Genomic DNA, 72,089 nt, shown 5'->3' on the forward strand with positions numbered 1-72,089 from the left:
TGAAGCGAGGCAAAAGTAAGCTGGACTAGCTGTTGTGATTGTACCCTTCCCTAGCAGTAAGGGGAGTAGCTGGCTCTTGACTATCGTATATAATAAAGCCTGGTGGTGGTCTGTGGTTAAGACCTGAAAGGACTCTCAGGGGACCACCCTGTGACAGGTCCTATCATGCTTTGTCCAGAGCACAGGTTGGGGTGGAAGGGGAATTTAGAGGGCAGTTCCTAGAGGCACAGTCTAGCAGATTGCCTCACGTGGGGCAGGATGAAGTGCTCTCCAGTTATTCCACCTTCTTGCTGGCGATGTAGCACCCTTGTGCTGTCCACGACCCAGTGCTGAAAAAGAAAAGACCGTGCAACACCTTGGCCCTGTGAGCTATTGATGGCCCCAACTGTGCCCATCCTTTGAAGTACAAGGAATGATTCTATTGCTGCTCCCTGTGCAGGCAAGCAAAGACCCATGTGATGCCTCACCCCATTTGCAATAGCCACATCTGGCTAGTCCAAGGCCTAAAGCCCAGTTAAAAGGGGCCTTGTCACTACTATGCAATACAGATAGTTAATCAGAAAAGTGCCACATAGTTAAGGCTTAGATTTAGTCATGGGTATTTTTAGTAAAATTCATGGACAGGTCATGGGCAATAAACAAAAATTCACAGCCCTGTGACCTGTCCCTGACTTGTACTGTATACCCTGGCTAAATCTTGGGTGTTCTGCAGGGACACCGCTCCGAGGCACCCATTAGTGCTCTGGGGAGAGGGGCACCGCTCCAGGGCACCTGCTGGGGCTCGGGGAGGGAAACCCAGAACGGCATGGGTCCGCTGCCACCATTGCTGCGGGTGCGGGGCAGCCTGGGACCACTACTGCTGCTGGGGGGGCCAGTGCAGCTGGCCCCAGGGCCACCCAAGCTGCCAGGCAGCCCTGGGGTCAGGCACCCCAGCAGGCTACAGAAGTCACAGAGGTCATGAAGAGTCATGGAATTCGTGACTTACGTGACCTCCATGATAGACTCTCAGTCTTACACATAATCTTTCACGAATAAAAATATTCTAAGGCATAATATACCGAGCTTCCACAGAAACTGGTAGAAGGTCAATGCGCTGAGTACAGAACTTGAATGCATCTGCAGCTGTAACACAAATATTCATTTTAGTCAGAAATCTCTGATCAATGTTCTATTTTGATTTCCTCTTGTAGAGTTCACCTGCTGAATAACATTGACTGGGTTCAGGTTTCAGAGTGGTAGCTGTGTTAGTCTGTATCAGCAAAAATAACAAGGAGTCCTTGTGGCACCTTAGAGACAGGGTAGAAAATACTGATCACAGACAGACCTGGACAGTCCAGTTAAGTGCAAGAAACTTCTTGAACATATGGAAAGAAGAATTAATTGAAAACCAGATGATACATTTTCTATCATTCTAATCTGAAAGCTCCCCTCGATACTGTAATATCTAGTCAATTGTTGAAGCACAAATCTCCTAGTCGAAACATATTGGTTATAGTTGAAGTTTTGGCGATTCCAATTTTTGTATGCTGAAAGCATCAAGAAAGTCAGGCCAGAAAACATCTGTCAGAAGCTAACCAACTGATTTTTTTCCCATCTTGTTTTCATATTAATGCGGATGGGGGAAACCTGCCATTTCCCAAAATGGGGACACATGACTGTGACCCCCCCCTTCCACTTATGTCTCTTCTTTGTTCCTGTTAGTGTCTCGCCAGCTGTTCACCTGGCCTAGTCTGATGGCAAAATACCTCACGGGGAAAGGACATCTCTACTTATGCCCTTTGACCAAGGGTTTGACAACTTTGACTGAGTTGTTTAAGTCCAATAAAAGCTTTATCCTTCAGCATCTCTCCTTTGAGGTTGCAGGGGTCTTTTCTCCTTTGGAAGGAGGAACTAGACACACCTACCCAACCAAAGAATTCCTTCAAATGAGGTTTATTAAAAACATAAAAACCTGATTTAAAATTAAAGAAAGTTTGCTTTTCATGACTAGATTTAAGATAAGGCATTCTCAGTTTAGTTACAGAAAGAAAGAGAGAACATTACCTCTTCAAAGAGCAGGTCCTGCTGACCTCTCCTGCCTTGTGTCTGGGGTCCTTGTGTCTCCTGCCAGAGTTCTAGTCCAGAGACAGAGAAACTCCTCTCTTACTAAGAGCTCTTTTATTATGTTTAATATAGGGAATTGGTGAAGTCAGTTCCTAGCAAAAGATAACACAAAATATGAACTGGAAACTTAAAATAAAATTAAGTATTCTCAGATATGGGCCAGCCCATATGTGGTTTGCCTAACCGTCCTTTTGCGCCTAATGTCATTTATGGTATATGTAAAATCTGCATAACTTTCTGGTTGTGCCTGAAACTTCTTTTTCCTTAGTCTTTCTCCTTTCCTTTACCAATTAACATTCATACTGAGAAGTGGGACTACTGCATGTTTTCTTACTGCACTGCTCCAAGGAAGCCATCAGCTATGACTAGAGCTATATCAGTTAATCAAACTCCCTCCAGCCTTAACAGTAGCTTCTTCTCTTGCCATCTCACTCACCCCCTTGAGATATTACAAGAACAACATCTCTAATTAACACATCATGAACCAAATACTCAGCTGTGAGGTTTGTTGCATATTCAAATCCCAATGTAGCTAGCGGTTACAATAAGCTGCACTCATTCACATTATTAACTCCCCCTCCTCTGCACCACTCAAATTGCATTTATGAAGGTATTTACAACATAGAATCTAACCAAACATTTAAAGAACAATAAACAATGCAACAATAAACATTGTAGAGAGCTACTCTGCTTTAACACTGAAAAATTTATAACAAAATACTTCAACTGTGGTTTGGAAAACAAAGACAAACATGTGACAGGTTTCCCCCCGGGGTCCTACCTGGAACTGGGGTACCACTGAGCCCTCTGACCCACCAGCCTGGGATCCCTCTGACACTGTGCTGCTGTGACAAGCTGCAGACCCATTCCCAGTCTTACACTTCCTCAGCATACACACAGGTAGGGACACACTAGCTGCAGTTACATGCAGGCTCTCTGATCAGCTGCTGCATGAACCAACAATAGAGAGGCTACAGACAAAATAACACTAGCTTCCCAGTCTAGGACCCTCCCCATGGAGTATAAACCCAAAATTATACCATCTTTCACTGCCCAGGGAACTGTACAGCATAAGCTCATAGAGTTCACCTTTCCTTCAATGTGGAGAGGAAATGCAACAGCCCCCCAAGGTGAGGCTCCCAAGAACTTCACTCCAAACTTACTGGTTTAGATTAAAACAAAAAATAAGTTTATTAATTACAAAAAGATAGATTTTAAGTAATTATAAGTGATAGCAAACAGATCAAAGCAGATTTCCTGGTAAATAAAAATGCAAACTAAGCTTAACATACTAGAAAGATAGGATTTGAATTAGCAGTTTCTCACCTTGAGAGATGGTGCAAGCAGGCTGCAGATTCTTAAGGGACAAGCTGCACTGGCTTTCCAGCTTGGAATCCCCAGGTCTTTCATCCACAGACTAGAAATCCCTTTAGCCTGGGTCCAGCACTTCCCCCAGTTCAGTCTTTGTTCCTCAGGTGTTTCCAGGAGTTTTCTTGTGTGAGGGGTGAAGAACAGCCGATGATGTCATTCCCTGCCTTATATAGCTTTAGCATATGGCGGGAATCCTTTGGTCCCAAACCCAGTTTGTGGGAAAACACTGACATCCCAAGATGGGGTCCAGCATCATGTGGCCTGGTCACAGGCCCTGGCATACCTGGCTGAGTCGTAGCAGTCATTACGTATAGGCTGTCTGGAACCTTTACAAGAAGGCTCACCAGGTGATGGATAAGCTTCTCCTAAGACCTATTGTTTTCCCTAATGGCTCATTACCCTGAATAGGCCCTTCCCCACCCACTATCTAGCCTGACAATATCTTGCCTAGTGGGCGTCACACAGATGTACATTTGAAATACAGATACATAGTCAATATTCATAACTTGAGATACAAAAATGATACATGCATACAAATAGGATAATCATATTCAGCAAATCATAACTTTTCTGATGACACCTTACATGACCCATCTTGCATAAAATGCATCATAATTATGCTCTAATCATATAATAATATCACTATGAAGAATATGGGCTGCAGTATCACAAATCTGACAGATCCTGGCAAGTGACCACAAGCCATAGTAGCAGGGGTAGCGGTATGTGCTTGGATAACCAGTATACAAGAAATGCTGCTGTCACAGGACAAGACATCATGCTGACTCAGCTCGTTTTTTACCATTCCTTTCTGCAGGAGCAATGTTCTCACTGCTACTGGGCCAGTTTGCATTGGCTAGATAGCAACATGGGCACTAAACAGGATTTTCGGCAAACTGCTTCTGTTTTATCCCCTCAAACAGCATCCTTTGTAGTCATTGTGAATATTGTATCTGAGGGACAGATCAGTCCTCGTGCCCCAGGTCTGGATATTTTCTGCATACCCACCACAAGCATGTCTTTGCCCTTTGGATACTTGTTATTCTCAAGTTTGAACATGGAGACCTATCTTCCAGGTCTCCAGTTTTATAATCAAGGTATTGTTATCTATTCTGGACTCCCTGTAACTCTCTGATGTTATAGCCCTTAACATGAAGCAGAGTGTATGTGGTGGGGTGTCTGGGTTTGTGACCATTTTCTGTTTTTAGCAATGTATAAAGAAGGCCGGGGGGGAGGAGGTTGGTAGGCGAGTGTGTTTTAAAAAGAGGTTGCTTATTTTTTTTAAACCTTAAAAATATCCAGTCTGTTCTCCCTGGTTTTGCTGCAGGTGTTCTTGGAGGACTCAGAGATATAGATTGGAAGCTGCCTCAGCCCTTGAATTAAGACGGTGAGTATTTAATAGTGACATATTGTCTTCTAATAGTTTATAGGGCATTCTGAGTTAACAAAAACAAACACTGAATTTTAAGTAATGAATAAAAATCACCTCTCCACCCCCCAGTTAATTGGAGGGTTTTTATACAGCTCCTCGCCACAGTGTGGCTTAAGCCTCCTCCCTGGTTCTTTGTACTTAGTGGCTTCTCTCCTCACGAGTTGGGTCCTGAGTTGTTTGTGATGCCTGGTGCCTCCCCACAAAGTGACTCCTCACTGGACCTAGCCCACAAGGGGTGTTGTCCCTTGGGAAAATGAATAATGCTACCACTGCTGGCAAGGACTATAAAACCCAGTACACAGAGAACAATATAGTCAATCAACATAAACCCCAGCACAGAAATGGCACATCCAAAAATAACAATAGAGCAAACAGGGACTTTACTGGGAGCAGAAAACGAGGCTCTGGGAACAGGTTAGGGGTAATTACTATCTCCCAACACTCACAACTCTTCCCAGCCCCCAGTGCCCTCCCAGGCACCTTCCCAGCTAGATGGTACACAGAGCATGAGGCTGGAAGCAAGTTCTGTGGAGCTGTGAATGCTGGCCCACTGAACAAACAAAGGGATCCTCTTTATGTCTTCACCCCAGAATGGGTCCCTGCTCTGGAGTCCTGTGGGGGTCTCAGCTGACCCTTAGTAGCTGGTGCCAGGTTAGATGGTTGGTGCCAGGTTGGATCCGCAGGGCTGGAAGGAACCGTCTGACCCTTGCACTAGATCCCACAGCAGTCCAAAGCCTCCTTTTGTGGGAGGGAAAGGTAATCAGATTCCCTGAGTTGTTCTGCTTCTCCCTCTGCTCGGACATTCAAAGCTACTCAAACCTGGAAGTAAAACTAGTTTCTTTGTCTCTGAGTCAAGCTCTCCCCTCCATTGAGGGGCTGAGCAGCCCAGGCTCATCAGTGGCCCAGTAAACTGCCTGACCACATCATCCAATTGAGAAGCCTCCCAATTGGCCTCAGCAGGAGTCTCTAGTCCATTCTGCCAGCACCTGACTCCGAGCATGCTGGGAAATGGTGTCAGAGCACTCTTGTAGCCACCATTGCTGTTGTCCGTAGGGTAGGATGCCCTAGAGCAGGGGCAGGCAAACTTTTTGGCCTGAGGGCCACATCAGGTTTCCAAAATTGTATGGAGGGCCGGTTAGGAGAGGTTGTGTCTCCCCAAACAGCAAGGGGTGGCCCGGCCCCCCCTCCTATGCAACCCCCCCACTTCTCGCCCCCTGATGGCTCCCCCGGGACTCCTGCCCCATCCACCACCCCCCGCTCCCTGTCTCCTGACCACCCCCGGACCTCCCACCCCTGACTGCCCCCTGCCATACCATCCAACCCCCCCTCATTCCTGACTGCCCCCGGGATCCCTGCCCCATCCAACCCCCCTGTTCCCTCCCCTCTGATCGCCCTGACCCCTAGCCATACCCCCCGCCCCCCCTGATCACACCCCCAAAGTCCCCTGCCCTCTATCCAACCCCCCTGCCCCCTTACCACGCTGCCTGGAGCACCGGTGGCTGCCGCCGCTACAGCTGCACTGCCCAGAGCAGCGGGTCAGGCCGCAGCTCTGCAACAGCAGCACGCTGAGGCTGAGGGGAGGGACAGCGGGGGAGGGGCCGGGGATTAGCTTCCCCGGCCAGGAGCTCGGGGCAGGGCAGGGCAGGAGGGTCCCGCAGGCCGGATGTGGCCTGCAGGCCATAGTTTGCCCACCTCTGCCCTAGAGGCTCAGTCCATAATACAGGAGCTGGCAAACTCCAAGCGGAGGGGAGGGTACATTTGGATGGTATGTGCGATGTTCCGGTAATTACATTAGTTCTCCCATCATCCATAGCATCTTCCTGGCAAAAAGAGAAGGCAGGACTTGAATTTCTAATGCATTTGGAGCAGGAACCATCTTCCTGTTCTCTTGGTACAGCACCTAGCACAAAGGGGTCCCAACAATAGTAATAAAACAAGCCAAACATTCGTTTTTGAAAAACAAAACAAAACGTACTTTTGTGCATCTTCACACATCAGAGAAAACAAACAAAAGGGGCACAAAATAAATTTGTTTTCAATTGCAGGTGACTTTTAAATTCTTGTAGAGACATTCTCCTCAAGCTGTGCAATTTTAGCAGTATTTTTCTCTAGCTTAGTGTTCAGTGGGACTACACATGGAGATCAAGAATTCAGTCATTAAGGATTTTCAGCGTCGATTGCCCATGGTCAACCTCCTCACAATCAAGTCCAAAAGAACAAAAGGAATGAACTTAATCCTTAAGTACCAATTTTATAAGATCTTCTAATGATAAAGAAACATAATAAATAACAATAACTTACTTTCTTCAGCATAACATGGCTATGTTATAATCCACATACATTATATTCACAGTTACACATACATAAAGAAGACAAATTAAATCTAAACAGGTCAGTCCCCACAGGAACAGAGTGAGAAGTGAGTCAGAGTTCCTAGAGGCTTAGGTTGAGTTCATCTGCGTCTCCGTTACAGTCTTTGATCCCCAAAATCTATACAGTCTGCTGAGTCAAAAGCACTGCAGCTGTGCTTCTCTCCTCTTGCTTGCAGAAACCTTCATCTGGAATCCATGCAGACTCTTCCTCCTCCTCCTCTGCTGAAATCGCTCAGTTAGCTAGTCCGCTAACGAATTAACCAACCACTCAGTTTAAATGTACAGATTTAAAAAACTGCAGCAAAATGCTTCCGAGTTAGGGGAAACAGCCTGCTTTTTCTCATCTGCTCCCAGCCCACCGAGGGCACGTGGCCATGAGTAAAGCAGCTGCACTGACTACTTGCCCTCATGGTTTCTGAGTCCAGCATCACGGAACGTGTGCAGTTTACCCAAAACTACCACACCCAATTGCAGAAACGTCTGGCTGTGAGTGCTAATTGTGCATCTGCCTAGCAACAGTGACCCAGCCACAACTCATGCCTATCACTCCCCCCCCCACAATAGATCTCTTAAAGAGATATCTCCCTATTAGTTATATGGGTTCCAGTACCTCTTGCAGGCAATGTGTCCTGCAGTAGCATTAAAATCTGGCTGCCTCTATGCATTTAGCATATTTTTGCAAAGCATGATGCACTATAAGACACATTACTATTGCCTCATGATAAGCATATGTTGCCTTCTTCTTCCACAAGCTCTTAAAGTGTACATCTTCTCTTATAGCTTTAGATCTTACATTTATTAGCAAAAAGCAGGCAAGAAAGAGATGGAAATGAAAGCCAATAAAAAATACATTTACTGTATAAAGCAAAAATGTATCTCACCAAACTGCAGGAAAGCTCTGTCTTAAGCACCTTGTAAAGTAAAACAAAACCTATCACTGAACATTTTATTTGTCTAAAGTGAGAAGATGCTTCATAAATAAACCCAGTAAGATCATAGTTTTCTCATTGTTTTAACCCCATTGTGCCAAAACAGGACTAATCAATTGTAGCTAGGAGAATTTGTTAGATTTCCACCTATTTTCTAAATCCTGAAATTGCTTCAAGACAATGTGGCCTACTGTTTGCTAATGGGAAATAAGAAAGTAATCATGTATATTGAAAACCATGGGGACCCTTTGAACTTGCTGCATTTATGACCTTTTACAAACTTCTTATGGGAATACAAATATCCTGTCACTTTGGTTTTGGCTTGATTGGAATTGAAATCTCATTGGTGGGGAGAGGGAAGGAAAAATGCAATAAAGTCTCCTGAATTGATGTTAAACCACTGACATTTTAAAAAGAACCGTGCTGGCAGTTGCCAGTCTATTGTTATGAGCTACAGTGAAGCATAAACTCCACAGTGAAGGTCACAGTGCTGGAAGCAAAGATGTGAACATTTTAGCATCACTTTTTTGGTGGTGGTGTTTGTATTCAATACTTATTTTTTGCTCCTCACCTATTTTCTAAAGATAACAGCCTGCAGAAACTTGTTAAAATACACTATCAGAGTATTTATATTCCTGAGGACAAACATCAAGCACTAAAGTTTCCTATGAAACCTGTGTCTAAGCTACAGTGGTGCTAGACTGAGTAGTCTGCAAGTGTCTTTCTCACATCAGGGGGTGGGAGATATATATGAACAGGGCTGCCATTACCATTATTTGGAATCACCTGGAAAACTAATCTCTCTGGCAACAGCAAAATAGGTCCCCTTGATTGTGGGGGGGGGGGAAAAACTTGAGTCTCTAATGAGAAAAAGCCCATAATACAAATCTAAGAAAGGAAAGGGACTCCAAGGAACAGGACCTCTTTCTGACTTTTGGGAGAGTGATGGGTGAGGATGGATTAGATTAGAAGAGATATTACAGGGATGGGCAAACCCAGAGACAGATGGATCTGGGATTTCACATTAAGACAAAAAAAGTGACCACCATATAAGCTCTGGGCATGGGCAATAACTGGGGAAAACTTTACAGTTTTATCCTTTTTTAAAGGGTGGCCTACAATGTTTTTTTTTTCTTTAGTGAGTTAACACCAAACAGCAGAATGATCTGTTAAACCACAAGCCTCCTGAGCCCGTCATTTGAAAGTATTTTGAATATTTAGATAATGTAGTTGCTGGCTATTAAAAATTGGGGTGGGAGGAGGAGAAATGACCTTAAATGTCATCAGCTACAGATTACTGGTGTCTTTTATGGGATTTCTTAGGTTTCTATAAAACATGGTCTAGCATCAGCAAAGGCAAATAATTCACATTAATCGTCCTCATAATTCTAAATGTCTTTTTAAAAGGCCAGATACTCAGCTTGTGTTAATCAGCATAGAATAAGGATGAAAGCGCTAGGGTCCAATTGAAGTCTCATATGGTCCTATAGAAATTATTCTAAAAACTGTTTTCTATATGTTTTTGAACCACTTGTAGAATTATACAGCAGTGATGTAATTTTCTATTGAAATCTAATGGTTGATTCAAAAAAAATAAAATTCTATGGAAATGCTATAGGACGTTTCTATAAAAGCAAGTCATTTCCATTTACCGGTAAAATAGTTATATTATAGTCACCTTTATATTAATATTCACCTACCACTCAAGAGCACTGTGAGGTTCAACTAATAATTGCGAAGTGATTCCTTACATGGAAAGTACTATGGAGCCCTGATCGAGCAAAGTACCTAAACACATGCTTCACTTTAAGCATGTAAGAGGGTTTCACTGGGATTTGTTTGAGTGGATCCCACTGAAGAATCTGTGACTAAATGTGCAGTATATGTTTGTGGCTTCTTGCTCCAAGGAATGGCATTCTAGGCTTTCATCGCCTGCGTGTTGTAGACATACACAGGTAAATGATGGATTCCAGGTTCTGGCAAGCCTATTTAGTGGCAGGGCCCAATCAATAGCTAACGCCAAAACTTGTTAACACCATAGAAGCACAGTGATGTGCATAAAATGTTTGCGCCTCAGATAAGTATATAATAGTATTGTTATTGTTTAGTATTAGACCAAAGCATAAAGAGATTTATCCTTACCCTAGATTAATAATTGTGAAAAATGATACTTGAGTCCACGTTTCCTGTTCTAATTGTATGGATTGATAACATAACTAGAGCACTCAGTTGTTACATATAAAATCAGATTGGCCAGGTCGGATACAAACAGGATATCCCTGGAGGGCTGTTTTTAATCCAAGGGACACTACCAATACAAAAAGACATTTCAAATTGTGTCTGCTACTAATAACGTTAGACATGTGGGATCATGTTGAGTCCATCAAATCTTTCAGCACAAACCAGACAGGCAGGTTTGATTTCCTGCCATTCTGCCCACCAGCCAGCCAGCTGAAGGAAAGGCAGACTGATGGGCAGTCCAGTTTCCAGGACTGTCCATCCAGTGGCCAGGCAGGCTACCTGTTCACCAGCCAATTTGCTGACACCAGCCAGGAAACTGACTTGCCAGCTCAGAAATTTTCCAAAAATTCCGTTTCAGTTTTTCCAAAATGAATTTTTTCAAAATTGTTTGTTCCACAGAAAATTTTGTATATCTGACTTTTTGTACCAATTCAGAAAGGAAGAAGTTTCAGAAATCTGAAATAGCCCACAGGACAGAAATTCCAATTTCTGCACTGCTCTAGTGATTAAATGAAGACATGGATGGACAGTGATGTCACTCAATGAAATTCAGAACAAGATTAGATTAGATTTTGGAAGTGCATCTCACACTTATTTAACCATGTCTCTCTCCACATAGCTTAGACAAATACCAAACTACCATGTGATTATAACACACAGTGTACGCCCAACCCTGCAGCCTTTACTCACGGAAACTTTTTGTTTTTATTTTGAAGTCTGCCAGAGAGAGGTTCCAATCCTGTGAACCTTTTTCTCTCTATGCTACAAATGATCTGTATTTTAAATGAAAATGCATTGACTTGATGAATCTAGACTGTTCTCAGTCGTACCTGATGACAGAACAAGGAGTAGTGGTCTCAAGTTGCAGTGGGAGAGGTTTAGGTTGGATATTACGAAAAACTTTTTCACTAGGAGGGTGGTGAAGCACTGAAATGGGTTACCTAGGGATCTACCTCTACATTCCTTAGAGGTTTTTAAGGTGAGGCTTGACAAAGCCCTGGCTGCGATGATTTAGTTGGGGATTGGTCCTGCTTTGAGCAGGGGGTTGGACTAGATGACCTTCCAACCCTAAGATTCTATGATTCTATGACTAAAAACAGTGTTATTAAAGAAGGGACAAATCTGTTGAATATGGAAAAGCTGGTGGTAACTAGGAAATCAACTCCGCTCATGGAGCAAGCACTCCAAGAAAAAGCCTGGACGTTGACCAATGTGCTAACAGTGCAAAATTAATTTATTGCTGTTCCAATGAAGTAATTTTAAAGTTACTTTTAGTCAGTGACTAAAATCTTTAAAAAGCTGTGGTAATAGTTAGAGTGCCAAGGAAACTACATTGCATGAAAAATGTTGATGTTACCTGTATAATCGATATTCTCCAGCCAAACAAATTCAGTTTGCAGGGCTGTAAATGTATGAACGTATAGAGTCACACTTCGGATTCACTGGGAAGGGTCAGTTAAATTAATGATTTGGTGTTTCTCTCATGCCGATATGCATATATGAAGCATAATAAAATAAAAATAATATATATTATCTGATATCGAAGGATCTCAGGATGCTTTATGTTAACTTACAAGCATCACAACGCTTAACATCTAATAAGCTTCTCACTATCCACGCTGAGGTGACCAAAGGCTATTGAAAGGTCACATTCCCTCTCACAGAAATGCAGTCACTGCTGAGGTGGAACACAGGATACGAAATAGGAAGTGAAACTGAATACAGTGAGGCCTGCAGGAAGCTTCCTATACACTAAGCTTTTGTACTAACAACTTTCTCAGAGTTGCTATGATTGAATCAGTGATACCAACAATGTAGAAGCTAGGGTACACAAAGCTCTGATGGCTGCCACTGCCGGGTGTCAGCTACTGTATCTTCAAGATCTGCTCTGAGCAGGGTTAGATGGCACCATGGTTGAAACCCTGCCAGCCACGGAGTCCTGTCTATAGCAGCTCTCCCACTCATGCTACCAAGGCTGAAGATTAACTAGCTGTAGCACCAGTGGCAATTTTGGCAAAAGAAGCCTTGTGTGCATCACCTTTTTCAGACAAACTTCTGTCTTAAAAGAGCCTGTATATTGAAAGATTTCAGAGTGGTAGCCGTGTTAGTCTGTATCAGCAAAAACAACGAAGAGTCCTTGTGGTACCTTAGAGACCAAATAAATGTGTTAGTCTCAAAGGTGCCACAAGGACTCCTTGTTGTTTTTATATATTGACTATATTGAACTTGTTCCACCTTTATTAAAAGTGATGACCAGGGTTTTTTTCAGTTCCTTTTGTGGTCACTTCACACAGCTTTTAAATTATTCTTTCCAGCTGGAAATGCAGGGCAAATTTGAGTACACAGAATGCAATTTCTGAGGTACAGTTTGAGTGGATCCTTGCTCTTTCAAAAAAAAGTCATGGCAACTGTAATGAGTACAGGTGCCCAGATAATCAGTTTCACCTCTCATATGAAAGACAACACCTTCAGCAGCACAGTGCACCAAACCACTATTGAGTATTGATTAATCACTAACACAAAAGGAAGAGTGCCACCTACTGAATTCCCATAGCAGCTTTCTGCAGCACCTAGATATTATGCATCCGATGAAGTGAGCTGTAGCTCACGAAAGCTCATGCTCTAATAAATTGGTTAGTCTCTAAGGTGCCACAAGTACTCCTTTTCTTTTTACGGACACAGACTAGCACGGCTGCTACCCTGAAACTAGATATTCCTTGGGAGTTTCCCATTCTGACCAAACCCACCATGAAAGATAAGAGAGGTAGCAGTACTAAACATGGCCTCTGCCAATCACAGAGATACAAAGGTGCTTCATGCTTTAAGAAAACTCTACTGGTTAGTTATGAGTTAGTAGTGTGTCCTCTATCGTTCCTTGCACTGGTTGACTACTGTCCTCACAACTCACACACACACAGCAACCATAGCCACCTCGCCTTCTCTTGTCATCCAGGTAGCAGAGGGAAAACTTCTGGCTGACAAATATTTAATCAGAAATATCAGTATAATAACATGGGGATTCTCCCATTAACTCAGTAATTATAACTGGCTCCTCAAGTAAAAAACTCCAGGCCCCAAGTGTTTATTATCCAAAGATATGGTTGTGGTTAAATTGAGAGAGCACTCTGAGGCTATTTGCCACAGTCTCCCACCATTTCATGGAAATGGAAGTTTATTGATTAGTACCAATGCTGAAAATTTGAGGCTGCAAATGCAAAATAAAAATATTTAAGGTAACTTTTATTAACTCAATAGATGGATAGTCATCTATTCAGTTAATAAACAAGGAAGGATTAAATAATTTAAGTTTAATGTCTCTAAGAAATAAGCTTTCCTGTAATTGCTTTGCCAACACCTTCTATTTCAGTTTGTAGCAAATTTTCAGTGCCAATCGAAAAGCTCCCTGGAAGTGGGCTTTCTAATGAAGATTGTGCATGATAGCACTTGTATGGATGACCATATAAGGTTGACTAGCACTGGAAAATGCTGCAGACTGAGGTAAGTGGTGTGTGTTATAGTTTCTTTAGCAAAATAATTATACAACCCACAGCACTACAGAGAAGAGGAGGAGGGGACAAATAGAGTCTCTGCCTGGGAAGAGGTAGAGGGTGGAATGCCTTGTCTTCCATCACTCACCCCTCTTCCAAACACATCCCCCGCTCCTCCTAGTTCCTCGGGGAATCGCATGAACCAGAACACGACTAATTCCAGAGAAACTCTGGCCCTGCACTTTATTATGAGTATCCGGCGTCGGCTAGAGCCCGAGACTCCGATCCTGTCATTCTCCTCCGCCGAGGCAGGTGAAATGCGCAGGGGCTACACCACGGGCTGGGCTCTGTAGACTTGCACACTCGTGACACGCCGGTGGGTCGGCGCTGTGGGAAGAGCAGCTGGGACTAGTTCCCTGCGAGCTGCCCGGCCAGCCCCGGAGCTAATGAAGCGCCCGCGCCGATCTGGGTCTCCGGGTCAGTCCCTTGCCCCTCCATCGTTATTTCACTTCCCAGGGGGTAACCCCCTAGCTGGGTTTGCGGCAGGGGCGTTTCTCTGCCCCTGTCCCGGGCAGCTGGCCGAGGAGGCGAGGCGAGGCTCGCTCCGCCGAGTCTGTTGGCAGCTTGGCCCAGCTGCTGCAGGGGGCGAGGGGCGGCTCCGCGCCGCCCGGGACCCGCGGTCCCCCCGCGCCCGGCGGCAGCTCTGGCCAGGCCAGCCGCCGGAGGGGGCGGACGCGGGGAGGGTTTGTCTCCCTAGATGAGGGCAGGAAACACCCCCTCCCGCCCGGGGGCCCAACCGGAAACCTGCCTTGCTCTGAATCAACGAGCCTGTGTCTCCCCGGCCCCCGGCTCCGGGCGCGGCACCTGCTCGCGGCACCCGTGCGGACGCCGGGCCCCCGCAGCGCTGTCGGGCGCCGCTCGCTCGGCCCGTGCGCCCCGGACCCGCCTGGGTCACAGCTGCTGGCTCCGCCGGGCGCTTCGGCTGCTTGTTCGCCCCGCCGAGCTTTCCCCGCCATGGGGCAGCAGCCGCGCCGGGCCGGCAGTGGGCGAGGCGGCGGGAGCCCCCGGTAAGCGGGGGAGACCGGGGGTTGCGGAGGCTGCGGGCTGCCCAGCAGCGGTGCCCGGGGAGAGAGACCGGCTGCACGCCGGGGCGGAGGGTGATTCCTGCCCACGGCCGTTCGCGGCGGGCTGGGTGTTGATCCTGGCCGGGCAGGGAGCTTGGCCGGCCTGGTGAACAGCCATCCAGATGCTGTTAACGTCAAGTCCAGCTGTTCTGGGGGCCCGGCCGTGCCCGCTAGTCACAGGCGAGCTGCCCGGCTCGGGTCGCTCCGCACTGGGGGGCTCCCGGCGCCGATCGGGAACGCGCCGCTGTGGGAGTGACGGGGGGAGCTGGATTGAATCCTGCAGCCCCCAGCCCGAGCCCGGCGCCCGCGCTCCAAACGCGGAACCGGACCCGAGGGCTCTGGGGAGGAGGGGGGGGGGCGGGCAAAGGGATCCGGGTTTTGTCCTGCCTTCTTGGGGAAACTGTCAGCACAAACTGAGGGCGCTTTTCGCTGCGCTGCTTGATTGCAGGGATGGGAGCACAACCCCAGCGGTCTAATGCGCTTTGTGTGTTCGGGGCTGCATTAGGCGGGGACGTCAGATCCTGAAATTCCCTCTCATAGGTCGAACCGCGCGTTGGTGTGAGAGTGGCGGGGGGGAAGCCTGTGGTTTGGTTCCCGGGCCGGAGCGCACGTCGCGCCACAAGCAAACGGCGGATCCGGACCTGCCAAAGCGCCTCCCGACTGGAGCCATCCCCATCGCCGGCAGAGCCACCCGGGGCCACGAACAGGAAAGTATCGATTGCTCCCCAGATTTCGAGTGAAGCGAATAATCCCCTGCCGCCTCCTTAGACCTTCCTTGAGAATCCGAGACCAGACTTGCCATTGTGATGGGTCTTGGAGCGGAGCTCAGGGTCCTTCCCCTGCTTCTGGACGGCAAAAAATCCTGTTCAACGCAAGGAAGTTGAATCGCGCTTAGCGTTGGGTAGAATCCAGCGGGGGGAGATACCCGGGACAAGACTGATCGTTTCATCCTCAGGAACTACCCTTCCTCCCGGCAGCACCTTTGATCAGCCGGCTGTGGATGTTATACTTGCTTCCAGATTTACTTATTTTTTAAAAGTTAGCTTGGTGGCTGTTTGCTTTTTTTCTTTTGCTTTTTTTTTTTGCTTTTTTTTTTTTTTTGGAAAGAGTCGTACCCCTGGACTAGTGTCGGAGACGCGGCTTCCCTTTGCAATGGGATTGCAGATTTCTTAGCTGTGTTGTGGTCGCGCTAAGTTCTCGACTTGCCCTCCACCCTCAAGTTTCCATATATGAAATGGGAAATCGAGGGCTGTTCGGCGCCCTTTGTTACCTGATGTTCAATGCACCCCTGCTGTTCATAGTGAACGGTAAGTCGCAAACTTTCGCAATCTTCCCATAGCGAATCGCCACCCCAAACACGGCTTGTTAGAAAGGGAGCCGGTAGAAGAGCGCGGGGCGAAGTCTAAGGTGGCCGGGAAGAGCTCGGGGGACCGTGTGTTTGACTGGGTAAAACGTTATTCTACTTCTGTTCCCAGCAGATAACAACCTGTGTTATATTATCAGATCCGATCAATCAAATCCTTGTTCCTGTCACCGATCACTGTTGAGCGCAATAGACGTAACGGGCTTGCACCTTTGTGTTGTAAGAACTTTACTGTTTGTGCAGCGTACGTGGTGGGGGGGGGTTTATACAGAAGAGGAAAAGGAGGTGAGGCGAGGGCAATTCAGGTGGTCACTGGGGGGTAGTTCTCTGAAGCCGGGAGGCACAGGGTACGCGGCAGGGTCTGCAGCCTGCCTGCGCCGGGCTGCAAGCGCTAGCGGGCTGTTTGGAGGAGAGCGATCTGAAACGTGCAGAGGTGTTGGCTGTCGATTTGTGTGGCAGATTTTCGGCCCAGGGAATCTGAACATCGGTTTCCTCCTTTTCCGAGAGGCGCTTTACTGTCAAACACTCCCCAGGCTTGTCTCCGTGGGCGCTGGCGCGGATGCACCGGTAGGTGCCCAGGCTGCGCGGGGAGGAGAACCGAGCTAGGTCTTCAGCCCTGAAAGGCGGGACGCTCTTTTACCCGACAGCGTTTAGCCCTCGAGTGAAAGCAGATCAGATTACGACGAACCGGACTGATTTTGTCTCTTAATCTCTCCTGTTAACCAGCCCTTGTAATTCTATCTTCTCCTCCCAGCTGCATTTACTGAAGTTCCCAAAGATGTGACTGTTAGGGAGGGAGATGATATTGAGATGCCTTGTGCTTTTCGGGCCAGCGGATCCACCTCTTACTCCTTGGAAATCCAGTGGTGGTACCTTAAAGAACCAGCCAGAGAACTTGCCCATGAATTAGCCATCAGTGCCCCCGGCAGCAGAAGCAAGGTAACAAAGTGCCACGGAAACATACATATTCATTAAGTGCAACATGCTCAGAGAGTGCTTAAAATAAAGCTAACGGACACTGCCGGTGACAGGAGCGTCCCCTGTTACATCCGTGAAGTAGGTAGTTATCCCTTGGTATCCTAAACTCTCCTGTGGAATGGGGGAGTGGAGGAGAGACTAGAAATTGGTGATCATGCGCCCCCAAAAATCCGACAGCACGTTGGGGATTGTAAACATGTTGTTCAAGAATGATAAATATCTGTCTCACTGCAAGCCCCATCGTTAAGCTTTAACCGGGTTTACTGTATTACATTACAAAGCGGGGATAAACAGGAGGCAACTGCGAAACTGAGCCAGTCTGAACTGAGCTGGAAATCACTACGAACAAACGCGGGAGCGGTTGATGAAACAAGATGAGCTCCTCTCTGTAGATGATTAACGAGAGCAGATGGAGGAGAGAAGGATAGGCTCCTAGCTGGAGATCCTGCAGGACAATTCTGCAGATCTATTTACATACTCAAATGAAGTGATTAACAGGCGTTAAGGAAAGCAGGGTAAATCTTGTGTATTCTGTCTCAACCCACAGTCGGCCTCTTGGCTTCAATATAGGCTCTAGTCTTAATGTCTAGGCTACGTTTCCCTATCCCCCAGTTTATTCTGCAGCCCAGATCTTGGCGCAACACCCTGTATTGGCAGCGTAATGCTGCTCAGTATATAAACCAGGTTAAACAGCAGAGGAGAAGTCTTGAGCAAGCGTTCCAAGGTGTGTCTTTCTAAAGTACACAACATCTGACCTTTTCCTACCACAGAGCCATTAAGCCTGATGATCCTCCCTGAGGAGCCCCTCATGCCTACACCAGGTCCTATCTATATGGCAGGCTTGTTTTCCTGCAAGGCTCCAATATAGATGCAAAGTATAAAGACTCCGAACTAATGTGATGCCGTCTGGCTGTAATGTAAAGTCTGTTGTCAGAGAGGGAAATAAATCGCTTGGATTTAAATGTCTTCTTTAACCTTATATAAAACTGCGAGCTGCTTTTACAATAAATGGTGACAGGGCATGCCCAGAAAATGACTATCTCCTTGGGAGGCGCATTAGAGAGATCAGAAGCATCATTTCCTTTTACAGTGAAGTTGATTGTAACAAGGAAATAATTCGATCCAAAAACTGATGAGCTGCATCTGATTTTGTGCTGTTTAGGGACTTCATCCCTGCACTAAAGCAATTCAGAATCTGGCTTCCCCGAGTCATTTCCATGCGCAGCTCTGCACTACCATAGAAAACAACCACTCTTGTCTAAAATAGCTATTTCAAATGTAATTGGTCTTTTTACAATTACCATTGCTCCGTTTATACAAGGAGCAAATATTCTTCTGCAGACATATATCCCTTAGCAACGGCAAAACTTTTACTACAGGCATCCAGTAAGCCCACTTACATTTTTCCAAAGCAATCCTGTTCCTTGAGCGCCAATTGATTAAATCAAATCCAAATTCTCCCCATAGTCACACACAATCAGTTCAAGTTATGAAAGTTGCACTGAAGATCTGTCTGCCCTACCTCTGTTTAGCTGGGGACTTAGGTGCTTATAATAATGTTAATATGCTTTAGGAGTCTAGTCTAACATGTTTCCTTCTCTGCTTTTTTAGGTAACAAATAAGGATGCAACTAAAATCAGCGTAAGTGCAGATCAAACAGAGTGATACACAATTTCTGTATGTCCATGCTGGTTTTGTAACACCCCAAGACATGATTTCAGCCAGTTTAACCCTCTAGAGCAACAGAAATGGCGGAGCACGGTGGGCATGTGCATATCTTCCTCTCCTTGGTGTGCCATATCGCCATCAAAATGTTACCATCTGTTGCTATTTTAACTGTGGAGTTTTTTACTTGCAAATCCAGGCAAGAGGTATTTGTTTTTTCTCCTCTTCTTTGATCTCACCTGGAAAGTACTGGAGGTCCGGTCAAGTGATAATTCTACTTTTCATGTGGCTGCCTCCACTACTGAAAACCCACTCCCCCCAGCAAGGTCAAATTTCTTTATAGCACATTATATCCAAGTGTTGTTGATTTGGGGCCCGATCCAGTCACTGATTTCACTGGGAGCATGGGCAGGCCCATTTATTTGTTTGGTTTTAATCCCATCACTGTCACTTTTCTATGTCCATCTGTGCAGGCTAGTGGAAGTAAGAAAAGCCTGCTAGGGAAGGTAGGGAGAATCTTGCAGAGATTAAACCCTGCAGTTAGGAGTAGAGATAGGATGAGATCTTTCATTCACTCAGGCTAATAGTCCCACTGAAATTAAAGGCAATCAGTAAAGCCAGCAGAATTTGATCCTTCATCCTGTGTGTATAATGGGGATATCTGAGGGTAGAAGGCACTAGGTAATGGCTAGAGTGTCAGACTTCGGGATGGTATGGGCAGTCTGGCCATTACATATGAAGGTATTTGGGTATTTTGTGTTGGATTGGGGGTAGGGAGAGATGCTGTTAGTTAAGGCCTGTATTTTTAGAAGGGAGGGGAAGGTTAGTGGCTGGGTGGTTTATGTTCCACTTTGTAGGGGGTAAGAGAGAGGAAATGCATTGTTTTTAGCAAGTGAGGTGTTGGAGTTGGGAGGATTAAGTGGCTGTGTTTCATTTTGGGGGAAGATTACTACTCAGATTTATTTTTAGAAAGGCAATTGGAGGATTAGTGGCTGACTGTTGGTTTTAGATGGGAGATGCCTTCAGTTTTGGAAGGGGATGAGGGCAGGATTAGTGGCTTTTTAACAATAAATGTAGAAAGAAGATGACATGTTTAATGTATGAACCTTGGGAAGAGGGAGGGACAGGATTAGTGGCTGGTGATTTGAGTGCTGTGAAGAGGTGCATTCAGTTTGGAAAAGAAGAACTGGAATTGGTGGCTGGGTTTTGGACTTTGATGGGGGAAATGCAGTGCTTACAGTATTTATGGAAGATAATGGGGTAGGAGCAATGGTTGTGTGTTTTTGTGTTTGATTTCTGGGAGGGAAGGAAAGAGATGCATTTACTTTCGGAGCTGAGGGTGTATGAGTGCCATGGGTGGGTGCACTGTTGAGTACCTTGTTCGGAAGTGGTGGATTCGGTAGTTTGGTGCTTGACTAGAGTTATGCATCATTTACTGCATTTAATTTTGGAAGGGCTGGGATAGGTTCAGTGACTTGGTAATTTGGGGGAGGGAGTCATTTATTTTAAGGAGGAGCTGGAAGGTTGGATTACAGAAGGAGAGAGATTTGGTTTTGGAGAGCAGCTGGGGTGGTCTCAGATGCTACGTGTTTGCTTATTGGAGGGGAGATCCTCCAAATTCTTAGAGGTGGTAAAGCAGGCTGGAGAGGAGGTGCATTAATTTCTGGGAGGAGCAGGCTTGGGGCTGGGGCAAGAGGGAAAGGTGCATTGGGGCAGGGGGAGGTGCATTGGAGCAGACTGGGGGAGGAGATTGGGGAGGTGCATTGGGGTAGGCTCCGGGGCAGAGGTAGATACACTGGGGCAGGCTCCAGGAGGAGATCAGATGGGAGGTGCATTGGGGCAGCCTCGGGAAGGAGATTGGGGGAGGTGCATTGGGACAATCTGGGTGCCTGGGGGAGGTGCATTGGGGCAGGCTCGGGGGCAGGGAAAGGTGCATTGGGGCAGGCTCGGGGAGGAGATTGAGGGAGGTGCATTGGGGCAAGCTGGGTGCCTGGGGGAGGTGCGTTGGGGCAGGCTCGGGGGCAGGGAAAGGTGCATTGGGGCAGGCTCGGGGAGGAGATTGGGAGGAGGTGCATTGGGGCAGGTTTGGGGGCAGAGGGAGGAGCACTGGAGCAGTCTCAGGGAGGCGATAAGGGGGGAGGTGCATTGGGGCAGGCTCGGGGAGGAGATTGGGGGAGGTGCATTGAGGTAGGCTGGGGGGTGGGGCGTGCATTGGGGCAGGCAAGGGGAGGAGATCGGCGGGGAGGTGCATTGGGGCAGGCTCGGGGAGGAGATCAGAGGGGAGGTGCACTGGGGCCGGGGGCAGGTGCATTGGGGCAGGCTCGGGGAAGAAATCGAAGGGAAAAGCATTGGGGCAGGCTCGGGGAGGAGATCAGAGGGGAAGTGCACTGGGGCCGGGGGCAGGTGCATTGGGGCAGGCTCGGGGAAGAGATCAGAGGGGAGGTGCATTGGGGCAGGCTCGGGGAGGAGATCGGAGGGGAGGTGCATTGGGGCAAGCTCGGGGAGGAGATTGGGGGAAGTGCATTGAAGTAGGCTGGGGGTTGGGGCGTGCATTGGGGCAGGCAAGGGGAGGAGATCGGAGGGGAGGTGCACTGCGGCCGGGGGCAGGTGCACTGGGGCAGGCTGGGGGAGGAGATCGGAGGGGAGGCGCACTGGGGCAGGCTCGGGAGGAGCTCGGAGGGGAGGTGACCAGAGGGGAAATGCACTGGGGCCGGGGCAGGTGCATTGGGGCAGGCTCGGGGAGGAGATCAGAGGCGAGCTGCACTGGGGCAGGCTCGGGGAGGAGAATCGGAGGGGAGGCGCACTGGGGCCGGGGGCAGGTGCATTGGGGTAGGCTCGGAGGGGAGGTGCATTGGGGCCGGCTCGGGGGGGGGGGAGATCGGAGGGGAGGTGCATTGGGGCCGGCTCGGGGGGGGGGAGATCGGAGGGGAGGTGCATTGGGGCCGGCTCGGGGGGGGGGGGAGATCGGAGGGGAGGTGCATTGGGGCCGGCTCGGGGAAGAGATCGAAGGGAAGTGCACTGGGGCCGGAGGCAGGTGCATTGGGGCAGGCTCGGGGAGGAGATTGGGGGAGGTGCATTGAGGTAGGCTGGCGGGTGGGGCGTGCACTGGGGCAGGCAAGGGGAGGAGATCAGAGGGGAGGTGCATTGAGGTAGGCTGAGGCGTGCATTGGGGCAGGCTCGGGGAGGAGATCGGAGGGGAGGCGCACTGGGGCCGGGGGCAGGTGCATTGGGGTAGGCTCGGAGGGGAGGTGCATTGGGGCCGGCTGGGGGGGGGGGAGATCGGAGGGGAGGTGCATTGGGGCCGGCTCGGGGGGGGGGGGAGATCGGAGGGGAGGTGCATTGGGGCCGGCTCGGGGGGGGGGGAGATCGGAGGGGAGGTGCATTGGGGCCGGCTCGGGGGGGGGGGGAGATCGGAGGGGAGGTGCATTGGGGCCGGCTCGGGGGGGGGGGGAGATCGGAGGGGAGGTGCATTGGGGCCGGCTCGGGGGGGGGGGGAGATCGGAGGGGAGGTGCATTGGGGCCGGCTCGGGGGGGGGGGGAGATCGGAGGGGAGGTGCATTGGGGCCGGCTCGGGGGGGGGGGGAGATCGGAGGGGAGGTGCATTGGGGCCGGCTCGGGGGGGGGGGGAGATCGGAGGGGAGGTGCATTGGGGCCGGCTCGGGGAAGAGATCGAAGGGAAGTGCACTGGGGCCGGAGGCAGGTGCATTGGGGCAGGCTCGGGGAGGAGATTGGGGGAGGTGCATTGAGGTAGGCTGGGGGGTGGGGCGTGCACTGGGGCAGGCAAGGGGAGGAGATCGGAGGGGAGGCGCACTGGGGCCGGAGGCAGGTGCACTGGGGCAGGCTGGGGGAGGAGATCGGAGGGGAGGCGCCCTGGGGCAGGCTCGGGGGAGGGCCCTGGCACCGGGGCAGGCTGCTGACCGCCGGCGGGGCTGCGCGGGGCAGTGACCGGCCGCGGGCTGTGGTCTCTTGCAGACGGTGCGGGTCCAGGGCAATGACATCTCGCACCGGCTGCGGCTGTCCGGCGTGCGGCGGCAGGACGAGGGCGTGTACGAGTGCCGGGTGTCGGACTACAGCGACGACGAGACCCAGGAGCACAAAGCCCAGGCGCTGCTGCGGGTCCTGTCGCGCTTCGCCCCGCCCGACATGCAGGCGGCCGAGGCGGTGTCGCACATCCAGAGCAGCGGGCCGCGCAGGTACAGCCCGGCCGGCAGGGCCACCGCCGAGCCCGGCCTGGAGAAGCGCCTGCTGCCGCCCCAGGGGGCCGGGGCCGGGGCCGCCTCCTCGCCCGCCGCTTCCACCACCGCGGCGTCCTCCTCGGCCTCGCCGCCTCCCGGCAAGGCCGCCATCCTCCGCCAGCAGCACGGATCAGGTAGGTGCCCTGCGGGCTCGGGGAGCGCGGTGGGAGCGCAGCGACACCCAGCGGGGCGCGGGCGGAGGTGCAAGGCGCCGAGCGAGGCTCCGTGTTCTGCAGGGAGGAACAACGGGCCCCTGCCATACAGTGAGCCCAGGGGTGTTAGTAGTATTGGGAGGCTCTCGGGCTCAGCCCCTTCCCCCCCCCCCTTCTGAGTCAGCGTGGCACCCGGCCAAAGTCCTCTAAGCAAAAGGGATTTGGGAGCTAAGAGAACAGGCCTCTAGTGGGGAGCCCTAGAGGAATGGGTTGCAAATGGGGGATTTTGAGGATTAGGGTTTGTTTGTTTGTGGAGTACTCATAGGTTTCCTTTCCAACTGGTATCAGCAAATTGTATCTGCTAGTAAAGGGAAAAAAGTCCATTACTGGCCCCGGTTTTGCACATTCTTTCGGCCTAGTCATTGTAGCTACCAGAGAGTTTCCTGGCCTCCACTATGGATGGTTTTAGTTTTTGTTTTTCGATTGCACATGTAATAAACATTTACCTTTTACTTCAATGGATGTTTCAGTTGTCTTTAAAGGCTTATCATGGATCTATCTTTCCATAGATAAAAGTAGACATAAATTGTACTGAAAGTAATGGATTAAAATGGGGGTGGCAATTGTGTCTGAATTGAAGGACAGACCATTTAATATCCTAATACAACCTTTACATGTGGGAGTGGTAGAATGGACCAAGTGGCAATAAAGCACTTCAGATTCTCTGTCATGGCAACATTATAAATAGTTTAAAATTGTTGCCTTTATTAAAATATATTAGTGCAGACCAGCAGTAGAAAGAAAGGTAATTAAGGGAGTAAAAACTAAGGTTCCAATTCTGCAAATAGTTAAGTATGTGAGTAAATTTATTTATATATTTAAGTGTTGAAAGGATCAAGTTTTAAGGCTCAATCCTGCACTATTTTAAAGTCAGTGAGTGTTTTGTGGGGAACTCCACTGGGAGTAGGATAGAAACCAGAGTTTTTTATGGAGGTATAAACTATACAATGTTACATTTTCAAAGTAATTTTCTACATCTGTGCTTTTTCTTTTGTTTTGGTTTTGAGTGGTAACAACATTCATAAAGTAAACTGTTACAATTTTTCTATAGAGGTCTTAAAGCGTCAATGCTACATGTTGACCTCTATGGGCAAGCCCTTGATCCCACATAGAACGGTATGCAGAATTCGGACAGAAGAAAGCTAAATGTCAGCTGCTGTACAATGATTCTGTATTTTAGCTTTTAGCATTCAAAGTGATTATATTACCATTTCTTTTAACAAAACTTGTAAATGCAAACACTGAGAAGCCTTTCTAAGCTAAGTTAATTTCTTTCATCACAGTAATTATTACTGTATTCGCAGAAAGAAAAGGAGTACTTGTGGCACCTTAGAGACTAACGAATTTATTTGAGCATGAGCTTTCGTGAGCTACAGCTCACTTCATCAGATGCATACCGTGGAAACTGCAGCAGACTCTATATATACACAGAGAATATGAAACAATACCTCCTCCCACCCCACTGTCCTGCTGGTAATAGCTTATCTAAAAGCCATTTCCAGCACAAATCCAGGTTTTCTCACCCTCCACCCCCCCACACAAATTCACTCTCCTGCTGGTGATAGCCCATCCAAAGTGACAACTCTTTACACAATGTGCATGATAATGAAGTTAGGCCATTTCCTGCACAAATCCAGGTTCTCTCACTCCCTCACCCCCCTCCAAAAACCCACCCCCATACACACACAAACTCACTCTCCTGCTGGTAATAGCTCATCCAAACTGGCCACTCTCCAAGTTTAAATCCAAGTTAAACCAGAACATCGGGGGGGGGGGGTAGGAAAAAACAAGAGGAAATAGGCTACCTTGCATAATGACTTAGCCACTCCCAGTCTCTATTTAAGCCTAAATTAATAGTATCCAATTTGCAAATGAATTCCAATTCAGCAGTTTCTCGCTGGAGTCTGGATTTGAAGTTTTTTTGTTTTAAGATAGCGACCTTCATGTCTGTGATTGCGTGACCAGAGAGATTGAAGTGTTCTCCGACTGGTTTATGAATGTTATAATTCTTGACATCTGATTTGTGTCCATTTATTCTTTTACGTAGAGACTGTCCAGTTTGACCAATGTACATGGCAGAGGGGCATTGCTGGCACATGATGGCATAAATCACATTGGTGGATGTGCAGGTGAACGAGCCTCTGATAGTGTGGCTGATGTTATTAGGCCCTGTGATGGTGTCCCCTGAATAGATATGTGGGCACAATTGGCAACGGGCTTTGTTGCAAGGATAAGTTCCTGGGTTAGTGGTTCTGTTGTGTGGTATGTGGTTGTTGGTGAGTATTTGCTTCAGGTTGCGGGGCTGTCTGTAGGCAAGGACTGGCCTGTCTCCCAAGATTTGTGAGAGTGTTGGGTCATCCTTTAGGATAGGTTGTAGATCCTTAATAATGCGTTGGAGGGGTTTTAGTTGGGGGCTGAAGGTGACGGCTAGTGGCGTTCTGTTATTTTCTTTGTTAGGCCTGTCCTGTAGTAGGTAACTTCTGGGAACTCTTCTGGCTCTATCAATCTGTTTCTTTACTTCCGCAGGTGGGTATTGTAGTTGTAAGAAAGCTTGACAGAGATCTTGTAGGTGTTTGTCTCTGTCTGAGGGGTTGGAGCAAATGCGGTTGTATCGCAGAGCTTGGCTGTAGACGATGGATCGTGTGGTGTGGTCAGGGTGAAAGCTGGAGGCATGCAGGTAGGAATAGCGGTCAGTAGGTTTCCGGTATAGGGTGGTGTTTATGTGACCATTGTTTATTAGCACTGTAGTGTCCAGGAAGTGTATCTCTTGTGTGGACTGGACCAGGCTGAGGTTGGTGGTGGGATGGAAATTGTTGAAATCATGGTGGAATTCCTCAAGGGCTTCTTTTCCATGGGTCCAGATGATGAAGATGTCATCAATATAGCGCAAGTAGAGTAGGGGCTTTAGGGGACGAGAGCTGAGGAAGCGTTGTTCTAAATCAGCCATAAAAATGTTGGCATACTGTGGGGCCATGCGGGTACCCATAGCAGTGCCGCTGATCTGAAGGTATACATTGTCCCCAAATGTGAAATAGTTATGGGTAAGGACAAAGTCACAAAGTTCAGCCACCAGGTTAGCCGTGACATTATCGGGGATAGTGTTCCTGACGGCTTGTAGTCCATCTTTGTGTGGAATGTTGGTGTAGAGGGCTTCTACATCCATAGTGGCCAGGATGGTGTTATCAGGAAGATCACCGATGGATTGAAGTTTCCTCAGGAAGTCAGTGGTGTCTCGAAGGTAGCTGGGAGTGCTGGTAGCGTAGGGCCTGAGGAGGGAGTCTACATAGCCAGACAATCCTGCTGTCAGGGTGCCAATGCCTGAGATGATGGGGCGCCCAGGAGTTCCAGGTTTATGGATCTTGGGTAGCAGATAGAATATCCCAGGTCGGGGTTCCAGGGGTGTGTCTGTGCGGATTTGATCCTGTGCTTTTTCAGGAAGTTTCTTGAGCAAATGCTGTAGTTGCTTGTGGTAACTCTCAGTGGGATCAGAGGGTAATGGCTTGTAGAAACTCGTGTTGGAGAGCTGCCGAGCAGCCTCTTGTTCATATTCCGACCTATTCATGATGACAACAGCACCTCCTTTGTCAGCCTTTTTGATTATGATGTCAGAGTTGTTTCTGAGGCTGTGGATGGCATTGCGTTCCGCATGGCTGAGATTATGGGGCAAGTGATGCTGCTTTTCCACAATTTCAGCCCGTGCACGTCGGCGGAAGCACTCTATGTAGAAGTCCAGTCTGCTGTTTCGACCTTCAGGAGGAGTCCACCTAGAATCCTTCTTTCTGTAGTGTTGGTAGGGAGACCTCTGTGGATTAGTATGTTGTTCAGAGGTATTTTGGAAATATTCCTTGAGTCGGAGACGTCGAAAATAGGATTCTAGGTCACCACAGAACTGTATCATGTTCGTAGGGGTGGAGGGGCAGAAGGAGAGGCCCCGGGATAGAACAGCTGCTTCTGCTGGGCTGAGAGTATAGTTGGATAGGTTAACAATATTGCTAGGTGGGTTGAGGGAACCATTGCTGTGGCCCCTTGTAGCATGTAGTAGTTTAGAAAGTTTAGTGTCCTTTTTCTTTTGTAGAGAAGCAAAGTGTGCGTTGTAAATGGCTTGTCTAGTTTTAGTAAAATCCAGCCACGAGGAAGTTTGTGTGGAAGGTTGGTTTTTTATGAGAGTATCCATTTTTGAGAGCTCATTCTTAATCTGTCCCTGTTTGCTGTAGAGGATGTTGATCAGGTGATTCCGCAGTTTCTTTGAGAGCGTGTGGCACAAGCTGTCAGCATAGTCTGTGTGGTATGTAGATTGTAATGGATTTTTTACCTTCAGTCCTTTTGGTACGATGTCCATCTGTTTGCATTTGGAAAGGAAGATGATGTCTGTCTGTATCTGTGCAAGTTTTTTCATGCAGTTGATAGATTTCCACTCCATACGGCTAAATGCAGTGCCTTGCATAATGACAGGTTTCAGAGTAACAGCCGTGTTAGTCTGTATTCGCAGAAAGAAAAGGAGTACTTGTGGCACCTTAGAGACTAACGAATCAGATGTCAAGAATTATAACATTCATAAACCAGTCGGAGAACACTTCAATCTCTCTGGTCACGCAATCACAGACATGAAGGTCGCTATCTTAAAACAAAAAAACTTCAAATCCAGACTCCAGCGAGAAACTGCTGAATTGGAATTCATTTGCAAATTGGATACTATTAATTTAGGCTTAAATAGAGACTGGGAGTGGCTAAGTCATTATGCAAGGTAGCCTATTTCCTCTTGTTTTTTCCTACCCCCCCCCCCCGATGTTCTGGTTTAACTTGGATTTAAACTTGGAGAGTGGCCAGTTTGGATGAGCTATTACCAGCAGGAGAGTGAGTTTGTGTGTGTATGGGGGTGGGTTTTTGGAGGGGGGTGAGGGAGTGAGAGAACCTGGATTTGTGCAGGAAATGGCCTAACTTCATTATCATGCACATTGTGTAAAGAGTTGTCACTTTGGATGGGCTATCACCAGCAGGAGAGTGAATTTGTGTGGGGGGGTGGAGGGTGAGAAAACCTGGATTTGTGCTGGAAATGGCTTTTAGATAAGCTATTACCAGCAGGACAGTGGGGTGGGAGGAGGTATTGTTTCATATTCTCTGTGTATATATAGAGTCTGCTGCAGTTTCCACGGTATGCATCTGATGAAGTGAGCTGTAGCTCACGAAAGCTCATGCTCAAATAAATTCGTTAGTCTCTAAGGTGCCACAAGTACTCCTTTTCTTTCTGCGAATACAGACTAACACGGCTGTTACTCTGAAACCTATTACTGTATTATGGCTCAATCCTGCTCCCATTGAGGTCAGTTGTAAAATTCCATTTACTTTAATGGTAGCAGGATCTGGCCCTTTTTGTTCTGCATTGTGAAGACTGTCAAGATATTCAGCATTATTCTGGCTGTGTTTGGTTCATGTGTTGGCCACTATCTTTTACATAATGTAGAGCAAGTAATCATGCCTCTATATATGGAAGATGACATATGGATAGTTGAGCATGCTCAGAAAAAGAATTGAGGTTACCTCACAGGAGAGGGCTTTTGGAGTGAGACTCATCTTTAAATGGAAATATACACCTTTCTTTATTCCCATTTACGCTCTTGCATCAAATATTTAAAGGCTTTGGATCAGATAATTGAAACCAGGCATGTCAGCTGTTACTATCCAGGAACTGTATGTAACTCACAGATAAACTGTCTTCTGTGATTTTTACCTATCTCTGTTCTTTGCACAGTCAAACATCATCCTGTGAAATCTGGGTTTTGTTTTGTACCATCTGAAAGAGTATTGTGTACTGTTTTGTTGACTAGTCACTTGGGCTAGTGAGGATGGCATGCCATCTGTCTAATAGTGACTTTTCAAGACAAATGAAAAAGTTCTGTCTTAAACCTTTTTGTGTGCACTATTGGTTGTAGATACTCCCATGGCTGACAGTGACACCAGGGAATTACACTAGAACAACAGAATACCTGTGAGCCATTCTTTTCCATTAAACATGTAGATTGTCATTTTAGCAGCCAGAATTGGCTTTGCATGTTGTTTTCACGTCTTCCCCTTCCCCCTGTTGATCTAAGTTTAACAGATATGTGGAGGATTAAAAAGTCTTGTGATGCCAGTGTTTCATTACTGACACAAGGAAGGGTCTTGCTATATAAAAGAGGTCTCATTTAGGCTATGTACTGTTATGCAACCTGCCCATCTAAGTCAACACTTGCATAGTTCATAAGCCCTGATAAAACAGTCTGCTCAAACTGTAATTGGCACAGTGCCGCCTTAACAGATGTGCATGAGTGCGTGCAGCCAAGAGAGCACGGTAGCAGTGTCTGTTAGGGCAAGATCTGCTGCCTAGATTATCTAAATTGCTGTCTAGCCTGATTTTTACATGCCTGTTGTTAGGGGATGTGTCACTGCTACATCATTCCTAGACTGGATTAATTTCCAAAAATAAAACACAACTGCTGCAGCCAGATATGGAGATACTGGGCTCATTTAAATCAAGTTGAAGATGGTGGAATGCAGAAAAGCATCTTGTAGTCCTGTCAGGGAGAGTCTCCATTTGGACACCCTTACAAAATAGGCTAAACCAAGATTTGCTGTTGTGACATCCTCTTTGCACAGGCTAGCATCAATGAACACTGCCACACAATGGCATACAAGTTGGTTACCTTTCAGGAAGAAAGTTGAGGTGGTTCTGTAGAGCTTGGGAAGTTGCTAGTTGTCATAGTGCTTATTTAATAAGGTGTGCAGGAGCCATTACTTGTGTCTACCTGCAGATAATACATTGTGTTTTATATTCTGTGCTTGTGTCTTGTGACGATAATGGGCTTTTCCTCCACTTGACTCGAGTCATTTTTACTTTGGTCTGTTACCGTTTCCATAGTTTTGCACAGGTAGGATCAGCGTAGAATTATTCTGATAATAAAATGTCGGTATGGGAAGGAGATCCACTATACCGCTCGAGGGATTAGTAACATGAAGACTTGGACCACCAAGTTGCTCTTTCTAATGCATTCCAGATTGATAGTGACTGAAAGTTATTGCCATCTGATGGCTATTTGGTGGCCTTTGTGAAACAAACTGGTGGTTGCTGTCCAGATTCTAGGGAACTGGTGTCCGCATCCTAAAAACTACAGTTGCAGCTGATGCCATTTTTGCTGTAGAGAGACACAGATTTGAATGGAGCGGTCCCTCCTTCTCAGAACTAAAGCACAGGGGCAAGGTGCTTTAGGGGAAGGTGACATTACCAGTACTAGTGTTTTGTCCATTTTTGTGGAAAAATAGAAAAGTCTTCACTCTAGGGCTCTTACTTGGACATGCGCTTGCACAAACACTAACATCTCTTTAAATGTGTTGAAAGAAACAGTCAGCATCACCCTGCAAGGCGTCTAATAATTAATATTTTAATGGCTGGGGTTTAGGAGATATTTTGACTGAGGTAGTTAGGCTTTTTTCATAAATAATGGCTTCTCTTTCTTTGTCTTGCTCTCAGAAAAGAAGCCTTATTTTGAGTTGACCCACTCATGGCAGTTTCTTGTTTAGCTCTTCACTGAATAGGGCTGACAGTCCAAGTCAAACCTCTACAATCAGAGGTGAATGAGCCCATAAGACACTAAATCCTGTGCTGGCTTACAGAGGCTCAGTATGAGTCAATAGCTGTGGAAATACAGGGTATCTGTAGCACCAGTGGGAAAAGCATCTGACAACTCACGTTGCTAGGCTCTAACTCCCCATGCACACTGCAGATTTGTCTGAGGATATGTGGTAGCTTTTCACAAGGGAAACTAGAAGAGGAGAGTGAGTATGCATCCCACAAAGAAGGGCTGTTCCATATGCAGAAGTACAAATGCTCTAGGTACCATTGATTGTTGGTGTAGGAGCTGAGCAGCAGTAACTGGAGATCTATTTGCCTGCATTCCTGCCTGAGCTAAATTCCAAAATGAATAGCTAAACCCAAGGTTAGCGAGAGGGTATGTAAAGTTTTACACTATGACCTTGCCACCTCATTTCTACACAGCTCTAGATCTGAAGCTGGTGAGTGATGCAATAGGCAATGCATCCAGAAGGGCTGTGCATATCTTTTTGTTTGGGAAGCCTTCTCACTGTGCCCCTACTACCTTCTTGTCCAACTACACACTTGCCTTTCTGGCTCTCCAGTCTGTTCAGCATTCAGTGTGCTGTGGGATATCTTGTTAGCATAGTAGTAATCCCAATTTATTGGAGAATGCGAGATTGAGACCCTTAATGGGTAAGACAGCAGGTGAGGATATGGCATAACATGGTAGAAGCATCAAGAGGCAGTAGAGGAAGTGTACAGACCATCAAGAAAGGTGTGAACTGAATAAAAGGAAACTGCACAGGGAAGGGAGCAAATCCCACTAAATATGAACTCAATAAGACATCTGTTAAAAGTGGTAATATAGGTCACTGCCTTGCAAACCCTATTGCCTGAGTGGATCCATGGGCTTTCATGCAACTACTCATCTAAGTAAGGGTTCCCATTACTGGGCCCATATTAATAATCTGTAAAGCAATAATTAATTATCAATATATGCTTCTTAAATAAAATGTTATTGACCAAACATACTGAATGGATTTTGATGGAAAGTAGTCCATTTACCATAAATAATACAGTACCTATTGTAGAAAATATTTTAAAACAAGAAAAACATGCGTGGTCACGGTTGGCTCTGTGGGAATATTGCCCTTTATTAAAGGAAATGCAAAGTGTGACAGTTGAGTGGCAGAAGTCAATCCTTCCATTGTAGCATTAACTATCTGTCCCACATATCTGTTCCGTTTAGCAAAATTACACACCGTCTTATGTTGTTCTGGGTTTTGTAAAACACACTGATGGCACTATATAAATAATGTATGCCCAGTTATTTGCACTTTAAAAATGTGCACAACATCATTAGTAGAATGTTTGTAATGCCATAAGCCCCAAAACATTTCTAGTTATAAAAGACCTAATCCTACTCCTCATATATTATGTGGGGTTTTGTCATTAAATAAAAGCAGAAATGGTCCCAAACACAGGGTATATAGTTGCCATCAGTTTTTAAGACGAGCTCCTGTTTATTTCAGTGGGCTGTTCAGTGTAAAAGTTGACGACATGATATGGACTACTGTTTGCTGGATAATTTGGGACTCCTCCTGTTCCCAGTGCAAAAAGAGTTTTCCCAGTAGTTTCAGTGTAGTGGTATAGGGCTTCCTGTGTACGATACTCCAGCAGTTTTAATTATAGGGTCAATTGCTGCCCTCAAATGTGCTTGCAGGGCTCTTCAGTGGGAGTCCCATGCAGGCAGTCAAGGACAAAAACGTGGTCCTTTTTATCTTCTAATTGATTTTAAAGTGGATTAGATGTGGCTATTATAGACATTTTCTAAAGGATATGTAGTTCCATTTGACAGACCCAGATCTAAATGGGAAATCCATACTATGGGGCCTGTAGGCTGTAGCAGGGGTGCTGGAACAATGTTTAGAGTGGGGGTGCTAATGGTGGAAACCATGTATTTGGTATTACTACTTCAAGCAAGAGGGGTGTGGTAGCACCCCAAGCTTCTCTACTTCCAGCATCACTGGCCTGTAGTTCGAAATAGCATGTAGCGCAAACTTCTGATCAACTTTGTAAAGATAGAAGAGAACAAATCCAACGTTGTTGTAAAATTGTTGCATAATATGTCAAATATTAGCGTGTCAAATAGAAGATTATCTGTAATATTTAAACTAATATATAAAACAGAGCTGTGATCTAATGAGATTTAGAGAGATTATTGCTTGCCTGCCATAAAGGTGGATTATCTAAAGTATTTAAATCAATATGGAAATTGTTACTTAGGCTGTAAGTAAGGCAAGCCCTACTACTAAGATTACCTTTGGTAATAGTCATGTTGTAATACTTGGGGGTCATCTGTATGAGCCCCAAAATACAAAGAAGACCAAAATTAAACTCAATTTAAAAAATAAAAGTTAAACTAGAACTGTCAAATAAAATCAGGCTGAACAAGTATAACAACATGCAGAGCATTAAACTTTTCAGACGTGCATCTGTGTTTGACTTTATTGTACTGAAGTAGCATTTAGTGGTCCTATGTGTATCACGGCCCCATTATCTAGGGATTCTACATTTGTCTATAAAACTGTACAGTACAAGAAAGTCCCTGCCCCAAAGAGTGTACAGTCTAAATAGACAAGGCCGACAAAAGGTGGAAGGGAGTAAAGATCAAGTGATTTGCCCAAGCTGTGGCATAGCTAGAAATTGAACCCATGCTTCCTGAATTTCAGTCCACTGCCTTAACAAGACAAACCTTACACTCTGATTAAGTGACAGACACATATAATCTACATATTTATCTCCTGAAAGACAAGTCGGTTGCATTGTCTGCACAACAGTCTTGTAAAGAATGTCTAAAAGGGGCTGCCCGTAAGCTATGTAACACATTATGGGGTAGGTGGGTCCTTCGTTTTGCATGTTTCAGTGTTACAAGGGGGTAATCACCAAAAATGTGTCTCATAATTTATGGATTGCCCCAAATATGTGCCTATGTACTGGCTTTGGGGCAGATTTTAGATGAACCTGTGTTTTGAACATAGATTACAAATAGGAGCTTCAGAATTCCCTTTTATTTGCTTGATCTTTAGTCACAAAGTTCTGAAGCAGAAGCCTTTAAATAAAATAAACAAAGATAAGAATGTGGAACAAAAAGCTATTCTTCATTATGCTTGAAATGCTCGGAAGTACACTGCAAAACTCGAGCCTGAATGCAGAGATGGATTGTTCATAGTAGGGAAGCAAATGAGTGCAAAAAAAAAAAAAAAAAAAAAAAAAGCCTTTTCTGGCTGATGCTAAAGAAATCCCTGTTTGTGCCTTCTCTGTTGGAGCATATGTTCTGAGATAACATAGCCAATGAAAGCGCCTAATTCTGTACTCGTTGTGCATGCAGAACTCCCAGCCCCATTGGAGGGGAGTGCATATATGTAGACAGGCCTTGAGCTGGGATGGGCCGTGGAGCCACAAAGTTTGGATCAGAGAATCCACTGAGGTGAGAAGACGACGTGAGAGGACATTAGCGCCTGCTATGGGGACTGCAGAAGGCGTGTTGTCAGAGCAGGGAAGTTAGAGTGCTATAAGCACTTAGATTTGTTATGATAGCCCTTTGTTGTGGTTTGTTGGAAGCCCTTTGTTCAGATTGGATTTGGGCTCAGTTTCAGACTGGAACTGGGGACAAAAACTACAGCTTGGGTCTAAAGCTCTGCTTTAGAGTTTAGTCAGGCTCGGGCTGGTCTGATGCATGTCAGTCCAAAGAGTTTCCAGTGGAACTAATTTACCTTTATGCATCAGTTTTTCATACAGTAACTTGGAAAGGCAAACCTTGTAACTTTTTATATGGCTCAGTTTCCCCACTCTCCCAGCTCCCCAATGTCTGCACCTGGTGCTTTCAGTGAGATCACACTCCACATTCCAAGAGGCTGACTATTGCCATTGCACAAAGTAAATGAAATCTTGGTCATATAGCCTTTTTCCTATACATGAAGTACGATATCAAGATACACTGGGCATAAATGAAATCAGAATAAGCTCCTAAATGTCACTGAGTGATAAAAGTGCAAAAGGAATTTCTCATTAAATACACATAGCTAATGTTTTAAAAGCTAGGCATATTAAGAATTCTCTTGGTTTCCAGTAGGGACAAGTGAGGTCAAGTGCTTTTTTGTAATGTGATATTGATTAGTTCATAGACTGGACAAAAGTAAGAACTCTGTTGCAATGTCTTCAGCACAAACGAGTTAGGCCAGGCTAATTATTGTGAAAAATATTATTTATTTAATTAGCTCTCACCTGCAATGCAAAAGTATACTAGCTTATGCCAGACTAGAACAAAGAAAGCTAGACGTTTATTTATATATTTTAAAGTATGTGTAAATTGTAATAAAGAAAAAGTATTAGAAAAGCAATGGAAACTGGGCTCCACAGGAAACTGAGCCTTATCTATTGTGGACTACATTTTCAAAGAGCTTTCTAAATTGCATTTGCATCAATACTGCTTGCCCATGTATCCATTTATGAGTGAAAAATGGTCATTTGGAGGTCGAAAACTATGTGCCTAAATGTCTGTCTGTGTACCCCAGCATATGAGTTGCATGGTTTCTGTGCATGCAAACAAGAACACTTTGCAAATTTTGAAGGTACATGTCCAGTGGTTGTTTTGCAAAATCAGTCTCTAATGTGTAGAAGTTGTTCACAATCAGTACTTCTTGCAAGAGAAGCTGGTAATAGATAGTTGAGGACTCCAGTATACTGGTATAGTGTTAATGTATTCATTTTTACGGGGTGGATTGTATTGTAATATTTAGTATTGTATTCCCCTAATCTTTAAAGTAGTACACTTAAAATACTTTTATAACACCAGCATTGGGAGCCAAGAATGCAATAACCAAACCTAGTTATAAGAGGATTATTATAGTGGGGTTTGTAGTTGAAAAGCAAAAGTATGACAGCATTTGCTAGAAAATGAGTCTGATAATAGTCCTATAAAGACTGTAGTTTGTCTTTACTTACCAGTCTGAGAGGACTGTGTTAGTAATAAGATGGCTTCATTATAGGTTTTAATTTAGCTCTTTTAAAGCAGTGAGTATTGTGACAGGTTCACAACTGCTATTTACTATGTGTTGTTAAAATTAGATAATGGCAAAGCAATTCTATGTGTCAGTAATAAAATGGGGGTGTCAGCAAAATAGTATTATTTGTCACAACAGCAGTTAACAACCAAGTATTTTGTGTTGCTAGGCTGTCATCAGTTGGGAGGCAATTGTGTTAACAGGAAAGTAGAGCAGTTTGACAGAACAGCAACTGTGTTCTGTGGAGAAGCTGGTGTGTTTGCAATACAGAGCTTATTGTGACCCAGTCGGAGAAAAGAAATTTAGTTATGATGTCAAGTGGTTACAATAACTTGCTGAGGCCTGCCCATATATTTGCATAGATTAGTGGTATGAAGCAGAATGTTCTTTTTGAATGTGCTAATGACAGGTGTTAACCTCAAGACTAATTATGACAGGATTAACAATTAATTTGATGCCATCTTATATCTATCATATTAGTCAATTTTCAGACATACTCTAGCTTAGTTTAACTAAAACACATTTTACTTGCCTTGTAGATATAAAAAAGCAGTGTGCTTCCAAGTGCTTCTAATGTGAATCCTATTGGGTTTTTGTTTTTGTTTTTACTTCTTTCCATTTCACATAAAAAGACGGCATTCACTGTTATCCCTCTGCCTACACTTTTTCCCTAGCAAGTGTCTTGTTGGCTATTTTTGTAAAAATTGTATTTCATAGCTCTCAATGGAAAGTGTTACAGCTACTTTCTTTTACTCCAGAAGAGGATGGTGGCTGTCCTTTTTGTCAGATTCACCAATGGAAAGTGTGTGAGCATGCACACAGCTGCACACACAAACTTGTATGTACGTACGTATGTATAGACAGAGGGAGGGTGATCTCTTCTTCCTAGAGACTGGGGCTCGCAGCTCTTAAAATATTTACTTTTCCCATGTAGACTGGGGCCTGAGATTTCAAGACTGCTCCTGAACCTCACTCTGTCTTATTCATGTAAAGTACTCTGCTAACACACCTAATACTTATTCTTTGACCTATGGAAGGGAGATAGTTATTGTCTGGAAAATCCCAAAGTAAAAGTACATTGACTTCAGTAATTCAGAAACTTCCAGATTTAAATGCTGATTAACAACATATAGGGATTTCTCCTGTGAAGTCAAAGCTACTTCACTGACAAGTGTTGGACCTATGAATGGTAAAACCTTGTTTGCTACCTAAGGCCCCCCTCCTGTGAACACTTAGTACAGGGCATAGTGTTTACTACTAGCTTACTAAAGTGAAGTTAAATTGTCATCTTTTGCAGTTTTGTTGTAAGCCTTACAATAGTTGGTGTTTCTCTTGAAGTCCAGCTCCTGGAGTCATCTGAACACATAAATATCCCAGCTTTCACTTTAAAAATAGTTTCTAGCTGTCATGGTTGCAGAGGAAAGTTTGAAAATGTGGCCCGAGTGCACTCTAAAAACCAGAAGGCAAGTAAAACCCCCCAAATGTACTGTTTATACAAAATCTCATTTTTAAATCAAAAAGAAAAGGAGTACTTGTGGCACCTTAGAGACTAACCAATTTATTTGAGCATAAGCTTTCGTGAGCTACAGCTCACTTCATCAGATGCATACTGTGGAAAGTGTAGATGATCTTTTTATACACACAAAGCATGAAAAAATACCTCCTCCCACCCCACTCTCCTGCTGGCAATAACTTATCTAAAGTGATCACTCTCCTTACAATGTGTATGATAATCAAGGTGGGCCATTTCCAGCACAAATCCAGGGTTTAACAAGAACGTCTGGGGGGGGGGGAGGAAAAAACAAGGGGAAATAGGTTACCTTGCATAATGACTTAGCCACTCCCAGTCTCTATTCAAGCCTAAGTTAATTGTAACCAATTTGCAAATGAATTCCAATTCAACAGTTTCTCCCTGGAGTCTGGATTTGAAGTTTGTTTGTTGTAATATAGCAACTTTCATGTCTGTAATCGCGTGACCAGAGAGATTGAAGTGTTCTCCAACTGGTTTATGGATGTTATAATTCTTGACATCTGATTTGTGTCCATTTATTCTTTTACGTAGAGACTGTCCAGTTTGACCAATGTACATGGCAGAGGGGCATTGCTGGCACATGATGGCATATATCACATTGGTGGATGTGCAGGTGAACGAGCCTCTGATAGTGTGGCTGATGTTATTAGGCCCTGTGATGGTGTCCCCTGAATAGATATGTGGGCACAATTGGCAACGGGCTTTGTTGCAAGGATAAGTTCCTGGGTTAGTGGTTCTGTTGTGTGGTATGTGGTTGTTGGTGAGTATTTGCTTCAGGTTGCGGGGCTGTCTGTAGGCAAGGACTGGCCTGTCTCCCAGGATTTGTGAGAGTGTTGGGTCATCCTTCAGGATAGGTTGTAGATCCTTAATAATGCGTTGGAGGGGTTTTAGTTGGGGGCTGAAGGTGACGGCTAGTGGCGTTCTGTTATTTTCCTTGTTAGGCCTGTCCTGTAGTAGGTGACTTCTGGGAACTCTTCTGGCTCTATCAATCTGTTTCTTCACTTCCGCAGGTGTGTATTGTAGTGTAAGAATGCTTGACAGAGATCTTGTAGGTGTTTGTCTCTGTCTGAGGGGTTGGAGCAAATGCGGTTGTATCGCAGAGCTTGGCTGTAGACGATGGATCGTGTGGTGTGGTCAGGGTGAAAGCTGGAGGCATGTAGGTAGGAATAGTGGTCAGTAGGTTTCCGGTATAGGGTGGTGTTTATGTGACCATCGTTTATTAGCACTGTAGTGTCCAGGAAGTGGATCTCTTGTGTGGACTGGACCAGGCTGAGGTTGATGGTGGGATGGAAATTGTTGAAATCATGGTGGAATTCCTCAAGGGCTTCTTTTCCATGGGTCCAGATGATGAAGATGTCATCAATATAGCGCAAGTAGAGTAGGGGCGTTAGGGGACGGGGCGGGGGGGTGAGAAAACCTGGATTTGTGCTGGAAATGGCCCAACTTGATTATCATACACATTGTAAGGAGAGTGATCACTTTAGATAAGCTATTACCTGTAGGAGAGTGGGGTGGGAGGAGGTATTTTTTCATGCTTTGTGTGTATAAAAAGATCTTCTACACTTCCCACAGTATGCATCCGATGAAGGGAGCTGTAGCTCACGAAAGCTTATGCTCAAATAAATTGGTTAGTCTCTAAGGTGCCACAAGTACTCCTTTTCTTTTTGCGAATACAGACTAACACGGCTGTTACTCTGAAACCTACCATTTTTAAATCAATCTCTTAATTTTGGGGTGCTGGCTCATTATTTTTGGATGTTTGGAGTTGGCGCTATAGCAACGTGACTATTCACAGAAGGAAGCACTAAGCCTAGTAGTAAAGTGTTTGCAGACTGGGTCCTAATTTCTTAACATTTTTACAACTACTAATGTGGTAATTTATTCTCTTATATCTTTTAAAGCTTATTAGCTGAAGATCAATCCTTCACTAATCTCACTAGTCTTTCCTTTTAAAAAGAATAGTGTATTTTATCCCACATTATCAAAGCTCCAGGGGGAAAATTAATGACATTATTGTTCTGTTAGCATCCTAGGCATACTGCTATAGGAAATTCTATAACTGGCGCACATTCACAGCAATATATTCTTATCTGATTTTTGGTGTCTTGGTTCCACATCATGGAGACTTGCTCACGGACACCAGAGCAGCAATCTATTCTATTAATTTACCATGACGAAGAACCTGACTGCAGACCCCAGAAGCGGAACTGTATTAGTTTATTTAAATTCAGACTGGTATAATAGTATTCTGGCTGTATAAGCTAGAAAGAACAAATTACTATAGTTTATGCGTAGAGAGACATTTCTCTGCTGGGCTTTGTGGATGCAGAGTTCAGACCTGATTCAACAGTTTCCATAATCAAATGTTGGTATTTATGAGAGGCAGAATTAGACTTTCCTTAAGACTGCTCTGTGTGGCAATTCCTGTCCTAAGTGGTGCAAGTGGTTGTTTGGGAATACGAGCACACTGATTCCTTTAAACGTGCTCTTCTGATCCTTCTTGAGACTTTCCCTGGGAGCTCGGCTCTCCCAAGTTTACTAACATGATTTGTAGGTATCCATCCTGCCATGGAAGAACAGAGATGCTGTCTTGATTTTCTGCTCTCTTCCTTATGTGCATTCCAGCAAATTTACCAAACGCATTAGTGTAGCTTGCCTCTATTAAATATAACCATTAACAAACAGTAATTAAACAACAGAAATAATGTGCTACGTAGGAACATAGCAGTTGTCCTACTGGATCATGCTACTGAGCTATTGACTCCTATAACCTCTTAAAAAGTGTCCAAAACCAGATGATCCAGCAGAAACTGTAAAAACCTCCTAAAAGATGATTGATGGGCCTCTGTACCATATATATGTTTGGAAGGGATTGTCAGTCCTAATGTTTTGAAAATATTGTATTTGGTCCTAATAAATTTCAGTTGTAATGAGCTCTACTGTAATCAGAGATCCATCCACTTTTGATAATTGTGGTGACTTGCAGAAGATACATTATACTTTATTTCCCCATCAGTTCCTCAATCTGTCCTATGTAGCCCCACAGGCGTGCAAACAAATTCTCTGCCAGCAAAACGTTGTAATGCTTTAGAAAATAAACATTGAAGGAGCAGCCCAACATTGCTTCATGGCACAAGTTCACAGATTTCCCCCATTGCCTCTCTCCTCTCCTCCCCGCCTAATCTGTTTATATACTTCTAATGCATCCATAACGGTATTTAAGGCTGTGAATCTGTCACAGAGGTCATGGATTCCATGATTTTCCCTGACTTCCGTGACTTCTGCAGCAGCTGGTGTTTAGGTGTGTGGGAAGGGGCTCAGGGCTAGGGGCAGGGGATTGGAGGAGGGGGTGCTTACCTGGGGTTGGGGGGCCTCCCTGCAGCTCTTAGGTGGCGGACGGGCTGGGGGAGGTCTCTGTGCCGTGTGCTGCTGGCACCTGCTGGCCCCGCCCCCGCAGCTCCCATTGGCTGCGGTTCCAGGCCCATGGGAGCTATGGCAGCCAGCGCTTCTGGCGGGAGCAGCGGAGGAGCCCCTGCCTTCTCCACCTAGGAGCTGCAGGGATGCAAAGCCAGATAGGGAATCCCGCCAACCCTCCCTCCCACAGCACCAGTCTTTTATCATGAAAGATGAACTTATAAATGTAGAACTATGTACAAAAAAAACCCTGCACTCAAAAATAAAACAATGTAAAACTTTAGAGCCTACAAATCCACTCAGTCTTACTTCTTGTTCAGCCAATTGCTCAGACAAACGAGTTTGTTTACATTTGCAGAAGATAATGCTGCCCGCTTCTTGTTTACAATGCCACTTGAAAGTGAAAACAGGTGTTTGCCTGGCACTCTTGTAGCTAGTGTAGCAAGATATTTACATGCCAGATGTACTAAAGATTCATATGTTCCTTAATACTTCAGCCACCATTCCAGGGGACACGCGTTCATGCTGATGACGGATTCTGCTTGATAACTATCCAAAGCAGTGTAGACCGACGCTTGTTCATTTTCATCATCCTGAGTCAGATGCCACCAGCAGAAGGTTGATTTTCTTTTTTGATGGTTCGGGTTCTGTAGTTTCCACATCAGAGTGTTGCTCTCTTAAGACTTCTGAAAGCATGCTCCACACCTCGTCCCTCTCAGATTTTGGAAGGCACTTCAGATTCTTAAATCTTGGGTCGAGTGTTGGAGCTATCTTTAGAAATTTCACATTGGTATCTTCTTTTCATTTTGTCAAATTTGCAGTGAAAGTGTCTTAAAATGAACATGTGCTGGGTCATTATCGGAGACTGCTATAACATGAAATATATGGCAGAATGTGGGTAAAACAGAGCAGGAGACATACAATTCTTCCCCAGGGAGTTCAGTCACAAATTTAATCAATGCATTTTTTTTTTTTAACAAGCGTCATCAGCATGAAAGCATGTTCTCTGGAATGACGGCCGAAGCATGTGAGGCATATGAATCTTTAGTGCATCTGGCACATAAATATCTTGCGATGCCAGCTACAACAGTGTCATGTGAATGTCTCTTCTCACTTTCAGGTGACATTGTAATTAAGAAGTGGGCAGCCTTATCTCCCATAAATGTAAACAAACATATTTCTCTTAGCGATTGGCTGAACAAGAAGTAGGACTGAGTGGACTTGTAGGCGCTAAAGTTTTACATTGTTTTGTTTTTGAGTGCAGTTATGTAACAAAAACCCCTGCATTTGTAACTTGCACTTTCATGATAGAGATTGCACTATAGTACTTGTCTGAGGTGAATTGAAAAATATTATTTCTTTTGTTTATCATTTTTACAGTGCAAATATTTGTAATAAAATAATATAAAGTGAACACTTTACACTTTGTATTGTGTGTTGTAATTGAAATATATTTGAAAATGTAGAAAAACATCCAAAATATTTAATAAATTTCAGTTGGTATTCTATTGTTTAACAGTGTGATTAATCGCGATTAATTTTTTTGAGTTAATCGCATGAGTTAACTGCAATTAATCAATAGGCCTACTAAAAATAGCTGTGACTAAAATGTAGCCTTATCCATATTTCATATAAAAGCAGAGCATTCATCAAGACACCAACATCTTCCACCTGCTGAAGGAGCAAACAAAATAAAAAGTCAACTGCTTCACAGATCTAATTTTTTTTTTACAAAAATATGATTTCTCACCAGTGTTGAACATATACCTTGTTCAGCCCTATACACAATCTCTGCAAAACCTTCTGTATCCTCTCTAATCAACCTCACCCCCCGTATTTTTCCCTAACCCAGCACCATAGTACTGTGACGGGTGAACCTCAAAATGCTTTTTTAGATAAATACTGAATAGTCCAGATGCTATTTCAAACCTTATCTGACGTGTCAGAATCTTTGGGTCTGTGCAATTGGGCTGGAAATATCATTAGAATAATTTTTCTTGTATTTTTCCATTACAACTAGAGGATTGACATGATTAATAAGTACAGTGAGGCTATGCTCAAATAGATTTGGAGTAAGTTGAGGGGGGATCTGGGTGTGATTGAGGAGACTTAAGATGATGATGGAATTTTGTAAGATCTCCCAGGACTGTTGGCAAATAAAACTAACTTCCATTTCTGCAAGGAGTTTGAGGTATAAATGTGTGGGCAGGTGGGAGGGGCATGGGGGATGGACTTTTTACTCTTTCAGGAATCCACAAAAACAGGAAATAAGAATATCCTTCACCCAAACATATATGAGGGTCTGCGGTGACCTGGTAAACCACAGCAATAGGCAGAAGACGGGAGAGAGAAGGACCACCGCTCGCATCCTCTTTCACAGCTGCATAGTATTGTAAATCCAGTCTGATGTGAAGTAGCTTTCTCAAGACACCATAATCATGGAAGGAGAGTTAAAATTCTAAGTCATAAGCAGAAGTGTGCAATGGGAGAAAAACTCATTACCATCACTACTTCATGCTTCATCCCATGTGGCTTAATGTGAAGGCATCCCATTCAGTGGTTTAAGAACGTGTGGGAGGACAGCATCCTATCAGCCAAATCTAGGCCCTGATTCTGCTTCTAGCTGCATGGTGGCGCTTATCTAGGATGTGCAGGGTCCAACTGTGCAGAGCCAGTTGGAAGTCAGGACTTTAAACCAGTGGAGTGCAGAGAGTTTAGTAGCCTTGGATGAAGCTTCATGTTACCAAAGGCTGGGAATAATTTTGTGACAATGGAGCACCTACTTCTAACTAGTGGTGTACGAGGATTTGGCTGGAAGATTGCATTAAGTTAATGAGTAATGTAGATAAATCCCTCGGCACCACACTGAAAATGTTGTGCTTGCCAAGCAGTAGTAAAGCTGGGATACCAGCTGTGGGGCTGGAACTTTCAAAGACTCAGTGATAGTAAAGCAATACTGTGCTAATGTCAATGTACATATATAAAGATGGAATTAAAGTGTATCCAGCTTACAGAATTACTTCTCAAACTGCAAAGTCATTCAAATGTAGTGTAGCCCCTTACTGTGTGGCATAATAATTTAATTAAAGGGATCATGTCAAGTTAAAATGTATGGGCTTCATTTTTCTTTTCATTTACACTGGTGTGAAACTGGAGTACTTCCAGTCATTTCAGTAGACTTACTCCAGATTTATATTAGAGTAAGAAAACAAAATCAGAGCCATTGTATTTGTTTTTGTTACTAATAACATTTTAAATCCATCAGAATGAAATAATTGTTCATAACTAGTTCACTTTCCTCATTGATGCTGTTCATCTAACTTTTGCATTTCACTCAACTTGGACACTGAAACTAGACTGAACAATTTAATTTTGGATTCTAATGCACTATGCTGTTATGTCTCGGTTTCCAATATTTCAATGGAATATTCAGACTCCTAAATAAAACCCTCCATGCTGCCGTTTAAAAATAATTAACATTGATAGTTAACAACTTATAATAATTTATATCTGTATTAATTACAATAGCACCTACAGGTTCCAGCCAGGGTCAGGACCTCACTGTTCTGGTAATGACAATCCTAAAATAAGACAGACCCAGCCCAAAAAAGAGAAGAGGAAGGATGAGAGGAAGAATATTTGGTTCTGAATTTTTTGACTCTGTTTTGTTTGTGAGAGTGCTTGTAGTGGTGTTGGATTGACATCCTGGAAAATGAAGGCCTCTGTTTCTCTGAGTCTACAGCATAGGTACATAAGTGACTGAGGTGCAAGTTCCCCACTAATGTGTCTCAAGCATGGCCTGCAGTGGCTGCTTCTGGGGTGAAAGAATAATTCAGTCTCCACAATCCATTCAGTCCTTAACCTCTTCAACAGTGAGTGCTGTTGACATGTACTGTGTGCAGGGAAATAACACAAGAGGGCTCCATGCTTGTGAAATTAGAGAGAACTTTTTATAGAGATGCTGCAACTGCAGCTAGCGTTCAATATGTGCACATAGACTAACTTCCTGGTGCCCCTCCCTACAAATTCCATGCAGTTTGCTGCATCTTTCCATTCAGTAATGTTTGTTGCCTCTTCTGTGCAAGCATTTGCTGACTTGCTTGGACCAGAGGTTTCCAGTATGTAGCCCACCCATGGGAAACAGCCTTTACTGGCGGCCCACTGTGGCCTGTTAGGCCTCATAGTTCTTCCAATATAGTGGTCTTTGAACCAGTCATCTTGTTTTTGTTATTGTTGTTGGTGGGGGACTTGTTTCTACCCTGTTGCTGCTTTTATTCTGTTGGTCCTCTGTATTTCTGTCATGCCAGCACATGGCTGAGGCTCGTTATAAATCCTCCTGGTCTTGGTCTTGGCCCTGTCTGGGTGTGCCAGCTGTCTGCTGCTACTCTGTAGTTGTCTTGGGTTTCATCTCCACTGCTGTACTGAATCTGTAGCTACCTCATACGATGCATATCCCACTATTATCTTTTGCTATTGCCTTGTGTGGCTCTTTGATGGTTGGACCCAGCCCTGCTTGTCTGTGTGTAATGGCCTCAGATCCTTGGTTCTATTGTTGTAGCAGGCTGCTGCTTAGCTTGGCATTCTCTTAAGAGCTTCTTGTCCTGGCAGTTGTTCCTCTGCTGGGCTGCCCCTCATAGGAAGCCCTGTCTTGGTCTTCTGATCCACCGGTCCCTGTGCTGGGCAACTATCTAGTCCCTGGAACGATGCATTCTGATGGTCCAATATTGCCAGGTAACGACCCTTTCTGATCTGTTTTGCTTTTACCATTGACCTCTTTACTGCCCACTCTGCCTTCCCATTGCTTTGTGGGTACCCAGGGGAAGACATCTTGTGCTGAATCATTTGAATCCTGTTGCAGTGCACTGTGGCTTATTTGTCTGAGCATAGCATGTCAGGTATGCCAGATGTTGCAAAATGCGTGTTCAGTTGCCTGATTGTCCAACACATACAAATTGGAGTGACCTACTGTGACCTTGTAGTTCCTTTCATTAGAAGTGGACAGGTGTGTTCTGACCTTTTTCCAGCATCAGGCTGAGATTTCATTAAATTGTAGCGTCTCCTCCAGTTGTCAATCGCTATGCTTTCTTTGCACATCTTGCTTTGCTTCCATGGGCTCTCTCAAATGGGCATTCATGTCTGGCCAGTCGAAACTCTGCTTGGCTCATCTCCGGTATACCTCCGTACCCAAGTGCGAAGTGTGTCTTCGTCTCACAATATCCGCACTTAATTTTGCTGGGATTATTGCTTAGTACTGCTCTTTGAAATTTCACATTTCTGTTTTGCAGGAAACTTTGACATTTTGAAATTTGTTTTCATTCCAAATTGGAATATTTTCAAAATTTCCAGCAAAAACAGAAATTCTGAAGCAGAAGAAGAAGAAGAAATGTTTTGAAAGCTTGTTTCAAAACGAAATTTAAATTTTTTTAAACTATTTCATTTAAATAAAATAATATTTGATATTTTTTATTTTTCCATTATTTCATGACACATCAATAGTTGTAGTATACAGTATGTCATGTTTTTCATGTACATTTGCTATATTATGCTTTCTCTTTAAACCACAAGTAATTAAATAGATTTTTAAAACATCAAACTTTTAAATATTTAGTTACATATGTTTGTATGATAGCAATAACATCAAAATAGCAAATATATATCTAAAAATAAAATGAAATTTCATCTTCCAAGTGTCTGCACTACAGAAGTAACTGCATAAAGACAGATACCATGGTCAGGATCCTCGGTACAGAAGTTTGCTACTTTCAAATCTGGATCAATCCCACAGTTCTTTCTCACGACAAAATCCTGAAAATCTGGGTCCAAGTACTGCTCAGTTACACCTAGGCTTGTCAAGTAACTTGTGGAAGTAAATTTAAGGGTCATCCCACTGATTTCAAGGGAGATACTTAGACTTACACTGATGCAACTGAAAGCAAAGTATGGCTCACTGAATTCAAGTAGCCTGTAATAATTGTTAAAAGCAGTAAGCAGTGTTGGCCAAGCTGAACAATTTGCTATAGCGGATCTTGTAAATTTACACTTATTATATATAGTTACAGATGATGGTTGCATGGCATAATAAGAGAAATCCTAACCAGGTGCTATTGGCCCCACTTCAGAATACCTGTGAAAAGACCAAATTTATAGATGATCAATTCTTAGCTCTTGTTTCGAGGGAATTTTTCCATTTATTAAAATTCTCCTTTTTCTTTTTCCTTAAATGAACTGTAGGACCCCTAGAAATCAAAGTCCTGTTTATTCACTGAACAGATTTGATGTCAGCGGCAGCAGTATTCCTTTACCCAATCTTAGATTTTAATAACATACAAAATATACCAGGCCAAATCCTCACCTTCGTGCTCTGCAGGTGTGGAGCTGGCTGAGCACCTGTGCCCTGGCAAGCTTTGCATAGCCATCAAGAGCAGCCACCTGCTTCAGAGGCAGAGTCTTAGGCTTTGCTGCAGATGGCCATATACAGTAACTGTGGAGCTTCTGTGGGAGATGATGAATCCTGTATGCCCTAGTTCAAGGGCTGGCCCCTCCAAAGCTGTTAAAGTGGTCCAGGCATGAGATGAGGCTGACAGTTTGGAAATGGGGCTGTCAGCTGGAACTCATGGTATCAGTGATTTAGATGCATATAATAAGTATAGAGATGTTGAAGTGGTCACGTTTTTACATGTACATTTGCTATATTATACTTGCTCTTTAAACCACAAAAAATTAAACAGATTGTTTAAAACCTCAAACATTTAACTATTTAGTTACATCTGTTGGTATGATAGCAATAAGAACAAAAAAATAGCAAATAGAGTGGCAGTAAAGGATGTGGTCAACTTAACAGCTTCTCTGGTCAATTTTAACTTTGCTTTTTCTGACCTTGATGCATTTATGTTTTCAGACATCACTATGTATTAGCATATACATATTTGTGCACGGTATCTTTTTTTAAGGAAAAATTAGGAGAACGGCTATTGATCATGTATATCAGTAAATACATCATACATGGGGCTGATGCTATAACCACTGGCATTCCAATCTCCTGTTGCTATAAATGAGAATTTAGAATGTGTGTAATATGCAGGCTTGGGCCCTTAGGATCCAGACCTGCCAAGTACTGAACACCCTCGGTTCCCATTTGGATCAGTGTGTTTCAAAGACACTTGGAAGTTATAGGAGCCCTTCAGCACCTCAGAGGATTGGGGTCACTGTGCCTTTACTTCAATGTGCACAATGTATTAATGCCAGCAACTGCAGCATGATAGTCTGCATTTATTTGACTGAGTTTTAACTGTACTTGGTCCCTCTGTTGACTTCAGTGTGCCTGTATGTCGACGGGCTCATACGTAGATGTAAACAGAGCCCTATTTATGTGTAATGCACAGAGCTCCAGACATACCGATGTGAAAAGAATGTCTGGAGTGGGAACTCTTCCCCGTAGTTATTTCTGAACTATATTTCTTTCTGCATGCCAAAGACCCTTGTCCCTAGACCTGCCCCGGGCTTCTCTAAACAGAACATTTGTGAGTTATATAAGCATAGACACAAATCTGGAAAACATATTGATATAAAAACTTCCTTCGTTTGCCCCTCTTCTTGAATGACTAAAAGGCCAAATAGAATTTTAAATAACTTTTCCACCTTCCCCAAAATTATTTTTCTTAGGGCAAAGAACAAGCATGAGAAAGGTCACTCTAAAGGGGGGAGAGAAGAAGAGGGGCTCTTACACCAGGTAACCCCTGTCCCAACTGTCAGAGCAGCCTTTGGAGTCTGTCATAGGGACATATCTGGTGTCCAGAGCCATTCCTGTATACAGGTTCCATTTGTCCCAGGTACTGTTACTCTGGCTGGCTTGGCACAGGCCTTCATTGAGCAGACAGTTGGGGCAGGATTATGACTGGGAGGGAGGGGGTGATGAGGAGGCCCACTGCCTCAACAGAAGCTCCTTGAGGCAGTACAAAGAGAGTATGTCTGCTGATACATCCTTCAAAAGTGTTAACTATGCACTCTCCCCTGCATGGAGGTAGCTCCATTGGCACGTGCAAGGATTTGGGGGTGGGTATCATCCCATCTCCTCTTTGCCCATTTTAGGGGAGTCTGGAAAGATTTGCATAGACAACACTTGTGCTGTCTGAGTGCAAGGACTGGGAATGTACCCAGCCTCTCCAAAGGGACAGAAAGGCACAGATTCCTTGCACCTGACCGTCACCTAGCCCTTTGCGTTTCCACATATGCTGACCCTTGGAGAACTGAGTTACGTGTTTCCTGTATTAAGCTCATTCTCTGCCTCATGAAGTTTAGTTGGTTTAGATGCGCCAAGTGTGACCCTTTCTCTTTGTGAGCTGTTTTTTCCCACTTGTACCTTCCGCCTCCCTCGCAGCAACACACAATTATAGGACAAAAGATGACCAGGAAATACCTTTTTAGATCTTGAGTTTATACAGCTATGCCATGCTTCCCTCCTTTCACACACATCTCTAATGCCCTTTAATAACAACTTTATGAATTGCTTCTTTTTCTGCCTTAGTTAATTGCATTTGTTAATGATTTTCTGTAAAAATTCCTTTTAATGCTCAGCTGCTACTTAATTGATGGTCCCATATACAAATGTACATGGAAAGACTTAAAATAAAATGCCAGTAACTGAAGGCAAGCAGCATTCATGCAAGGTGGCTTCTCATAAAGTCATTGGAGTCTGGAAGCTAGATGGTGTGAAAATTAATTCTTAATAACATGCTGGCAGATTTGTGATTGACTATTTTGCTATTGAATAGTAATATATCTTTGCTGGTGAGGCAAATGTAGGCCATGAGTTAATCTGAGCAGTGGTGCCTTGTTTACAGAAGAACGTTTCCAAGTATTCCCTTTAATTGAGCCACAGAACGCACATGGAGAGACTCACAATGCATGCAAACCTGTGGAATAAACCCAGACTAACATTTTCATAATAGGTTATATAAAGCTTGACTCCTAAATTAAAAGTGGACTGATTTTTTTCAGAGATACTGAGTGCCTTCATGTCCCATTTGAAGGTTTCCTCTCTGAAAAGTGACTGTAAATACAGCACTGGATGGTTCCCTGTTTGTCTCTCAATGACTCCATAACTAATACACTTGGTGTTTTACAAGTGTAAAGCTGTTTCTTCCGCCAGCCCCGCAAACTCAACCTTGTGGCACAGTGTAAACTTCTTTCTTTTTAATGCTGGTAGCTAATGAATAGAAAACAAAACTTGTATTTTATCACCTTTTTAGAAATATTTCTGTGCAAACTCTTTGACTGTTATGATGCATGGAAAGGAGTTGGCTATGGGAAGAATCATTTCCAACCTCTCTACATTGTTATGAAGTTAAACATTTAACTTGTAGACTCCCTATATTAGAAGCTCCAGCACTTAATAGTGCATCCAGCAGCTATTAAAGCAGAGGAACACACTTAAGAAGCAGTAATGCCTAAAGCTGATAGTGGACAGCAAACTAGATATGAGTTGGGAATATGATAAAATAGTAGGGAAGACCCAGTTTTGATCTACAACATAACAACCTGTAGCAGGGCAGTTATACTCCTTGGTGCCTCTGCTGACAATAGAGTTGCCAGGTGTCCAGTTTTCGACCAGAATGCCTGGTCGAAAAGGGACCCTGGCAGCTCCAGTCAGCACAGCTGATGGGGCCACTAAAAGTCCGGTTGGCCGCAGCAGCTGGCTCCACATAGCTCCCAGAAGCGGCTGGCATGTCCCTTCGGCTCCTAGGCACAGAGGTGGCCAGGGGGTTCCACGCACTACCCTGTCCACAGCGCCGGTGCAACCCTGAGCACTGGCTCTGCAGCTCTCATTGACCGGGACCTGTGGCCAATGGGAGCTGCAGGGGCAGCGTCTGTAGATGAGGGCAGCGCATGGAGCCCCCTGGCCGCCCCTCTGCCTAGGAGCTAGAGGGACATGCCGTCCACTTCTGGGAGCCGCCTGAGGTAAGTGGAGCCCACACCCTGAACCTCTTCCCACATGCCAACCCCCTGCCCTAGCCCTGAGCCCTCTCCTGTATCCAAACTCCCTCCCAGAAACTGCACCCCCTCCCACACCCCAACCCCCTGCCCCATCCCTGAGCTCCCTCCTGCACTCCAAACTCCTCGGCCCCACCCCAGAGCCCCCTCCAGCACCCTGAACCCCTCATCCCTGGCCCCACCCCAGAGCCCACACCCCCAGCCCAGATTCCATACCCCTCCCACACTCCTGCCCCAGCCTGAAGCCCCCTCCTCCACCCCTCATCCCTGGCCCCACCCCAGAGCCTGCACCCCCAGCCAGAGCCTTCACCCCCTCCTACACCCCAACCCCCTGTCCCAGCCCAGTGAAAAGGAGTGAGTGAGCGATGGGTGGGGACAGGGGGCGGGGCAAGGGTGTTCGGTTTTCTGCAATCAGAAAGTTGGCAACCCCAGCTGACAACAGTACTCTTTCTGTGACTCTGGTGAGAAAATACCTTATGCACTAATTCCAGGGTTTTATCCTCTCTATGGACCAGATTCTGATACCCCTACAGTGATAGCCCCTGGTTCAGTCTTGTTCACATCAATGAGAACACTCGTGGAAAGAGGCACTACTTCACATAAGGGCAGCAGAATCTGCCTCTGTGTGGGTTCTCTCTAGTGTAAGAACGTTGGTGCGAATTGCAGAAACACCTCCCCTCCCATACACTATCACAGATCACTTGCAGTGTGTATAACATCCTTGTGGCATCTAAAGCAATTTCTTACATGGAAAAGTAATATAGGAAAGTAGGTAATGCATTTTTATCACTATCTTAATGTGACTGAGCAGATGGAAACCAGGAGGGGAGCCAGCACCATGCAACCAGCCAGCTTTCCACAGGTCACCAGCAAGTGGTTCACAGGCTCCAGTTTGAGAATCCCTGCCATTTTGAGCTCTGGGCACTTTGTTACTGGAATGATTTAGACAAATGGGAGGGGGAAGGGGATTTAGAGAAGAGCCATAAGAAAGAGTCAGAGATTAAAACCTGACTTGCAAGGAATGATTTAAAAGAATTAAATATACTTGGCTAAGGGACAAAAACCCTGGAACATAACTGTTTACACCTTTTGAGTACTTGTAAACATCACAGGGAGAAGAATTATTTAAGGTAGCACAAGGTAATAGATATAAGAAATTTTATCTGTATGTGAGAAAATTCTTCTTAACTATGAGATCATCTACACTGTGGAGAAGTCCCAAGAGGTAGGATGAAGGTCCCATCACTTGTGGCATTTAAAACTAATCTGGATAAAGCCTTTGAGACAATCCAAACAATCCTGCCCTTCCTGCGGTTTGGACTAGATGACTTTAATCGGTCTCTTCCACATCTGACTTTTCTAGATATTGCTCTTTATGTGTAGAAGGTAAACAAAATGCTTCGGCCTTGCTGCCTCAATTCCAAACAAAACTGGTACATGTCTTGTTGATCAAGGAATGTTGCAGAGTACAGCCACAGCATTTGTCATTTTCTTTTAAAGTGCTGGGTGGTTGATCCCTGTCATCTGTCAGGAAGTGGTGTAATGGGTTAAGGTATATCGATAGAAGTCTCAATAGCTGCTATAACAGATGCCAAGTTTAGGCCATACCATTAGTAATGCATAATGAAATGACCTAAGTGAGAGGCAGGCTTTGGGGAATAAAGGCATTTGAGCTGGATAGCTCTAGTATGTGATCTTACTATTAAAATTAAGCTTCTGGCCTCTGACTGAAATGATGAAAATAAATCCTCCTATATTCTTCTATATTAAGAAGCTATGTTGTAACACTTTTTTAAAGACAGGGTATTAATCTATCTCTCTCTCCTTGTCTTTTTCTTTTCTAGGTACAGGACCTATTTATGCTACAGACCCACTTCTATATATGTTCCTGTTAATACTGCATAAGCTTGTACACTTATTAGTAAACCACTGATGGACTATTTTATCCAATATTCCTAAGCCAAACAAAAAGGAACCTGTTTAAAAACAAAACAAACCCTTGATAAGAACTGTAGTTTTAAAGATGGACAGAGAGAGACTGAAAGAAGCATGACAAACTGTACATGGGGAGGGGGGAACATATTTTTGGGGATGTTACACAAAATAAACCACCTAAAATAATGAATCTAGTTTCCAGATGATATGGTGTAAAGCCACGCTCTGTGCATGGCACCTATGATTTCTCTATTTTAATGTAATTTTTTTTCTTTTCTAAACCTTCCCTCTGACTATTCATTTTGCACGAACTGTTGAGCAGTTATCTTTATGATAATATGTAAAGATGTTGAGTCAAAGCCCTTCTAAAGAAGGGAAATATTTTTAGTAGATTATTGTGTTTAGGTTTTTGGATTTCCTTTTTCTGTTTTTTAATTAAAGTAAATTATTTCTTTTTGAGACATTTTGATTAAAAAAGGCACATCTTACCATAATTAATATTCACTGTCAATAATATTTATTTTTAAATAAAGATTGGAAGCAAGGTAAGACATTTGTTTATAAACTGTATTGTATATTGCTGAATAACAGTTGAATAAAAAGATTTTGAAATAATGTTTCTGCAGCTGTGTATGAGTTTTAATGCCTTTATACATAGACAGCACTGAATTGCTACATGTATTGTGTGTTCCTCCTTCAGTCACAATTCATGGCTGTTTGCCTACTTTCTGAAGCACTCAGAACATGCAAGATTCTTGCTATCACCTGCCTGTTCACAACAAGCAGGGCAAAGGAACGATGGTGCAACATGTAACTGTATATTAAATCTATATCAAAAAGGAATCTGGTGCCAGGTGTATTAGTATCTGGTCACAAAGCAGAGATTTATTTCACTATGCTGATAACCTCAGTCTGGGGAAGCTGCTACATTATGCAAAGTCAGAAGAACCAATAAACAATATGGAATGTTGAAGGTAGGTTAAATTTTGGATGTATCCGTTTTTACAATATCCTTGCAAAAACAGTGTAATGAAAAAAATTAATTACATTCTCAAATGTGCAATATTAATAAACTAAAAGCTAATAATGTATTGTGTGACGTAGATCGTACTTAGTCCTGCCAGGAGTGCAGGGGACTGGACTAGATGGCCTCTCGAGGTGTCATAAATATAAAGGGAAAGGTAAACCCTTTGAAATCCCTCCTGGCCAGGGGAAAGCTCCTCTCACCTGTAAAGGGTTAAGAAGCTAAAGGTAACCTCGCTGGCACCTGACCAAAATGACCAATGAGGAGACAAGATACTTTCAAAAGCTGGGAGGAGGGAGAGAAACAAAGGGTCTGTGTCTGTCTGTATGCTGGTCTTGGCCAGGGATAGACCAGGAATGGAGTCTTAGAACTTTTAGTAAGTAATCTAGCTACGTATGTGTTAGATTATGATTTCTTTAAATGGCTGAGAAAAGAATTGTGCTGAATAGAATAACTATTTCTGTCTGTGTATCTTTTTTGTAACTTAAGGTTTTGCCTAGAGGGGTTCTCTATGTTTTTTTAATCTAATTACCCTGTAAGATATCTACCATCCTGATTTTACAGGGGGGATTTCTTTATTTCTATTTACTTCTATTTTCTATTAAAAGTCTTCTTGTAAAAAACGGAATGCTTTTTCATTGTTCTCAGATCCAAGGGTTTGGGTCTGTGGCCACCTATGCAAATTGGTGAGGCTTTTTTACCAAACCTTGTCCAGGAAGTGGGGTGCAAGGTTTTGGGAAGTATTCTGGGGGGAAAGACGCGTCCAAACAGCTCTTCCTGGAGATCCTGAGCCTCCAGCCGGGCGGCCACCAGGCTCTGCCCCTGAGACACCACTGACTCCCTTTGAAATCCCTCCTGGCCAGGAGGGATTTCAAAGGGTTTACCTTTCCCTTTATATTTATGACACGAGGTCCCTTCCAGTCCTATGATTCTGTGATATAAGTAGGGCCTGAACCAACATCCATTGACTGCAATGGGTTCTGGATAAGGCTCTTAAATTTCTGTTGACAAATACCAAGTAGAGCTGGTTGACTTTTTTTTTTTTTTTTGAATGAAAAGGGTTCCCCCCTCTCCTCCAAAGATGGACTTTTTGCAACAAACAATTTTTTCACAAAAAAATGGTTTGAGAACATTTTCATTAACAAAAATGTCATCTCTTAAAAAAACAGAATGGTTATTGAAACTTCATCTTTACTGAAAAATGGTTATGTGGGGGAGAGGTCAACTTCAAACACTGAGATTGGTTTGAAACTGGGATAAGGTTTGCCTGTGCAAGCCTTGCTTTACATTGGAGCACTGCATCTATACTGGGGGTTTAGACAACACCTCTAAATCTAAATATGTATCGTAGGTCCTCCATTTTTTTTAAACTGTTACTGCTTAATTGTCTGGTGTCTGTAACTGATTCAGTTTATGTTTACATCATTATGTAATATTTCCATTTATATGTTTGAATTCCTGTCGAAGAGTAGGGAATTTATATTTAATATGCTTACAGTTATGGAATTTTGGGGGCAAATATTTAGAAACAAAATAGTAGGTTAATCTTTTTTACATTTTAACAGTGTATTCATTTATCTTAAACCCCTAGTGTGATGAATGTCAATAGGCTTCACTAATGATCAAATTGAGTTTGATTTTTAAAGAGGAAAATATTCTTACCGATATGAAGAAAACCAACCCATAACATAAATAAGGAGTTGCCTGCTAAATGCCAGTACACATGGCTCATATTTTGTCAATACATTAAGCTGTTTCAGATTTCATTCATATTGATCAGTAATCTAATTGTAAATGTAATCTTGTTTTTTGGAGATAAAGGGAATCTGACCTGAAGGATATATGATTTTTTAAATAGTTTGTTCAATACTGCACTGTGCTAATGTCAGTTTAAAGAGTTAGCTATTATTGTTATCTAGGGGACCAGAAGGGCTGGACAGTGAAACAGCAAAATCTGTGTCTGTTTCATTTTTCTGAGAAAGGGATATTGCTTTCAAAAGAAACACCCTGAGTTGATATTTCAAGAGCTACATTTCCTACAGATGTTTTATTTCCAGAAAGATTTGCCTGAGGAAGCAGATGTACAATATTCACTTAAAGTACTTCATTAAGGACCTGCTGCACCATTTCCGAATATCTCTTACAAAGAGAAGATGGCTGTATCTATAAGACTGAATCCTAAAAAAGAAATAACCAGATGGCGGTGGGCAAAAATGGTGGTAGGTTCAATGACTTCAGCAGGTGTTGAAGATGTTCCGTTCCTTGAGATTGACTTTTTACGTGTTTTGATTAGCAGGAAACAAATGAGGCTTTTAAAGTTCTTTAGCCACCGTGCAGTCCTCTGCCAACCATGTACGTGGAGTACTGGAGATGCAGCTCTTGACGTTTGACTCAAACAATGAAGGATTCTGTATAACTCTCTAGCTCAGTCAGCTTTAGTGTTTTAACATTATAGTGGAAATTGGAGTATTTACTATACCTAAACACTTAGATGTGAATCTTCTTCCAGAATCTCTTCCTTTGGAACAGTTCTGTGCTCCACTCTGCCCTGGTCAACACCAAATACACTACTTCAAATATTTGTTGTATGCTAAGATGCAAATTTTTAATGGACTCTTCCTAATGTGTTAAACTGGTAAATAAACACACTCTCTTATCTGGCAGAGTGCTTCTGAGAGTTCATGGGGACTGGCTATGGTATGATTGCTTGCTTTTGTTTACATATTGAAAAATAAATGAATTTAGTGCTCATGGCAGGTGCTCTATTTACCACGATGGAGACAACAAGCTTCTGTCAACAGAACAGGTACAGCAAAGGCAGTCATTTTTGCAAGCTTCCTCGGACTATCGACCTGAATCCTCTTCTGGAGGGACTACAAGAGAATGAGAGGGTTGTTCAGTCTCCCTACATATGAGGAATCTGGCTTCTCTGATGAGACTGCCAATCATAGTGATGGATTTGTGATGAAAACTTCTCAACTAGCCATTGGATTGAAACACCAGCTCATTTCATATATACCACCATGTGGTGGTAACTCTGAGTCGCTACCACGTTGTGCTAAACTCAAGCTGGTGAGTCCATATCACAGTACTAATTCCCTTAAATCCATTCAGTCTTTCATGGGTATGTAGTAGATGCATCTACACAAAAAGCAGAACTTTGGAAGAACATGTGGTGGAAACAGTTACTCTGAGGTTCTGGAGCCTGGAATATCCTATACGTAATCACTGTTCTAAGATGGTGGAAAAGGGATATTCCTGCTTTCAGAAAGTGAAGGTGAGTGGGATTCTCCTTTACAGTGGGGAAGAAAAGCAGGGGTGAAAAGAAAAGAGGTGAATGCTAGGTGCTGCCTAAATTAATACTAGCATTTAATTGATGACCAGAAAATTGTTCACGGACAGTTATTCCAGCTGAAGTACTTTGTGGGTTTGCTAATGTTAACAAGAGCTTTGGTAATCTACTGATTAATTCAGGGGTGGGCAAACCTTTTGGCCTGAGGGCCACATCGGGGTTCCGAAACTATATGGAGGGCTGGTGTAGTGTATTCAATTGCTCCCCACAGGAATGTGCTATTTACGGTGTACTACTCATGGCTGCCAATCCTGGTGCTCCATAAGTAGCATATTCCTACAGGGAGCAATTGAATACACTACACCTGGCGGCTCTCACAGCCGCGCTGCCCAGGAGGAGCTCGCAGCCCCGCTGCCCAGAGCGCTGGCGGCACGGTGAGCTGAAGCTGCAGGGGAGGAGCCGGGGACTAGCCTCCCGCCAGGAGCTCAAGGGCTGGGCAGGGCAGTCCCGCAGGCCATAGTTTGCCCACCTCTGGATAAAGTTCTGGTCATGTAAGTGAAACCTGAATGGGTTTTAACTGAGTTCCTTAGATGAGTTCAACAATATGCTGGTGAGGATGGCAAAAAACTTCTCAGAGGAGGAAAAAGTAGAAGGGGGCAAGAAAAGGGTAAATAGTTGAAGCATAAAGTGGTGGAATGTTCTAGTCCAGTTCTTAGACTACACTCATCAGCATAGGAACTGATCATATAACATGGTTTTCAGGAGCTAGGAATGCCATACATCTCATAACAATTGCCCTTGACTTTATATTTTGGTCACAGAACGTGTACCTGCAGAGGACTTTGACATCCATTAAAAGCTTTGTGTACTTGAAGTCTTTAAACCATGATTTGAAGATTTCAGTAGCTCAGACATAGGTAAGAGGTTTATCGCAGGAGTGGGTGGGTGAGATTCTGTGGCCTGCATTGTGCAGGAGATCAGACTAGATGATCATAATGGTCCCTTCTGACCTTGGTATCTATGAGTCCACTGGGAAAAAATGAAATTACCAAGACTTTTAATGTTTCAGACTTTAATAACTTCTTTATCATTACTGAGATGAGAATTAAATTAGACTAATGTAGAAAATAAGAAGAATTTCAGACCTCAATTTGAAAAGTGAAACAGTCACCAGAGGATTTGGTGAAAAAGTTTTATTAGAAAAGTATGAATTTTAAATACAATTAAATCTATTGGGCCAAATTCAGGACTTTTTCCATTCTATGAGACATGACTGTACTCTACCACAGCATCTTCAGTACTTGTATTCTGACATGACTAGCTCGAGCCCTCCCTCCCATGCAGGGCTTGCATTGCCGATCACCCAGCCCCCTCCCTGCACGTTCCTCAGTTGGCAAGAGCAAACGGGACAAATGCGCGGTTTTGGCAAAAAAAAAGTTGGGACAGGGCTTTAAAAAGGGACTACCCTGGCCAAAACAGGACGTATAGTCACGCTACTCCTAGAGAAAAGTGCAGCGGTTCTATCTCACTTGGCCAACTCTTTTCCCAAATACACATACTTAGAAGAAGCAACCTGGAGTTGGCACAATATTTTGAGAGTAGTACAGGGGAGCATTGGCTGAAAAACATGGAGGCAGCACTGCTCATAATACATTTGTAGTCTTAAAACTAAATGTAACCATAAGAAATATTCAGAAGGAAAATGGCCCTAATAACTGACAAACTTAAAATGAATGTATGTTGGGAGGAGGTTTTACGGCTTTATTGCTTCTGAGTGTGTTGGGGATTTTTACTAAAACATCTTTCCTTTGAGAGCACTACTTCCCTGAAAAGGGAAATGGCTTCGCTTCTCCTGATCATATTCAAAAAGGGCAACATACCTCTGCAGTTTCTGCTTTAGTTTTAATGGCCAAAGCCTTGCAGCAACTTTTGCTCTTTCATAAGATTCAGTGTCCATTAGGAATAGGTACTATGTACTATACAGCTTTCAGGGAGTTTTGTTTCTTCCAATTGCCTACCATAATAAGTCAGAAGACCTTCAGAACCTAACACTAGGTTAATTGAATTTTTGACATGATACATCAAATCCAAGTGCTGTGGGGGTTTTTTGTGCATTACTTCTATTATCATGGGACAGTACACATAACTCCTGGGCTACTGCAGTGCCAATGCGAGCTAAGAGTAAGCAATGATTTTTATGTACCAAGGCTAATAACCAGTACAGTTTCACTGAAAAATTAATGGAACTTTGCACTTTTCATCCTAATGGCTCCAGGCTGCACCGTCAGTCTGGTTGCACTTACACTAGTGTCAATCCACTGACATAAACGGAGTTAACTCCAGATTTACACCAGTGTTACAGATCAAATCTGGCCCTGTGTGTACTCAAAATGCACAGGACAAATTAGCTTTTGCAATACATGTGTGTAGGGATCTTTTTAAATCATGTTACACGTCTGCAAAATTTGCTTTTTATGCCATGACAAACCCACAAAAAAATGTGAGGTTTCTCTGCAGCATTTCTCAAAATGGGAGCCCCAACCCAAAAGGGGGTTGCAAGCCTATTAAGGGGTTGTGGTATTTACACCCTTACTTCTCCGCTTCTGCTGGTGGTGGTGCTGCCTTCAGGGCTGGGTGTCCAGCCAGCAGCCACTCCTGTTCACTTTGCCTTCAGAGCTGGGAAGCTGGAGACCAGATTTCACAGGGAGACCATATTTTATGGGGAGACCAGATTTCACAGTCCATGATGCAATTTTCACAGCCATGAGTTTGGTAGACTCCTACATATGTAATCTTTAAAGATCAAAGAAATATAGCCTACAAGCTGTTAGTATAGTGTTACAGAGTATCCACCTGATGTGCTTACATTTTTTTTAATGTCTTCCAAGCCTACATCAGGCAAAACTATCAAAGAAGGCAGTGGATGAAATCCTCCCTCTATTGAAATCAATGGCAAAAACCTCATGGACTTCAGGAGACCCAGGATTCCAGTCAATAAGGAAGCATAGCAAGTTTAGGCCTTCTGTTCAGAATGTAAAAAGACATTTGAGAACATTTTCATTTCTAACATGAAATCAGGTTGTGAGATTTATTTTAGTTGAAAGTTAGTAAATAAACTGCTTCATTGTGGAGAACTTGTATGTCAAAAACAAGTTGGTAACATAAGTGCTGCTTCCATAGCATCTTTCACTAAACAATAAATTTTGTGCTTAGCCAGAGGCAGGCTAAGTTCATTTTCATCATCCTGAATCTTTGGGCAGTTATTATTCAAACTCCCTCAGTACTTCTATTTACTAAAAAAAGACAGAAAATTGATGGGATCAAAAATGTTAGTCTTAATGCTTTTAGCAAAGACAGATTGCAGTGTTTTCAACACTTGATATACGGGACAGTATAAGAGCATCCTTTTTCAATTAGTATTCTTTTATATCTGAAGAAGTAGAAGTTTTGGAAACAAAAAAAGTGCATGTAATCACGAGCAAAAAGAAACCAATCCCCCCAAAATTGTTAATTATTTAGATAGAGTTAGGGTGACCAGATGTCTCGATTTTATAGGGACAGTCCCAATATTTGGGGATTTTTTTTATATGAGCTCCTATACCCCCCCAGCCCCATCCCGATTTTTCGCACTTGCTATCTGATCACCCTAGATAGAGTTGACCATTGTCTTTGTGAATAATCATAAAAGCAGAATTGTACTTATATCTAGAGCAAAGTAATGTTCAAACACTTCTGGTCAAAAACTTTTGATGATGTCTTTTTAAATGATTTATTTGTGAAATGACAGCCCTCCAATCCAAAGTCTTCTCAGTGTAACCATACTACTGCAGTCGCACCAGCTTCCCCACACTGACCCATCCGCATGCTGCACATCTGATCCAGAGGTGCAAAGATGGTCTACTCTCTTTGCTGAGTCAATCTCTGTTCTCTTGCTAGCAAACATACAGAATATGGCCTGTAGGTCAAAGGAATTTCTATTTGATTAAAATGGTTTATTGTTATGCTTACTATAAGACTTTACAGAGTTGGCTTTGGGTTTAAGGGTTTCCTATGGACGGTAGATTGTTGGGGTTCCAGTTCAACTCCCTTCTCTTCTTGGAATAGACTAGACCTGGAATGAACTCAATAACCAAATTGGTATTCATGTTGCTATCCCCTGACTTCTCCCTCAACAGTGAGGCTCTCTGCAGCTTCACGTGACACCACCTGCTAAGAAGCCAAGTAGGAAGTGAAGGAGGCATTTAAGGAATTTGCATTTTCACCACCAGTGTCACAGTGGGACAGGATCAGGGATGGTGCTGTGGACAGAGGCTGTACTTGTGATGTTGAGTACCATGTGGTTTATAGGTCACATAGTTTGAAGGGCCACCACTGACACTTTGATTCTCTGTGTTCCAGATTTGATAGAAAGGTACACTTTTTTTCAGCTTTACTTATTTTAAAATTGGTCTCAGTGATCTTAAAAGTACAATATTAAAAAAAAATACGCTTTAAAAGAACACATTTAATCTGTTCTTTAATGGCAGGGAGCTTGTATCATAATCCCGGTGACATCCAGCCCTTTCATTATAGCAATTCATGAGCAATTCTAAACCCCCAAATGAAAATTAAGAATAAAATTGAAAAGGAACGTGCAGCAGATTAATTAATGGATCTCTGTGTAATGTTGTAGATGTGCCTCCCTTAAATTATTTTCCCACATCTCTAATGGAAAAGTCCTCTACAATTTAATAGGGGTGAAACTAATATGGTTATACGGAAATTACTCAAAATGTATAATAATATATAGATGCATGTATAGAGGGTGGGTTTTGTTAACTATTATCTTTGGTTTTATAGCCAGGTCTTTCTAAAGGAGGATGCTTTAGTTCAACTTCATGTTCATGGGCTTGATGCAGGAATCACTGGTGAAATTTTAAGGCCTGGGTTATACAAGAAGTCAGACTAGGTGACTGCAGAATGTGCTCCTTTCTGGCCTTAAAATCTTTGAAGCCATGTCATTTCCAATGAAATTATAGATGATGGTTTTTAAAAAAAAAACAATAAAGTTTATTTCTTATTAAATTTCATAAGGGTTATAGTAGTTCTGACAGTCAGTCAGTGGGAGTATGGTCACTAATTTCCACTTCTGGGTCTTCAGGGGCCATATGCATTGTGTCTGGAGCTGACTGCTGATGTTGGGTGTCTCAACTAAATCCACAACTGCTTTGGCAAAATCCTAGTACTATACTTCTGAGTTCCATACACTCTCAATATCTTTTTGTAAATGTTGTTCTTATTCAAAGAGTATATTATAAGCCACAGAAAACATATATTTACACAATGTGTATAAAGTGCTGGATGTAGCATTGCATTTTGAATTTCTTAATTTATGTAATGTATTCATTCACTTTTAGTTTGCACTGGATAGTTCCATTTCAGTACTTCCTGGCTTGTCAGAATTGTTCCGAGTGATGGATATCTGTCAGTGTGTCATTAACCAAGCAGCTTTTGCATCTTTAAATACGTGTCATCTGCTGTACGGAAAGGTAATTTGTACTTCCATTTGGTTGTACTCTCTGGAAGGTAATTGTTTTGTTACTCTGAAATTTACTCCCTTTGACCTCCCTCCTCAGGTAAACGATGCACCACATGTGAATATCTTGGCGAAAGGCTAAGGGGAGGCACTCAACATGATGGAAATTCCCTGGGCTAGATTATTACTTGGATTGTGTGCCCACACAACGAAGTAAAAGGGGGAATATGAATCCCTTTCCCCGCTCTCCAGGTGTATAGGTGTAAGCAGAGCTATGTGCATACTTACTCTTTCCCTGGGTGGAGAGCAGTGGGGAACTAGCTTAACCCCTTACTCACTTGTCAGCACTGGGCTTGTAATTTATACCTGTTGTAAACCTACAGCAAATTACCATTGCCCTAAGCAAAGAGGGAGCAAGGGAGAGCTTTGTGGCTCGGGTGTCATGGAGACTCCTGGGCTAGCTTCTGGGGTGATGTAGCTTTTGCACCACCTTTTCTTCAGGGCTGTGCTGAAAGTCCAAACCACGCCCAAAAGTGATCATTTTTTATTCAGGGTGTAGAAGAAAGAGGAAGTGGATACAAGTATGAAAAAAGTAAATTTAGGCTATCAGGGAACAGATCTGCATGTGGATACCACAGTAGAGTGTGGAATAGCCTTCCAAAGCAATTGGTGGAAGCCCTATCACCCAAGATATTTAAGGCTACAATAGACTGGCTAAAGCAGTAGGAAAAAACTTTGTGAGGAGCGATCCTATTACGGCCTCTAGGGAATGGACTAGTAGGGGTTTATTTTCTCCTCCTCTGCTGTCTCTGATACCTTGGCACTAAAATTAGAGCCACATGAAGGGCCAGATAATGAACTCTTTAGTCACAACGGTGATCGGTTGTTAGTTCTGTAAGTAACTGCTCACCACTGCAAGGGATTCACAGCCTCAGCCTTACAGATCAGCCTTATGAAAGGGACTTAAACACACAAGTATATGCAGTTGCACTGATGGTGACAGGCCAGAAGCAGACAAGTTGGAACCTTCCTTAATTGTGTGTGCACAGCTGTAGAGTAAATTAGACTCCGTAGTGAGACTGTGAAATCACCACAGAAATGAGTTTATGAAATTGATCAGAAAATCAGTAGTATTCTATAGCATACCCTATACAGAACCCAATCTTGCAACCTTTATTCAGGTAAAACTGCCAATGACTTTAATAAGAGCTTTGTCTGAGCAAGCCCAGTCAGACTGATTCTAGGGAACTCCAAGAAAAGCTGCATCTTTCAGGGATTTTGAAGAGTTCCATAAGTTGTGAACAACTTAAAATACTGCTTTCCTATTACATTGTAACTAATCTTGTATCTCTGACAAGTATTAGGACTTGATCCATAAGAGGCTGTAAACTGAAACATTCCAAATTGTCATTTACTGCACATCAACATATATTGCTCCAAGGTTTGGAAAGCTAGAAATATATAGGTAGTGTGTCATGCTGTGAATGAGCCAAACAGTGTGTATGCATGGGAGTTGTGTTCACTTGGGAATGATGATAAATCATTGGATAAGGATTGTGACATAGTGTGCATGTCTAAATCTGAGTCAGGCAGAGGAATAACTATACTGAGTGATGATCCAGACTGAGCTATGTCTGTCGGTGATATTGATCACTAGCTTGGAACTGCAGCTTTCAAGAAAATGTGCAATGCAAGTTAAAGACAACAAAATCAAATAAGACTATGAAAACTTATTTGATTGAGGGAAACATCAAATACTCTATAATCTTTACCAAATTTCACATCAGCAATGCATTTATGTTAGTTCAATATAATATAGTAAAAAATTAATAATTTGGGACTATAAATAATGCTGCATACAGTGTAATCCATTTATATTGACTTGGATACAATTTAAACTTATAGTAGCGGAATGAAAGTCTTCAGCTGGTTAAATGGACTACAAGGTGCTAACTGCAACTCTGGTTATACTCTGAAACCTCTGGTTATAGTGACTCTCAGTTAAGTTGCTGGTTGAACAAACAATTTCATTCAGAGCCAGATTCCAGTGCCATTGAAGTCAATGCCAAAACTCCTTATATAGTAGACTCTCTTAAATGGCTTATAGCAATAATTAATAATATGCAATACTGCAATCTACATGGTAATGGGTAGGGGTAAACAAGACAGAAAAATAAAATCTGGTATACCTTGGTGCATAAGGCATAACTCAAAACTGAGTTTTTCAGTTTCGCTGGTTTTGCCTGGTCATATTTCTCAGAAATATATGGAATCAGAGAACAATGTGCCATCTTTTTTGCTTCTGGAATTTTGGGTGCTCAGCACCTGTCAAAATCAGGCCCAGACAAACAGTAATATAAAAATGAATGATGAGTATGTGTCAAAGTCAGCATTTATTACCACATTATAATAACAAACAAAATGTATGACTGCATAAATGAAAAAAATTCCAAGTACAAAATACAAGAGTGGGGAACTAAAATTTATCTGTGATTTCATGCATGCAAGAAATTAACAATTTTTTTATGAGACCTATTTTGGTAGGACAACTTGTGTTATAGCCAGACTACTCTATTTCACTAAAGCAAAGCATCTGTGAAGAGAATATCTAGAGTTTTCATAGTCACAGGAAAGTATCTGTCAACATAGTCATAAGTGTACATGGAAAAAGTCAACCAAGGTTAGGATCATTTCCCAGTGGTAATTTAAACCTTGCCACTGCAGTCTTTTCTAGGAGCGCAGTGCCAGAAAAAACACTACTCGTGTTCATTGCCATGAAAACACGATGTGTTTCACGCTGTGTATTTCACTTGATTTAGTGTTCCTCTATTGCGGCTGGTATACAAAGGATTGGAGGAAAACATTAGTCTGATTTGTTGCCTATATCTGAAAGTCCAATAAATTTATGGAAAGGGGAGTTTGAAAGCTTCAGGATGGTGTTTACCTAAATACAGTGCGAAATGTGCTAGCTGTTGTTTTTATAAACTGGAAGAGACCAATAATATATATAATTCTGCACTTGAAATTAGTTATGTGATTAAGTTCAATCCATTTCTTTTAATTTGAACAATAGTTCCAAAGTACAGTATCTGAAAGGTCAAGGAGATATCTGAAAAATTCGGACTGAAACTTGGCAGGTTTGAGGAGTCTGAACATCTCAGCTACTCTGAAACAGACTCTTCAATAATAAAAATGTTACAAATATTTATATTTTCATATGCACTGAACCATATATAATAATGTGGCGTTTTCATAAATGAATCCTACTGATGATCATTTTCACTGTGCAGCTCTACCTAATTGGGGTGTAATGAAGTGCGTAATTCAAATGCCATGGAGCTTGAGGGCCTAAAGAGAGGTTTAACTGAGATAGCAGGCAGTTGTCATACTAGCTATCAATAGAATTTCAGGCTCTTAAAAGAGCACATTGCATAGGTACAGCATTGGTGTAATACATGATGGTTTGCTATTGCGGGCAAATTCCTGCCCAGTTACGCCTGTGAAACCCACAGTAGTCAAATGTACAGTATTATTTTATCAGTACATTAAGTATTTAAAACATAACAGCTTAGTTCAGGGGAAAATACTTTTAATAATATGGATTAACATAACACATGCAAAAGACACAGGCCACCGATATTGAATTCATGCATTCAGTGGTCTCACCCTCAGTTTACACTTACAGTTTAAATGAGATCAGATTTTCATTTTCTCTGTTTAACTTACATTGATTCTTTTTTTAATTACATGAATTTGAGACCAGAGAGCCAATTTTTTGATGGGGTTCTGAACAGCCTCCAAATTTGTTAGCACAAACCCCAGAATTTTCTCATGGAAATTGCTCATGCAAAATAGGCCATTAGATAGTGGCCCCATTTTCACACACAGCTGTCACACAGATACATTTAAACTCGCAAAACTGCAGTCAGAAATTAAGAGGCTGTTTTTGAAGATGTTATTCTTACCTGAATTTATTACATACAGTGCTATTATGTGTTTTCTTACGAAAATTAAAATTTGTATAAGGGTAGCTCAATTCAGTAGTATCAGCTGATTTACAATAGGGCCCTGATGATGACCTTACCCATAATTTATTTAAGGATGGATTGTTGGGGTTTTTTAAAATGTAATGTATGGAATGCTGAAAGTTTTTAAGTCATAAGTATCTTACCTAGATGTTACTTTCTTTTAGGGTCAAAAATTGGCTTTGTATACCAGTATCCTTTCTTTTCTAGCAAAGCAAACTTCAAAATTGGAAAGATTCCATTAAATTGTTGTTTTTCATTTACTAGCAGCTCCTAAATCAGTTAATATAATTTCTTCCCCATAGTGAATGCACAGTATTATAAGACTAAATGCTGTAATTTCTATTGATCTATTACCACAGTCTATTTAAGTGAAATAATTAAAATGATTTATAAGGTTTGCCCAGTGTCTCAGTAAATCATATTGCACTGTGAAAGGCTCAGATATTTTTTTAATGCTCACATATTGGCACCTACAAGGGCTAGGACTAGAGCTGTATTTCCTTTTTTTGAGGATAGTTTATGGAAGTCAGTGCAGCCATAGTCAAAATGCTTATTCATGTGTAGGGCCTCCGTGAAAACGTAAGGTCAGATTCTGTTCTCCTTGCACCAGTGCGCATCTAGAATCACTTGCCCTTGGCATCAATGGAATTAGCCCTGATTTGCACTGATATAACCTTGCATCAGTGGAGTTATGCCAGATGGACACTGGTGTAACTGGGAGTAGAATTTTCTCTCTAGTTTGTGGGAAAGGCATTTTTAGTAAAAGGTTGAGTATCGCTGTTTAGTACTCATGGCTGTACTGGTGTAATAATACTGGTTAAAACCAAGAAAAGTTTTTAGGAGTTCCTAGAAAACTTACCCCTTATGGCTGTACTTACACCATACCCCAGCTCTTGTTAGCTGGGATTACACTATGCAGCAGCAACAATGAGCATGAACATTAGTTGGGTTTGCTTCTTCTAGTAGCATGGATAATAAAACCATAGAGGTGGTGGGGACAGAAGTTGGGGGTGGGGGAAGAGAAGCCTCTTCAGCCAGATTTGAGATAGCAAATTGTATTCAAGGTGCATTGATGAGAAACCAAGAGCAGCATTGTTTACTGTAAGGCCTACATCTTATGCTAATTTACAGGTTGACAGAAAATGTGTTTAAAATAATTTCTACTGGCTAAAGTCCTGATCGTGCAGCGTACTGTGTGGGGGCAAAGGATGGACCATATGGGGGAGGGAGTCTTCGGCCAGCAATGCAATGAGGATTCATGCTGGTAACTGCCAGAACCACTAATGGGAGTTACAAAAGTAAACCTCCTCACACCATAGAATAGATTCCACAATAATTCTGAAAGAAGGATGGGGGCCCATGACCTTGACCTCAGCTCGGTGGGTAGCTAAATTCAGCAATAATTGTGAAACCAATTACATTTTAGAATATATACTGTAGTATATTTACTTTGAATATACATATGTACTATGCCTAAGTAAGCCTCAAGCTTAGCTTTATTATTGTACATTGTTTTGGCTTTATTCATGTGTGTAACATGGTGGGGAGAAATTATACTAAGAAGAGGAAAATGCCCTTGTGGAAACATTAAATTTTTAAGATGTTTTGTTGGATGCACTTTGAAACAGACGTCATTATCTTCTTTCTTGACCTTAACCTGCCACCATTTCCATTTTACTTCAAATGGATCGTTATTCTACAAAGTGAATTCAGCTGGAACTAATTGTTTTATTAAATAAAGTTTATTTTTGAACTGACTGCTCCAGGCACTAAGGAAAAACACTTCTTGCCATGGCTGTAGCAAATCTAGGTCAGAAATTCAAAAAGAAGTATTAGCAAATGGATGTAATCAAGCTGAAGGACAAGCGAACAGTCTACCTCAAAGGTGGGGGGGGGGGGAAGATGAAACAACTGCTTTTTCTTCTGCTGCCTGACCACCGCTCCTTTCACAGACCCGTGGTGTTTTTCTTTTGGAAAGAGCCTGCCATACTGAAGTGTAATTGCCAGTGTTTTTATTTTAAGTACCTATAATTAGGCTTGCATATTCATATTTAGACAACTAAATAAGAGGCCTAATTTTCAAGAGAGGTGAGCAGCTAACAGCATCCCTTGGCATCCCTGCAACTGCTTGGTTCTCTGCACTGTTGAAAACTGGACTCCCTGTTTAGAGGATGAACTATGGACTTAGGACCCTAGGAATAGGCACCCATTTAAAAAAAAATCTTGGCCCCAGTTTGTCTTTGAAAATTTTCAATAACAAATTATTTTCCAAAATGGAACACTCCCAAACCAAAAGCAGGACAGCTCAATAAAATAAATGGCAAATTGCTAAAACAGACATGCTCTAAAAATATGAACATCAAGCAGTCCTCATGAGGGAATGTATCACACATGAAAGTATATTTACCTGATTATTTCTTAAAAGTATCATTTGAAGTACAAGTAAATTCTTTGTGATAGCTCTTATGAACAGATGGTTCAGATAGAGATTGATCAGATGATCATTAATCTCACAGATATTATGTCCGTTATAATAGCTGTCTTTCTAATAATGGTGGCCCTGATTCCCCAGTGGGGTGTTCCCAATTGTATGCTGATGTAACGCTCATAAAACCTCATAACACTGGAGTGTAACAGTGGTGAATCTGTAGCCTATAAGGCTAGCTTGCTGGCTTGCCTATATATTTTTCTTATAGGTTTCTTATTTTTTTTATGGTTTTGATTGTTTGTTTTATTATAAAAGATTTATAATTTTATATTAAAATAGTTTGGGTGTAACGCAAGAGACCTACAGGCCATATTCTGTATGTTAAGCTAAGGCAAAGTTAGCATACATATGTCTGGGACCTTTTACCTAGATAGATAGTGATAAGTTAAAAGCATAAGGCCCACATATGGCAGTGACCTTTAACTTAGATAGATAAAGGATGCATTGAAGCAGGGGGGCATAGAGGCTTTCCAAAGTTCATGCCCTCTGTAAACAGGTACACCACAAGAAAAGAACCGAAATAACCAGAAGAACAAAAATAACAAATGTGTGAATGATCTGAGGTCATTAATATGTATGTATATGTCATCAATATGTACAAACATACCAGCCTATGGAGTAAGTGAACCCCAACACTTTGGTGAGTGAGGAAACTAGGTTTGGACGTAGAAGGAGGGCTCAAGCACCCATGCCCTATAAGAGGAGTGACCCACCATGCCAAGAAATCTAATCTGATCATAAGCTCCAAGCGTCTTTCTTAGTTTGTTACTGTTAGTTTAATTTTAAGTTTTAAGCCAGTTAGTTACGTGAAATTCTAAGTCAGCTTCAATAGCTCTTAGCTCTAGCTTCTTCTAAGCTCTGCACCTCTCACTCAAGAATTGAGGAACCCAAGGCAAGGCTGGTCCCTGATCTCTTATAACCAGGTCATCAAGGAAGGGTGTGAGTACAGTATATTAATCAAAAGCTTTATAGTACATAATATAATATATGCATCTTTAAAATAATAGTATTGCATTTGTAACTCTGATTATTTTACCATTTGATTATAATTCCTTTTTATCTCAATAAAAGTCTTTAAGACTATTTTGGTCTCAGTGTGAGAGTTCTGGCATACCCCCCAGGGTCCTGTGCACATTCTGTGTAGCCTGATTCTGGGACAAGAACCTTATCTTCTGATCAGATTAACTGGCGAGCCTATAACCGGTACTATCCAAATTAATTATATTAACCTCCTAAATCAGGCAACAAATCAGACCCAAGATGTTTGTTAAATAGAGCTCTATGCTCACTCCCCTCCAAAAGAGCACCATGGTCCCTACGCAGCTGTCTGCAAACACAGTTCGGCTTCAGCCACAAGTCAGTGAATGGTTAAGTCTGTTCGCAGGATTGTTCAAATTAAATATTTTAAGATGTACACAATTACAGGAGCCCAAAATCTGCTACTCTTATTTTAACAAGTGTAAAGAACTGAAATGTCACTCTCTCCTGGAGTAATCCTTGGCAGGCTAAAAGGTTTTCTCTCCTTGTTCCATTACAAAATGTATAAATTAATCTCATGATAAAATTAACATAGTGATGAGGCACATGAACTAGCATTGCCACATTCATCTATCCGCTTCCAGCATTTCTTGAGATTAGGGTTCATTTAATTAACAACCTGACAAGCTAGCTCACTCCAGAGCTGCAGCTCTACTTATTACTTTTGACCTCTTTAGACACTAGTCTCTTTATATTTTATCACCTTTTTGTTGCAGAGATTGAAGGAATATCTTGTCGTGAACAGGGCAGGGTTTTTTTAATGTATTACAATGGTGTTGACCCCAGAGTTTTTATTTAAAATGCAATACAATAGCACTGACCCCAGCCAGACGTCTGCAGCTCATGAGAAACTATATTATATATAGTCTGATCAAATGCCTTTAATCAGTTACATATCTTTACCTGAGCACCTCTGATAAAATGATGAGCACTCTCAACTCCCATTGACTACAGTGGGAATTGAGAGCCCAACTTCTTGCAGGAATCAAAACTTAGATCTTCTCAGTTGTTTTCCTTTCCTTGTGTATGACAGTCTCATGGTAAAATCTCAGTGCAATAGAGTCCTTCTGTGCATGGACAAGTGGGCTCATTTTTATTTCTATTACTGGAGTCTACCTGGACTTCTCTTAAAGTTTTATGTAACACTTCATATTATTAAGGGTCCATTGATAAAGGGTTAATACATGATTAATTGCTGCTACAAACACGTTGCAGATATGAGTATAAGTGTAACATAGTTTTACTCACATCAGTAGAAAGTATTGCAGATGGTTATAAGCAATCTATTGAACTCTCTAGAGATCTATAACAATTAAGTGTGACTGTGACAGAGTGCAGGAAGTTAACAGATGAGCCTGCACTCTGATCACTCTCACACCAATTGGTTCCCCAGCCAAGGCTGATTGGGGTAATGAGTTAGGTGTGGGCTGGGTGAGCTAAAGAGCAAATTAGCCCATCCACTCCAGAATTATAAGAAAGGCACAGAAAGAGGACGTGCAAGATTGAGGAGCAGGGCTAGCTGAGCCCAGAGTCAGAAAGGTCTCCGGGATGGGAAACCTCTTCTTCTTTTGGGCCCTGGAAAAATGCTGTGAGAATACAAGGGATGTTGTACATACTATTGTTGAACAAAACTGTAAAGGTGTTTGTGACTGAATACACCCCTGTATTCACACACTACACACTATTGT

The 72,089-nt window shown here is 43.2% G+C and overlaps 1 protein-coding gene across 1 annotated transcript; it reads left to right on the forward strand.

Annotated features, from left to right (window-relative positions):
- Positions 1–17,218: 17,218 nt before the first annotated feature.
- VSTM2B (V-set and transmembrane domain containing 2B) lies at positions 17,219–53,490 on the forward strand. Its single transcript, XM_077831253.1, has 4 exons — positions 17,219–17,362; positions 19,013–19,042; positions 23,039–23,435; positions 52,926–53,490. The coding sequence occupies exons 1-4, from the start codon at positions 17,234–17,236 to the stop codon at positions 53,012–53,014; spliced, it is 645 nt and encodes a 214-aa protein (XP_077687379.1). The 5' UTR covers positions 17,219–17,233; the 3' UTR covers positions 53,015–53,490.
- Positions 53,491–72,089: the final 18,599 nt, after the last annotated feature.

The sequence above is a fragment of the Eretmochelys imbricata genome, chromosome 12 (assembly GCF_965152235.1).
Source record: "Eretmochelys imbricata isolate rEreImb1 chromosome 12, rEreImb1.hap1, whole genome shotgun sequence".
Classification (NCBI taxonomy): domain Eukaryota; kingdom Metazoa; phylum Chordata; order Testudines; family Cheloniidae; genus Eretmochelys; species Eretmochelys imbricata.

Coding starts and splice junctions, on each gene's coding strand:
- VSTM2B (XM_077831253.1), top strand. CDS start 17,234: ATGCCTTGTGCTTTTCGGGCCAGCGGATCCACCTCTTACTCCTTGGAA. Junction 17,363..19,012: donor CCCCCGGCAGCAGAAGCAAG/GTAACAAAGTGC, acceptor CTGCTTTTTTAG/GTAACAAATAAGGATGCAAC. Junction 23,436..52,925: donor CCGCCAGCAGCACGGATCAG/GTAGGTGCCCTG, acceptor TTTCTTTTCTAG/GTACAGGACCTATTTATGCT.